The sequence below is a fragment of the Neomonachus schauinslandi genome, chromosome 2 (assembly GCF_002201575.2).
Source record: "Neomonachus schauinslandi chromosome 2, ASM220157v2, whole genome shotgun sequence".
Lineage (NCBI taxonomy): Eukaryota > Metazoa > Chordata > Mammalia > Carnivora > Phocidae > Neomonachus > Neomonachus schauinslandi.
In genome coordinates this window covers 7,244,124-7,316,212 of record NC_058404.1, presented here as the reverse complement: position 1 = coordinate 7,316,212, position 72,089 = coordinate 7,244,124, and the positions used below count along the sequence as shown (strand labels likewise).

Below are 72,089 nucleotides of genomic sequence, written 5' to 3'. Positions count from 1 at the left end.
CTAGTGGATCTGACTGGCCAAAGATGTTCTCGTTGTAAATGTGCCCAACGTCTCAGGAGGGCAGAGGGTGCCTTTCCAGGGGTGCCCTGGTTCCCTCAGGTCAGGGCCTGCCATCGCAGGGGACATGGAGTCTTTCAGGAGGTCCTCCTGTGAAAGGGCACTAGTCGGTACAGCTGGATCCTGGGGGCAGCTGGGCGTTTGTGTGTCTGCTGGGGACCCTCGTAGTCATCTCTGGTAACCGGAAACCCTTCATGAGTAGAAAAACTATATTCACTGCTGTGGGATAGAACCACAGTTATAATCGGTAATAACAGTGGTCGTAATTCGAACCGATGAAGATCAACAATAATGATGCTCATCGTCATGATACGAACACTAATAACCATTGACAATATTAACAATAATACTCAACCGACGGACTTAGGACACAGAGAACAGATTTCCCTTAGTGAATAATAGGTACGGATATTGGGCCTCATGGGGTAGTTTTGAGTCCCAGAAGGCAAAGACGAACAGCCAGAAAGAGAAGAAAATCAGCTCGGAGGTAGGCATGTGCAAACACGCAGACTCCTGGGTGAACCTTGGGTTACTAGGCCTACGGGGGACTTCTAACGTACCCCTCGTCCTGGGCCTCCATGCCAGCCAGCGCCCGGCAGCTTTCAGGAGATGAGACAGCTGGCTGATGAGGCAGGGCTCCCTCCCGAGAAGGCAGGGCTCCAGACCCACGCATGGCGCCCAGAAGCACAGACAAACAGTAAGCCCCCAGCATTTTGTCATCGCAAACCTTCTGGTGCCCTTCTGCTGTCTGCTCTTCCATGGCCCTTCGTGACTGATACGTCTGGGTACTCGTATCTCCTCCAAGGGCTGCTGGAGGGAGTTACCCTTCACTCTTCCCTACCTGAGGGAGTGAAACAGCCAAAACCCGCGTCCCCGGGTTTTCTAGAAACTTCTGTGTTTGCTCCAATGGGCCAGTCACCCTTTCAGTGCCTTTGCATATTGCTCCAGTCTTTCCTGGACACCCGAGGAGACTTAGAAAATTTCCCAAAGCTTGGGAATTCTGGGAGACTCTCTGTGTGCATCTTTTGCTGTGGGCTCCTAAACAGACCGAGGAGATTCTGCAGAGGCTCTGGTGAGCAGGTAGGCCCCTTCCTACCATTCCGGGTACAAAGCAGTGACTCCTGGGCCCTGAGCTGACTTATTAAGAAACCTGAAAACTCAGTTGGGTAACAGAAGCCATTCATGACCCTTTCCAGCCCACGGGAGGGGTTTGTGGACCTGAGTTAGTACTTAAAAAATCTTTAGGTGGCCCAGTTGGTGCCAGGAAGCCTTCCCTGGGGGCTGCAGGTGTGCATATAGAGTTGCTGGCATGTGGAGGACGTGCCTAATATTTTCCAGAGCCTTAGACAAGACCAGAGTGTCCTTTCCAAGTCTCCCTGGCTGGTGTGAGCAGGTCCTTGCATTAAGAGGGAACCTGAAATATTTCAGGGGGCCCATCCTTCGAACTAGCATCAGGCAGTGCATTGGGAGCCTGGAGGTCCTGGTTTATGTATGTCTTCGGGTTCCCTTTATATCATCTTCAGTAGACTGACAACCTTCACGAACTGAGAAATTGTATACCACACTGTATAACAACAATCACACAAAAGATCCATGACAAGAACTGTAATAATAAATGGTGAATCACAACAGTAACAGTCACAATGATGATCATGATGATACAAATGTTAATCAGTTTAAAGAAGATAATATTAAAGTAAAGAGTTGGAGATTGAGAATGGATTTCTTTGAGTAAATGACAATGTACTGATATAGGGCCTCATGGTATAGTTTGGAGACAGAGTCCTAGGACTGCACCATGAAATGCTGTCTGTGATGGCAAAGAAGGGCGGTCACAGGGAAAAGGAAACAAGCCACATGAGGCCATGGGTGAAAGTGGGGCCCCTTGCACCAGCACCGGGACACATCACTACCAAGCGCCGGCCAGGGACCCTGGTCCAGGTCCTGCCAACCACAGGCCACTCAGAAGCTTTCTGTGGTTCTGCCACATGGATGGCTGGGCAGGGTTCCCAACCAGGAAGGAGTGACCAGACCCACACTGCCCCCTCCAGGTTTCAGAAGCCCCGCCTACATGGGGCATTGAGCCCCCAGCTCTACATCAGATCTCACCTCCTGTCTCTCCGTCTGCCATCTAGTTTTCCCGGGCCCCATTATGTTAGAAGTATCTCCATACCATGATTGGAGGGCATCATCCTCGGTACTTCCCCACTAGCAGGGGGCAAAACAGGCTGGCACCTGTGGTTCTGGAGCTTCCAGAGAGGACTTAGATGATTCTGAGTTTGCTCAGACTGGCAGATAGCCCTCTACAGGACTTGTAGTCAAGCTCCAGGCTTGCACACCTGAGGTGCTTAGAAAATTTCCAGAGGTTCATGCAGTCCTACTGGTTCCTAGAGCTCAAAAGTGAACTTAGAAAAATCTGTGGAGTCTCTGGAAGAGGGTGAAGAACTCTGCTGCCAGTCCAGAGAGAAAGGAGCAGTTCCATTGCCTGAAAGGGACTCCTACATCAAAGTTCTTGTGTTGGAGGAGAACATTGAAAAAACAGAAACCAAACCAATATGCCTTAAACCAGTGGAAATTTCTCTAGGACAATACTGGCCAAAGCCTGAATCCAACCTCAGGAAGACAGAATTCCCTATGCCTTCCAAGGCTGTCATGATTCACGAGTCAAAATACAGAACGGGAAAGCCACCTGCTCAACCATTCAGCCCAGGGACATCCCTGCTCAGGTGGCAACGCACATTGGCAAAGTCCCATATGTGGGAGAGGGCCAGGGGTAACAAAAGGAATAACAAGAAGGGTAAGAGGTCTCTTGATGTATCCCAGTCAACAAATGTTGACGCACAAGCATGCACACACGCACACACAGAGTCACTCGTGGATGAAGAAATGAGGGCAGAAGGTTTGTCTTCGTGTATACCAGTGCTGGTAGGGAGTGGAGAGAACGTTCCAGGGTGAATTCATATGTAGGAAGTATTTTCTGACATGGAGTAGTCTAGGCATGTGGAGGGACTGTCTTTATGTCTTTCTGCATGTGTTCATGGGACATTAAACTCAGTGTGCATCTGTGTATCCTGGGCTTTGGAGTGTAGGTCTCCACTGCAAGATTTCGGGAGAGGACTGGGTCTATTGCTGGGTCTGAGGACATGCCAGTTGTGGTGTTTGGAAAGTCAGCTGATGCTGGGCATGGGATGTTTCCATTTGTGCAATACGGGACCCATGTTCAGTGACTTAGAAGAACTGAATGTGGAAGTGTTTGTGTGATACGGGGGGTAGGGGGTTTTGTTTTCATGCTTCCTACTGGTATTGAGTGTTGTCAATGTAAGTTCAATCTTTGGCAGGTTGTCAAAGTAAGTTCAATGGTGTGTTCTTAAGGGGCAATGGGGCTGGGCCATCTACATAGCTTTTGGCATGTTTATTATACATTTTGTGGTTCACCTGGGGGTTATAGGGATAAGTATGTGCATCCGGGAATGCAGGTGTGTGTGCATATTGCCTGGCCTTGGTCAGATTTGGGATTTTGTATTTGGACACGAGTTTGTTTTATATGCATTCAGAAATGAGAGGAGTATGTATTTGTGTTCTATATGAAGACGGTATTTGAATTCATAGACTTTTGTGGTTAGAAAGACTGCAGGTAAGTGGTGTATTCGAAAATTAGGAGCAAAAGACCCTCTGCTTTAATAATGGAGGTTTTTAGGGAGATGTAAATGAGTCAGGAATAATTTTTTCTGATGTTCTAAGCTACATAGTATTAATTATCTTATAAAGTTGTCCCAATTGCCACTAACAAAAAAGTTACCTGCCACCTTTCCATTAAATGAATAGCAAAGATGATTACTGAGGGCTCCCCTCTGACATACACACCCGCCATCTCTGCCAGCACTCGTGCTGTTGGGGGCATCCCAAGGGACCAGGAACACATTGTGCTTGCTGTGATGACCCAGGGAGGGCATCGTTGGCCCTCCAGGACCAGTAAACTTTTCCAAATATATTCATGGACATAGAAACTGCTCTTGTCCTCCTGAAAAGGCTGGAGAGGGTGAACTTGCAGCCAGGAGCTTCCTCAGAATTATCTGCATCAGCTTAGAGCCCAGCACCCCTCAGAACACTGTAAGACATAAGGACTCTGACCAGGAGGGGCTGGCTCCTCAGGAGGCTGGAATGAGGGAGCTGTCATGAACCTGGAGCTCCATTGTTAACTGTCCGATCTCAGGAAGGCCATTTGGAGGGACTGGCCTGGAACATGGCTGGAGAGTGGATTTTCATCACAGACTCATTGTTTGTGTTCTTCATCTCCCACTTTTCTACCTCCGGGTTGTTGTGCTTTCTTCACTTTCAACATGGCATGATTAGAGTATTAATATACACACCCACATGTGAACGTATTTTCATTATGAAAAAAAATGAGACAAATGGTGTCTGAGCATTCCAAAGATCTCAGCAGAATCTCAGGACAAAAGGCAAACAAATGTCTCAACACCGGGGGACACCATATTCACAAACTTCATACTTTATGCCCTCTCATGTGGTCAAGTCCCCAGGTAGGGGAATCAGAATCTCCAAGCTCAAGCTCCTTCATTCCACCCTCCTAAACCCAATAGAGAAACCGCTTCTTTCCACAACAGCTCCCTAGTTTGACTCACAGCACAACTCTGCTCTCAGCTGGAGGCTCCCTCAGATGTCAGGATATTCAGGGCACTTGACGGTGTGCAGGGCAGGGACGTCTGCAGCTCCATCTGTTAAATGTGTGTTTCTTTTTCGGTGGGACGAGTGTGAACGCCGAACTCACCTGTGCAAAACAGCTCACATCATATCCCAGGAATGATGTGAACACAGGTTCTCTTACACACATGCATTCCACCTACTCATCAGGCCATCAGAGTGACCCTCTTCAAAGTGCCATCCTCCAGTCATTATGATTATGTAGGGCTGTGTCAGTTCCTCAAAAGGGGACTCATTCTTTAGTGAAGGCATTTTTCTTTTTTTCCTTTTTTTATTACTTTCTCATGATTTTTTAAAATTCTATTTTTTGTTATGTTAGTCACCACACAATACATCATTAGTTTTTGATGTAGTGATCCATGATTAATTGTTTTCATATAACACCCAGTGCTCCATGCAGAACATGCCCTCCTTAATAACCATCACTGGGCTAACCCATCCCCCCACTCCCCTCCCCTCTAAAACCTTCAGTTTGTTTCTCAGAGTCCATAGTCTCTCATGGTTCGTCTCTCCCTCCGATTTCCCCCCCCCTTCATTTTTCCCTTCCTTCTCCTAATGTCCTCCGTGCTCTTCCTTATGTTCCACAAATAAGTGAAACCACATGATAATTAACTTTCTCTGCTTGACTTATTTCACTTAGCATAATCTCCTCCAGTCCCAACCATGTTGATGTAAAAGTTGGGTGTTCATCCTTTCTGATGGCTGAATAATATTCCATTGTATATATGGACCACATTTTCTTTATCCATTCATCTGTTGAAGGGCATCTTGGCTCTTTCCACGGTTTGGCTATTGTGGACATTGCTGCTATGAACATTGCGGTGCATATGGCTCTTCTTTTCACTACATCTGTGTCTTCGGGGTAAATACCCAGTAGTGCAATTCCTGGGTCATAGGGTAGCTCTATTTTTAATTTTTTGAGGCACCTCCACACTGTTTTCCAAAGTGGCTGTACCAACTTGCATTCCCAACAACAGTGTAAGAGAGTTCCCCTTTCTCCACAACCTATCCAACATTTGTGGTTTCTTGCCTTGTTAGTGAAGGCATTTTTCTAAGGAATGCCTGGAAAATATTTCTTCACTTTATTACTACTATAACAAAAACATATAAGTAATTATACTTCAATGCACTCTTTCTTTTCACTCCTCAGCTTTCATGGGACCTAATTCTCAGCCAGGGAAATAGAGATTCAGAGATGTGGGCAGACCTTAGTCTACCAAGTCACCATCTTATAAGCTTGGCTTTCATAGGGAACTTCCAAACAATGTTCATCCTACGTGCACCCACGTATCACTTCGGTCAACTTCCAGCCTCCTGAAGCATTCTATGTGTAAACCAGAACACAGAAGATTTGATGGAGAAGGTGGGTTGGAGGCTGGATGGTTTACACTGGCAGAACTATATCACTTGACTTCTATGTAGAGAGAGGGGAATGAAGACTGAATGGGGGAGAGGTTCAGGTAGCTGGATTCCTTGGCCCCAAATCATATACAGCCCTCCTTAGTCTGTGTCCAGTTCCCCACAGATCTGAGATGAGTCAGGTGAGCTCAGGTGAAGTGATCTCCGCCCTGGAGGCACTGTGGGCAGGGCTCCCCCGACTCCCTCCATAGGATCCCCAGTGTTTACTGTTCCCCTGCCTAAGAGAACATTATCCTTCCAGAACTTAAATCTATGAGTCCAGATATTTAATATTTTAAAAAAATGTAAAAGTTGGAGAAATTTGTGTAGGTTTTGGGAAAACCGTAAGAGTTCTTCTTCGGGAATCATCTTTGAGAAATTTCTGCAGCATGAGTAGTTGGGATTTAGTTTTGCCAAATTCCCTCTAGTATGAACTTCAGAATTTATGAAGGAGATAGGAAAGATTTTCACTTACATATTTCACAATTAATATTTATTAAGGGTATAAATGAGGCAACTGAAATCTGAGAATCCAGTTTTACTGTGTTTACTGTTCTTGTCAGCGAACAGACATTTCAATCAGGTGTATATAGAAATAATGAAAAACTAATATTGTCCACACTTGACACAAAACATTTAGAGATAGAAAAAACGCAGATTAAAACATCTGACTTTTCAAAATTTAAAATGTTCTTTCGGGTAACTCCGGAGTAAAGATAAATAAAAATGTGAAATGTAGTAACTCAGGCAATTTGCTGATGTCATGCACATTTGGCTCAAAGGTATCTGAATTTATACATCTTCTCCAGATGTGCGCAATCACACCAAGGCCTCGGCCGTCCATCCTCAACTGCCAATGCTGGGCCCGCGAAGTCCTTCCGCCGCCCCGCGAGCAGGGAAGACAAACGAAAGCTACCGTCTGCGGTTTCGCACAGGTGAGTTCGGCGTTCACACTCGTCCCACCGAAAAAGAAACACACATTTAACAGGTGGAGCTGAAGACGTCCCTGCCCCGCACACCGCCTGCATCTCCGCACAGAGGTCCCCGCACCCGGGCCGCCCCTCCGAGCCCGCGGACCCACAGGCACGCACAAAGGGTTTTTTATTTAAGCCGTTCTCAAACTGTTGAGAAGGAAACAGCTCCGCACTCCATATTGCTGGCGCCAACGCTAAGCTGTTACCTTAGAGTACCTGAATCATTAACTTGAAGCCGAGTAGGGCAGCTCGGCCCCACAGAACACCCTACACTTTCACCAGGACGCAAAAGCGCCGACCCAAGCTCTGTGGGCGGAAGTACGCGCAGACCGGAAACGTCCTGGAGCTGGGGCGGAGGCACGCGCCCGCCTCGCACAAACCCTTCCCTCCAGGCCCCGCCCCACCCGCGCTCGCCGTTTCCGGCCCACCCGGAAGCAGATTTCCCGGATGGAAGGGCGTCTGCGCTGGCGTGAGTTTCAGCAGTTCCAGTTGTACCTCGCACGTCGCTGCCCCCGGTGTTGCGTCCTTCACACCCGGAGTGCGGGGCTTCGCGAACCTTACAGCCCCCACCTCCGCCAGCCTCGCCCGCGGGGAGCCCCGCCCGGTCGCAAGACGCTGTGCTGCTGGTCTGGATCCGCGTCTGTTTCCGGTAGGCTGGCTCCCAAGCCGTCTCCGCCCCAACTCTTCTGCTTCTGTTCTTTCCACCGTCTCGACCCCTCCGCACCCGGCGCGTGTCAAGTCCCCGCTCGCGAGGTGCGTTCTCGCCCTTCGCGGCACCGGGAGGGCGGCACCAGGACGCTTCGCCCTCTTGACGTCGAATCCTGTAGACCCAGTCCTGAATTCTCCTCCACGCGTCGTTCGGGGTCGGCCCGGCTGCTCCTCGGGCCCTTCCACAGTCACCTCCTCAGGGAGGCCTCGTGCTGGGGCGCTCACCCGCCCCATCCTCTGACACCCCTTGTTCTGTCCCGTCTCTTCCCACTGGCTGTGCCACCAGAAAGTGTGCTTTCCCTGGGCAGGGAATGTTCATTCTCTTCTTGTGAATGTGGAGTTGGGGCAGGGGGATAAGGGGAAAGAGAGAGAGACAAGGGGAGAACCAGGGAAACAGCCAAGGAGAGGGACGAGAAAAAGCGGGGGTAAAATTGAGGATAGGGAAGTGGGTCCGATGGGCTTAACTTTTTATATTAACAGCCAAAATTTAGTTTAACCAGTTAGTCTAATATTGCACATCTTTCTCCCCTTAGGTGACCTTTTACCGTAGTGGGCTGTGAACTATTTCCCAGTTAAGTATGTTTATGTTCTCTTTGCCATGTCTCTGGAAATGATCAAGGATATGCTGGACTGTTGTGGAACTTTGTTGAAAGAGCGCCCATCTGTTCATAATTGAATAAATTACTCAGCTGTTTCCGTTGCTGACCTTCTTTCGTGTTTTCCAGTGCTACTAATTAGGTCTTCTTAATTTCATATTTTTTGATAGTTTAATAGGATGTTCTGGAAAAGAAGAATTAAATATTGTGAATAAAGATTGTGAGTAAAACCATGACAGAGAAGCGGCTCTTGCTCAGGAATTGAGATATATGATCTGAAGTTTCTGGGGTAGGGGTGTGAAGGGCAAAACCTGCCACACTGTCCCATCCAGGCCATGTCGTTCCTGTGAGGACAGTGCTGTTCCTCAGGGGGTCGCAAGATAGCTTGAAAAAAGTCCAGACTTTTTTAAACCAAGCACAGAACAGAAGTATCTCTCCAAGGAGGAGGGAGGCAGAAGCGCGTTGACTGTGTGAAGGGAGTCTGGAGAGGGAATAAGAGTGGTGTTTGGGGCTTAGGGACCCAGGAATGGGAGAGACAGAGAAGCTCAGGAGCAGGAGAAATGGAAGTGTCTGCTCTGACCCTGTGCTCAGCAGCTACTAGCAGAGACTATGGGGTCTGTATTTTCAAGGGAACATAGGTCCAGTGCATATACTCACTGCTGCCACACAGTGTGTGGGCTTCACTAGGATAGGAGTGTGTTCTGAAGAAGCAGGCAGAAAAATCCATCTGTTGATCTTCATAAAGGAGTTTAATGCTCCTGAATTCACCAATGTTTCAGCGAACAGCAGAGGACTGTCTTTGCCACATAGCGAATTCCTTCTTGTTTGTGGCTGCCGTACAGCAAAGTGTTCTGTTGACTGGAAGCCCTAAAAGTCATCTCCACACTCAGGAGTGACTCTCAAGATTGATCTTGCCTGAGAAAGCAGCTTTTCATGTGTCCTTTTTAATTTAGTGTTTCCTTGTTTCATTCTTTAATCTTTTATTTAATCTTTCTTTTAACTTTTACTAATTATCTTCTTTGTAAAACTTGAAATGTCAGTTAAACTCTTGCTTCCTTTTACTTTCTTAGTTTGTAAAGTTGAACAATTGGTTCATTCATTTTCAAAACTTCTTTAATAAGTATAAAATTAAAACATTTTTCTTCTTTTAAAAAAAGATTTATTTGAGAGAGCATGTGCCCACTCCAGTTGGGGGGGGGCAGCAGAGGGAGAGAGAGAATCTCAAGCAGACTTCACTCTGAGTGCAGAGCCTGATGTGGGGCTCAGTCTCATGACCCTGAGATCATGACCTGAGCCGAAATCAGGAGTCAGATGTTTAACTGACTGAGTTACCCCCACAGGTGCCTCTAAAGGTTACACATTTTTTTCAAGATAATAACTGTGGCCTTATCCCATGGTTTTGACATTTTTTCTGGAGGGCCAAACAGTTCTAGGACATCCTCACTGAGTCTCACCTATCAGTGTAGACCTGTCAGTACAGGACTTTCAACATTCAGGAGGCTCATCCATGAATTAATGTCAGCAAGAATAATGCCCATGAACTAATGGGGACCAAAAGAAAAAAAAACCAAAAAGACGAGTGGGATGAGATAGTGTGAGATGAAGAGAAATGCTGATGAATGGGCCCCACCTTTCCCTGGATTAAAGGAGACAAGAAGGCAACAGCCAGACATAACAGCAGCCCAGAAACACTTTCTTTTTAAATTCAAATTTCAGATTGGAAGATACCCTAATATTTAAGTGCTAAGAGGATCGATCAAATAGGGAGTAAAGTTATTAGTTTATAAGTAATAACATAAAATTCATGATATGGCAGGAAATAACAGGACCCAAACATAAAGTTAGAGATAAACAACCAAACTGAGATTAAAAGTAATTCCTCACCTGTTAACGGGAAGATGGCATAAACAGGAGATGCAAATGCAGGAATACTTCAGTGGCTGAAAGCATCTACCTCCAAAATTACCTACCTCATTTGTGAAATAAGTTACCAACTATCCGATGAATGAAAGAGGAAAGACAAGTCTATGGAAATTCATCTGTCATAGCAAAGGTTTGAAATAGCATTTATTTTTACATGGGAGTTGGAATTGACATGCAAGACCTAATAGGATTGCCAGGTTTTTTTGAGAAATGACCAAAATGACCTGAGATACAGTGGAATATTTATTGTGCTCCTTACTGGAATTATTGTGGGAGCTAGAAGATTTTTTTTTTTTAAGATTTTATTTATTTATTTGACAGAGAGATAGAGTCTAAGTAGGCAGAGAGGCAGGCAGAGAGGCAGGCAGAGGGAGAGGGAGAAGCAGGCTCTCCGCTGAGCAGGGAGCCGGATGCAGGGCTCGATCCCAGGACCCTGGGATCATGACCTGAGCTGAAGGCAGCCTTAACCAACTGAGCCACCCAGGCGCCCCGAAGATTTTTTTTTTTTTTTAAGCCAGAAGATTTTATCTCTGCAGCAGTAGAAATGCCACTCAAATGTATAATTCAGTTGTAAATGAGATACTGATGAAACTATTTACTACACTGTGTTGTGTGTTAACATTTTCTTTCCTGTTAGCCAAAATATAAAGTGTAAGGTTGGCTTCCCATTTTAATAAATTAGTAAATTCTTGGGGCGCCTGGGTGGCTCAGTCGTTAAGCGTCTGCCTTCGGCTCAGGTCATGATCCCAGGGTCCTGGGATCGAGCCCCGCATCGGGCTCCCTGCTCAGCTGGGAGTCTGCTTCTCCCTCTCCCCCTGCTTGTGTTCCCTCTTTCGCTGTGTCTCTCTCTCTCAAATAAATAAATAAAAATTAAAATAAATAAATAAATAATTAGTAAATTCTTTTCTAAATTTAACTTTTAGGTAGTTAACATTCTGTGCAATATTAGTTTCTGGAGTACAATTCAGTGATTCATCACTTACATACAACATCCAGTGCTCATCATAACAAGTGCCTTCCTTAATACCCATCACCCATTTAGCCCATCCCCCACCCACCTGACTCCATAAGCCCTCAGTTTGTTCTCTATTGTTGAGTCTCTTGGCTTGTTTCCTTCTGTCCTTTTTTTGCTTTCACCCTTCCCATATGTTCATCTCTTTTCGTTCTTAAATTCCACATATGAGTGAGATAATATAGTATTTGTCTTTCTCTGACTTATTTCATTTAGCATAATACACTCTACTTCCATCCACCTTGTTGCAAGTGGCAAGATTTCATTTTTTTGATGGCTGAGTAGTATTCCATTGCATATATACACACCACATCTTTATCCACCATTTGGGCTCTCTCCATAGTTTGGCTATTGTTGATAAACATCGGGGTGCATGTTCCCCTTTGAATCCGTACATTAGTATCCTTTGGGTAAATACCTAGTACTGCAATTGCTGGATGGTGGGGTAGTTCTATTTTTAACTTCTGGAGGAACCTCCATACTGTTCTCCAGAGTGGCTGTACCAGTTGGCATTCCCACCAACAGTGTTAAGAGGGTTCCCCTTTCGCCACATCCTTGCCAACACCTGTAGTTTCTTGTGTTGTTAATTTTAGCTATTCTGAACAGGTATGAGGTGGTATCTCATTGTGGTTTTGATTTGTATTTCCCTGGGGGATGACTGATGTTGAGCATCTTTTCATGTGTCTGTTGGCCATCTGGATGTCTTCTTTGGAAAAGGTGTCTATTCATGTCTTCTGCCCATTTCTTAACTTGGTTGTTTTTTCGGTGTTAAGTTTGATAAGGTCTTTGTAGATTTTGGTTACTAATCCTTTATTCAAGATGTTTTTTGCAAATATGTTCTCCCATTCATAGGCTGCCTTTTAGTTTTGTTGGTTGTTTCCTTCACTCTGCAGAAGCTTTTTATCTTGATGAAGTCCCAATAGTTCATTTTTGCTATTGTTTCCCTTGCCTTTGGAGATGTGTCTAGCAAGAAGTTGCTGTGGCCAAGGTTGAGGAGGTTTCTGCCTGTGTTCTTCTCTAGGATTTTGATGATGCCTGTCTCACCATTAAGTCTTTCATCCACTTTGAGTTTATGTTTGTGTATGGGGTAAGAAAATGGTCCAGTTTCATTCTTCTACATGTGGCTGTCCAATTTTCGCAACACCATTTCTTAAAGAGACTGTCTTTTTTCCATTGGATATTTTTTCCTGCTTTGTTGAAGATTAATTGACCATAGGGTTGAGGGTCCATCTCTGGGGTCTCTACTCTGTCCCATTGATCTCTGTGTCTGCTTTGTGCCAGTACCATGCTGTCTTGATGATTACAGCTTTATCATATAGCTTGAAGTCAGGCATTTTGATGTCATCAGCTTTGGTTTTCTTTTTCAACATTCCTCTGGCTATTCGGGGTCTTTTCTGGTTCCATACAAATTTTAGGATTGTTTGTTCCAGTTCTCTGAGAAATGTAGATGGTATTTTGATAGGGATTGTACTGAATGTGTAGATTGCTCTGGATAGCATAGATATTTTAACAATATTTATTCTTCCAATCCATGAGCCTGGAATGTTTTTCCATTTCTTTGTGTCTTCCTCAATTTCTTTCATAAGTGTTCTGTAGTTTCTAGAGTACAGATCCTTTACCTCTTTGGTTAAGTTTATTTCTAGTTATCTTATGGTTTTGATGCCATTGTAAATGGGATCGATTCTTAATTTTTGTTTCTTCTGTCTCATTGTTAGTGTATAGAAGTGCAACTGATTTCTGTGCATTAATTTTATATCCTGCCACATTGCTGAATTCCTGTATGAATTTTAGCATTTTTGGGGTGGAGTCTTTTTGGTTTTCCACATAAAGTGTCATGTAATCTGTGAAGAGAGAGTTTGACTTCTTCTTCGCCAATTTGAGTGCCTTTTATTTCTTTTTGTTGTCTGATTGCTAAGGCTAGGACTTCTAGTACTATGTTAAACAACAGTGAGGAGAGTAGTGTTCCTGACCTTAGGAGAAAAGCTCTCAGTTTTTCTGCATTGAGAATGATATTCACTGTGGGCTTTTCATATATGGCCTTTATGATATTGAGGTATGTTCCTTCTATCCCTACACTGTGGAAAGTTTTAATCAAGAAAGGATGCTGTACTTTGTCAGATGCTTTTTCTGCATCTATTGAGAGGATCATATGGTTCTTGTCCTTTCTTTTATGAATATACTATATCACATTGATTTGCGGATGTTGAACCACCCTTGCAGCCTGGGAATAAATCCCACTTGGTCGTGGTGAATAATCCTTTTAATGTACTGTTGGATCCTACTGGTTAATATCTTGATGAGAATTTTGGCATCCATGTTCATCAGAGATACTGGTCTGTAATTCTCCTTTGGGGTGGGGTCTTTGGTTTTGGGTTCAAGGTAATACTGGCCTTATAGAACGAGTTTTGAAGTTTTCCTTCCATTTCTATTTGTTGAAACAGCTTCAGAAGACTAGGTATTAGTTCTTCTTAAATGTTTTGGTAGAATTCCCCTGGGAAGACATCTGGCCCTGGACTCTCTCTGGATTTTTTTTTTTTTAATTAACATATAATGTATTATTTGTTTCAGTGATACAGATCTGTGATTCATCAGTCTTACACAATTTACAGTGCTCACCATAGTACATATCCTCCCCAGTGTCCATCACCCAGCTACCCCATCCCTCCCACCCTCCTCCCCTCCAGCAACCCTCCAATTGTTTCCTGAGATTAAGAGTCTCTTATGGTTTGTCTCCCTCTCTGGTTTCGTCTTGGTTCATTTTTCCCTACCTTCACCTATGATCCTCTGTCTTGTTTCTCAAATCCTCATATCAGTGAGATCATATGATAATTGTCTTTCTCTGATTGACTTATTTCGCTCAGCATAATACCCTCTAGTTCCATCCACATCACTGCAAATGGCAAGATTTCATTTTTTTTGATCACTGAGTAATATTCCGTTGTATATATATACCATATCTTCTTTATCCATTCATCTGTCGATGGACATCTAGGCTCTTTCCATAGTTTGGCTATTGTGGACATTGCTGCTATAAACATCGGGGTGCATGTGCCCCTTTAGATCACTACATTTGTATCTTTGGAGTAAATACCCAGTAGTGCAATTGCTGGGTCGTAGGGTACCTCTGTTTTCAACTTTTTGAGGAAATTCCATACTGTTTTCCAGAGGGCTGCACCAGCTTGCTTCCCACCAACAGTGTAGGAGGGTTCCCCTTTCTCCGCATCCTCACCAACATCTCTCATTTCCTGACTTAATTTTAGCCATTCTGACTGGTGTGAGGTGGTATCTCATTGAGGTTTTGATTTGGATTTCCCTGATGCTGAGGGTTTTGAGCACTTTTTCATGTGTCTGTTGGCCATCTAGATGTCTTTTTTGCAGAAATGTCTGTTCATGTCTTCTGCCCATTTCTTGATTAGATTAGTTGTTTAGGTGTTGAGTTTGGTAAGTTCTTTATAGATTTTGGATACTAGCCCTTTATCTGATATGTCATTTGCAAATATCTTCTCCCATTCTGTCAGTTGTCTTTTGGTTTTGTTGACTGTTTCCTTTGCTTTGCAAAAGCTTTTTATCTTGATGATGTCCCAATGGTTCATTTTTGCCCTTGCTTCCTTGCCTTTGGTGATGTGTCTAGGAAGAAGTTGCTGTGGCTGAGGTCGAAGAGGTTGCTGCCTGTGTTCTCCTCAAGGAGTTTGATAGATTCCTGTCTCACATTGAGGTCTTTCATCCATTTTGAGTCTATTTTTGTGTGTGCTCTAAGGAAATGGTCCAGTTTCATTCTTCTGCATGTGGCTGTCCAATTTTCCCAACACCATTGGTTGAAGAGACTGTCTTTGTTCCATTGGACATTCTTCCCTGCTTTGTCGAAGATTAGTTGACCATAGAGTTGAGGGTCCATTTCTGGGCTCTCTATTCTGTTCCACTGATCTATGTGTCTGTTTTTGTGCCAGTACCATACTGTCTTGATGATGACAGCTTTGTAATAGAGCTTGAAGTCCGGAATTGTGATGCCAACAGCTTTGCTTTTCTTTTTCAACATTCCTCTATTTGGGGTCTCTTCTGGTTCCATACAAATTTTAGGATTATTTGTTCCATTTCTTAAAAGAAGTTGATGATATTTTGATAAGGATTGCATTAAATGTGTAGATTGCTCTAGGTAGCATAGACATTTTCACAGTATTTGTTCTCCCAACCCATGAACATGAAGCGTTTTCCCATTTCTTTGTGTCTCCCTCCGTTTCTTTCATGAGTATTCTATAGTTTTTTGGGTAGAGTTTCTTTGCCTCTTTGGTTAGATTTATTCCTAGGTATCTTATCATTTTGGGTGCAGTTGTAAATGGGATCAACTCCTTAATTGCTCTTTCTTCTGTCTTGTTGGTATATAGAAATGCAACTGATTTCTGTACATTGATTTTATATCCTGCCACTTTACTGAATTCCTGTATGAGTTCTAGCAGTTGTGGGGTGGAGTCTTTTGGGTTTTCCACATAAAAGTATCATATCAGCTGCAAAGATTGAGAGTTTGACTTCTTTGCTGATTTGGATGCCTTTTATTTCTTTTTGTTGTCTGATTGCTGTGGCTAGGACTTCTAGTACTATGTTGAATAGCAGTGGTGATAGTGGATATCCCTGCCGTGTTCCTGACCTTAGGGGAAAAGCTCTCAGTTTTTCCCCATTGAGTAGGATATTTGTGGTGGGTTTTTCATAGATGGCTTTTATGATATTGAAGTATGTGCCCTCTGTCCCTACACTGTGAAGAGTTTTAATCAAGAAAGGATGCTGTACTTTGTCAAATGCTTTTTCTGCATCGACTGAGAGGATCATATGGTTCTTGTTCTTTCTTTTATTAATGTATTGTATCACATTGATTCATTTGCAGATGTTGAGCCAACCTTGCAGCCCAGGAATAAATCCCACTTGGTCATGGTGAATAATTCTTTTAATGTACTGTTGGAACTTATTGGCTAGTATTTTGGTGACAATTTTTGCATCCATGTTCATCAGGGATATTGGTCTGCAATTCTCCTTTTTGATGGGGTTTTGGCTAGTTTTGGGATCAAGGTAATGCTGGCCTCATAAAATGAGTTTGGAAGTTTTCCTTCCATTTCTATTTTTTGGAACAGTTTCAGAAGAATAGGTATTAATTCTTCTTGAAATGTTTGGTAGAATTCCCCTGGGAAGCCATCTGGCCCTGGGCTCTTGTTTCTTGGGAGATTTTTGATGACTACTTCAATTTCCTTAATGGTATGGGTGTGTTCAGGTTTTCTATTTCTTCCTGGTTCAGTTTTTGGTAGTTTATATTTCTCTAGGAATGCATCCATTTCTTCCAGATTATCTAATTTGCTGACATATAGTTGCTCGTAATATGTTCTTAGAATTGTTTGTATTTCTTTGCTGTTGGTTGTGATCTCTCCTCTTTCATTAATGATTTTATTTAGGTCCTTTATCTTTTCTTTTTGTTAAGTCTGGCCAGGTTTCAAAGAACCAGCTCCTAGTTTTGTTGATCTGTTCTACTGTTCTTTTGATTTCTGTTTCATTGATTTCTGCTCTCATCTTTATTATGTCTCTTCTGCTGGGCTTAGGCTTTATTTGCTGTTCTTTCTCCAGATCCTTTAGGTGTAGGGTTAGGTTGTGTATTTGAGACCTTCCTTGTTTCTTGAGAAAGGCTTGTATTGCTATATACTTTCTTAAGACTGCCTTTGCTGTATCCCATAGATTTTGAACAGTTGTGTTTTCATTTTCATTGGTTTCCATGAATTTTTTAAAATTTTTCTTTAATTTCCTGGTTGACCCATTCATTCTTTAGTAGGATGCTTTTTAGCCTCCATATATTTGCGTTCTTTCCAACTTTCCTCTTATGATTGAGTTCTAGTTTCAAACCACTGTGGTCTGAAAATAGGCAGGGAATGACCCCAATCTTTTGGTACCCGTTGAAACCTGATTTGTGACCTAGGATGTGATCTATTCTGGTGCATGTTCCACGTATACTAGAGAAGAATGTGTATTCTGCTGCTTTGGGATGGAATGTTCTGAATATATCTGTGAAGTCCATCTGGTCCAATGTGTCATTTAAAGTCTTTATTTCCTTGTTGATCTTTTGCTTACATGATCTGTCCCTTTGAGTGAGGGGGGTATTAAAATCCCCTGCTATTTTATATTGTTGTTGATGTGCTTCTTTGATTTTATTAATTGGCTTATATAAGTGGCTGCTCCCATGTTAGGGGCATAGATATTTACATGATTGTTAGATCTTGTTGGATAGACCCTTTAAGTAGGATATAGTGTCTTTCCTCATCTCTTACTGTAGTCTTTGGTTTAAAATCTAATTTGTCTGTTATGAGGATTGCCACCCCCGCTTTCTTTTGATGTCCATTAGCATGGTAAATGGTTTTCCACCCCCTCACTTTCAATCTGGAGGTGTCTTTGCATCTAAAATGAGTCTCTTGCAGACAGCATATCGATGGGTCTTGTTTTTTTTATCCAATCTGATAGCCTGTGTCTTTTGATTGGGGCATTTAGCCCATTTACATTCAGGGTAACTATTGAAAGATATGAATTTAGTGCCATTGTATTGCCTGTAAGGTGACGGTTACTGTATACTGTTTCTGTTCCTTTCTGGTCTATGTTACTTGTAGGCTCTTTATTTGCTTAGAGGACCCTTTTCAATAGTTCCTGTAGGGCTGGTTTTGCGTTTGCAAATTCTCTTAGTTTTTGTTTGTCCTGGAAGGTTTTTATCTCTCCTATTTTCACTGACAGCCTATCTGGATATAGTATTCTTGGCTGCATATTTTTCTCATTTAGTGCCCTGAATATATCATGCCAGTCCTTTCTGGCCTGCCAGCTCTCTGTGGATAGGTCTGCTGCCAAGCTAATGTTCCTACCGTTGTAGGTTACAGACCTCTTGTCCCGAGCTGCTTTCAGGATTTTCTCTTTGTCTCTGAAACTTGTGAGTTTTACTCTTAGATTTTGGGGTGTTGACCTATTTTTATTGATTTTGAGAGGGGTTCTCTGTGCCCAGGACCTGGATTTTGATGCCTGTTTCCTTCTCCAAATTAGGGAAGTTCTCTGCTATAATTTGCTCCAATATACTTTCTGCCCCTCTCTTTCTTCTTCTTCTGGGATCCCAATTATTCTAATGTTGTTTCACTTTATGGTATCACTTATCTCTCGAATTCTCCCCTCGCGATCCAGTAGTTTATCTTTTTCTCAGCTTCTTTATTTTCCATCATTTGGTCTTCTATATCACTAATTCTCTCTTCTGTCTCATTTATCCTGTCAGTTAGAGCCTCCATTTTTTAATTGCACCTAACAATAGCCTTTTTGATTATGACTTGGTTAGATTTTAGTTCTTTTATTTCTCCAGAAAAGGATTCTTTAGTATCTTCTATGCTTTTTTCAAGCCCAGCTAGTATCTTTATAATCGTCATTCTGAACTCTAGTTCCGACATCTTACTAATGTCTGTATTGATTAGGTCCCTGGCATTTGGTACTGCTTCTTGTTCTTTTTTTGAGGTCGTTTTTTCCATCTTACCATTTTGTCCAGAGGAGGACAGATGAATGAGAGAACAAAATGCTAACAGGGTAACAACGTCCCCAGAAAAATACAGACTAAACAAATCAGAAGAGATCTGAAACCAGGGGGAAAAGAAAGGGAAAGAAAAAAAAAAAAGGAATATGATCAGGCTGTTGAATAGAACAGAGCCACACACTACGTTTTGGGTGTATTTTGGTCTGTTAGAGGAAATTGCCTCCCAAAATTTTAAAGAATGAAAAACTTATATGTATATACAAAAATAAGGGTAAATACAATGAAGGGATGAAATATGAATGTAAAGATGAAAATTAAAGATTTTTCAAAAGGAATTGATAAGAAGTTGGTTGAAAAAAGAATGAAAACAAAAGAGAATGTGATCAGGCAGGAAACTAGGACATCATACACTAGATTTAGGGTATATTTTGGTTTGTTAGAAGAAACTGTATCCCAAAATTTTAAAGAAAGAAAAACTTATATACAAAAAATTTTACATAAGGGATAAAATATGACTAAAAATGAGAATTGAAAAAGATTTTTAAAAAGGAATTGATAAGATGTTTGAAAAAGGGAAGAAGAAAAATGAAAAAAAATAAGGAAAATTAAAAAAAATTTACTTTGAAAGACTGAAGAATCATGGGAAAAAAGCTGTGAATTCTATGTGCTGTATTCCCCTAGCGCTGGAGTTCTGCTCTTCTCATTGATCGGTAAACCTGGTCTTGGCTGGATGTTCTTGCTGATCTTCTGGGGAGGGGCCTGTTGCAGAGATTCTCAAATGTCTGCCCGAGACGGAATTGCACTGCCCTTGCCAGGGGCCAGGCTAAGTAATCTGCTTGGGTTTGCTCCCAGTAGCTTTTGTTCCTTGCAAGCTTTCCGTACAGCTTTGGAGGACAAGAGTGAAAATGGCGGCCTCCCAATCTCTGGTCCCAGAGGAGCCGAGAACTTGGGGCCCCAGTCCTCAGTGAGCCCTTAGAGAAAAGCAGTCAATCACTCCTGTCTCCCTGATCTTCAGCCGCACTCCGTGCTCACCTGGCTCGTGACCTAGCATTTCTGTCTCTGGCACATGACCCCGTTTGGAGTCTCCAGACCCAGCAGATTCCTGCAGTGGGCTCCTGAGCCGCTGCTCCGGGGGAAGAAGGGGAGTCTCCCCGATTCTGCCACTTGTTGGGTCCCTGCTCAAAGTGCAGTGGCCCAGCTGTGCAGCGGATCACAGTTTATGGCAACCCTGAGCTGAGAGCCCACTCCTCGGCTCTGTCTTTGCTTCCGGCTTCCCCGCTCCGATACCTGGGAGCTCTGCCGCATTCAGGAACCCCTGGTCTTTCTGTGAACCCAAGGGTCCTGAGACCACACTGTCTCAGCGAGTGTTCCACCACCACCACCTCCGCCCCTGCCCCCTCAACACACCCATTGGAGCAATGTCCCTCAGTGGAGCAGACTTCTAAAAGTTTAAATTTTGTGCTCCGTTGCTGTATCACTTGCCGGTAGCAGCTGATGGAGGCCCCCTCCCCCTGTGGTCTGTCTTCCCGTATGTCACCTCAGATTCACTTCTCCACACGTCCTACCTTCCAGAAAGTGGTCGCTCTTCTGTTCATAGAATTGCTATTCTTTTCTTTGATCTCCTGTTGAGTTTGTAGGTGTTCTGAATGGTTTGATCCCTATCCAGCTGAATTCCTGGGACCAGATGAAATTTAGGTCTCGTACTCCTCCCCCATCTTGCTCCTCCCCCCGGGAGATTTTTGATTACTGCTTCAATTTCCTTGCTGGTTATGGGTCTGTTCAGGTTTTCTGTTTCTCCCTGTTTCACTTTTTGGTAGTTTTTATGTTTCTAGGAATGCATCCATTTCTTCCAGATTGCCTAATTTGTTGGCATATAGTTGCTCATAATATGTCCTTATAATTGTTTATATTTCATTGGTGTTTCTTGTGACCTCTCCTCTTTCACTCATGATTTTATTAATTTGAGTCCTTTCTCTTTTTGATAAGTCTGGCTACAGGTTTGTTGATCTTATTAATTCCTTCTGAGAACCAGCTCCTAGTTCCGTTGATCTGTTCTACTGTTCTTTTGGTTTCTGTTTCATTGATTTCTGTTCTGTTTATTAATTCTCATCTCCAGTTTGGTTTAGGCTTTATTTGCTGTTCTTTCTCTAGCTCCTTTAGGTGTAAGGTTAGCTTGTGTATCTTGAGACTTTTCTTCTTTCTTGTGAAAGGTTTGTATTGCTGTGTACCTTCCCTCCTTGCTGCATCCCAAAGGTTTTGAACAGTTGTGTTTTCATTGTTTCCATGAAATTTTAATTCTTCTTTAATTTCCTGGTTGACCCATTCATTCTTTAGTAGGATGTTATTTAACCTCCAAGTATTTGACTTCCTTCCAAATTTCCTCTTGTGATTGAGTTCAACTTTCAAAGCATTGTAGTCTGAAAATTCGCAGGGAATAATCCCAGTCTTTTGGTACTGGTTGATACCTGATTTGTGACCCAGTATGTGATCTATTCTGGAGAATGTTCCATGTGCACTCGAGAAGAATGTGTATTATGTTGCTTTAGCGTGGAATGCTCTATATCTGTGAAGTCCATCTGGTCCAGTGTGTCATTCAAAGCCCTCGTTTCCTTGTTTCCTTGATCTTTTGCTTAGATGATCTGTCCATTGCTGTGAGTGGGCTGTTAAAGTCCCCTACGATTAACATGTTATTACTAATGTGTTTTTTTAATTTTATTATTAATTAGTTTATATAATTGGCTGCTCTCAAGTTAGAAGCATATGTATTTATAATTGTTAGGTCTTCTTGTTGGATAGACCCTTTAAGTATGATATAGTGTCCCTCTTCATCCCTTCCTACAGTCTTTGGTTTAAAATCTAATTTGTCTGATACAAGGATTGCTATTCCAGCTTTCTTTTGATGGCCAGTAGCATGAGAAATGGTTCTCCACCCCCTCACCTTCAATCTGCAGGTGTCATTGGGTCTAAAATGAGTCTTTCGTAGGCAGCATATAGATGAGTCTTTTTTTTTTTTTAATCCATTCTGATACCCTATGTCTTTTTTTTTTTTAAGATTTTATTTATTTATTTGAGACAGAATGAGAGAGAGAGAGAGAGCACATGAGAGGGGGGAGGGTCAGAGGGAGAAGCGGGGCTCGATCCAGGGACTCCAGGATCATGACCTGAGCTGAAGGCAGTCGCTCAACCAACTGAGCCACCCAGGCGCCCAACCCTGTGTCTTTTGATTAATGCATTTAGTCCATTTACATTCAGAGTGATTATTGTGAGATATGAATTTAGAGCCATTGTGTGACCTCTAGAGTTGGTGTTTCTGTTGATGTTCTTTGGTCCTTTCTAGTCTTTGTTGCTTTCAGTCTTTTTGTCTCCAGAGAGTCCCCCTTAAAATTTCTTGCAGAGCTGGGTTACTGGTCACGGACTCCTTTAGTTTTTGTCTGTCTGGAAAACTCTTTATCACTCCTTCTATTCTGAATGACGGCCTTGCTGAATAAGGAATTCTTGCATGAATATTTTTCCCATTCAGCATATTGAATATATCCTTCCACTCCATTCTGGCCTGCCAATTCTCTGGAGAGATCTGCTGTGAACTTGATCTGTCTTCCCTTTTAGGCTAAGGACCTATTTTCTCTTGCTGATCTCAGGATTCTTTTATTGTCTGCATATTTTGTGAATTTAACTATGATAGGCTTTGGTGATGGACGGGTTTTGAATTTAATGGGAGTTCTCTCTGCTTCTTGGATTTTGATGTCTGTGTTCTTCCCCAGATTAGGGAAGTTTTCAGCTATAGTTTGTTCAGATAAGCCTTCTGCCCCTTTATCTCTCTCTTCATCTTCCAGGACTACTATGATACAAATGTTATTAACGTCTTAATAGGTCACTGAGTTCCCTAAGTCTGCCTTCAGGGTCCATTACCTTTCTTTCCCTCTTCTTTTCAGCTTCATTATTTTCCATAATTATATCTTCTATATCACTCATTGCTCCTCTGGTTTATCCATCCTCATTTTTATGGCCTGCAATTTGTGTTTGCAACTTGGTTATAGCATTTTTAATTTTGGGCTGACTAGATTTTAGATCTTTTGTCTCTGCAGTAAGGGATTCTCTGTTGTCTTCTATGCTTTCTTCAAGCCCAGCTAGTATCCTTATAATCATTGTCTTAAATTCTAGTTCAGACATCTTACTTATATCTATATTGATTAAATCCCTGGCTGTGAGTTCTACCTTGTGTTCTTCCTTTTGGGGTCATTGTCATTTTATCCAGAAAAAAAAATGAAGAAAGAGAAAAAAAGAAAAAAAAAACACAAAGCAAAAAACAAAGAAAAAGAAAAAATAGGAAAACAAAAACAAAAAGCAAGGAAAAAAAACTAGATCCTGGGTGTGTTTTGTTCTTCTTGTTAAAAGAATCTAGAACCCAAAATAAAAAAAAGAAATGAAAGTATGCAAAAAAATTATATATATTTAAAATATATAAATATATAAATAAGAATAATAAATAAAAGAACTTGGAAAATATAAGAAAATGAAAAAATAAAAAAGAATGTAGAAAGGAAGCTCGATTCTATTTCCCTTAGAGTTGAAGCTTTGCAGCACTCTATGTAATCAATAAACTTGGTGGGACTTAGTTGTCTGTGCCATCTTCTTGGAGAGGGGGGGCCTGCTGCACTGATTCTCAGGCTGTCTTCTTTCAGTGGAAATGCCTCTCCAGGATGCAGTGTGGGCAGGGCTGGTGTACCAGCCTCCAGACTCCATTTTCTGTCCCTCCTTTGCTCCCTGAAGGCTTTCAGCACTGATGGGACAGATGAAGATGGCTGCTTCCTACTCTCTAGCCTGGGAGCTAAAAGTTCAGCCTCCCAGCTCTTCAGTGAACCCTCCCAGAAGAGAAATCAATTGGCCTATTTGTGACCCTGGTTTCCGTCTGATCCCTGCGTTCACACTGCCCATTGCCGAGCCTTTTTATCTCAGGCATGTGACCGAGTTTCAAGAAGTCCAAATTTCAGGGACTCCCATGCCATGGACCCACATTGTTCCCCGGGGGGGGGGGGGGGTTAAAAATTATGAAAGGTTGGATTTGAAAGGTTTTTCTATTATAGTATTAATTTGAAAGATACATTTCCTTTGGTTTTACACTTTCTTCACATTTAATTGCCTTTGCTTTCCAATTTGTGTGTTGCTAGAAGGTAAGAGGCAAGAAAGCAAGACGATTTTGGTTATGTTAACTTGTAAACTTTTATCTCCTTAGTACCTGGAATAGCCTGGCCCATAACTGGTGTTGGGATTCAAGGCAGCTCACTTAATAATATCATTTTTCCAGATTGCAGTTCTGAAAGGGAAGGAAAGACAGGTGAATGGATATAGATATCAGTCATTTTTATTGGCAAATTTGTTGGAGAACATCGTTTTGGTATGGAGAAAACAAATGTTGCACCCCAGAACTAAGCAGCTGTGTCCAAGTAGCCTGGAAAGGGTTGGGAAATCTTAATGGTTAGCAATGCTCTAAAAATATTAAGGTGATACTGAGGATGAGGAAGGGCTTCTTCCTAGTGAGTCTTTAAGGGATTTGGAGGGAGGGGCTAAGCTGTGTAATCACCCATCCTGAAATCACTGAAGTCCCCGTCCTAAAGTCACTATTCCTGCGTGGGTGGGAAGTTGTTCAATACAGTGTTGTGTGAATAAATAACTTGGAACCATTAGTTCTAAAGTTTGCTTGTATGGCTATGTTATTAAATATACATTTAATTTCTCCTTCATGAGACCGTTTCTATTGACAGAGCCCATTTTGAAATGTTTGCTTTGACTGCTTTCTCATAGTGAGTCCTTTTTTGTCCTTGGCACAGTCTCTGTGCCACTAGTTAAATTATTGCTGATTCATCTGTGTGTTACGCTTAACACAAATCTTCTCTAAGTCCATCTCTTGTGAGTTGAGGAAGAGTTCACTTGGTTCTAAGATTACCGGTCACAGTTGGTTCCCCTGAAGATTTTGTAGGCATTCTTCATGATCACATTTTGTTCACCGAATATCATCTCATATCTCACTTGAGCTTTTATTAATGATCCTCAGATCATTCATATTTGAATTACAGCCTCTTTGGGGGCACTCTTATTTTGTACTTTATATACGTTTATCCAAACTGTGTTTCCACAAACTCACAAATTCATTTTTGCACGTTTTAATACTTCTTTATTGAATTCATGAAATTATTTTTTGTCATATCATGTCCTTTATAATCTTTAGCAGTAAGATGCATTTTATAGGTTGTGGGCTTGTCTTTCACAGCTTTCAATGGTTTTTACTTAATCCTTTTCTCTTTTGCTCATTTTAAGCTTGTCAGCAACATTAATGAGTGACTTTTCAGCAGTGTCTCTTTTCCTTTCTTGTACCTCCCAATGTGGTCTCTTTTAAATGGTTTTTATTTTTGGAAGTTTTGGAGCTTTGCCAAGTCAAATTTCCTTCTTTGTAATCTTTCATCCTTATAATTCTGCTTTGAAGTCCTATTTTTAAGGTTTTTAATGATTTGTTGTTTATCCCTTACTAAAATTATTGGATGATTTTTAAAGATTTTATTTTTTATTCATTTATTTGAGAGAGAGAGAATGAGAGACAGCACGAGAGGGAAGAGGGCAGAGGGAGAAGCAGACCCCCTGCTCAGCAGGGAGCCCGATGCGGGACTTGATCCAGGGACTCCAGGATCATGACCTGAGCCGAAGGCAGTCGCTTAACCAACTGAGCCACCCAGGTGCCCATAAAATTATTGGATGATTTTTAAATGCTTTGCTCCAAGGCAAAGGATTCTTTGAATATTAATATTCAGTTACTTTTGCACTCCTACCTCTTTTTAATAGTTAGTGTGTTGGTTATTTTTTTTTTTCCATGCCATTTTCATTGAGTTGAATTCACCTTAAACCCCATGAATTCATGATTGTAGTTTGCAGAGAAATACATATCAGGGTCTTGCCATAGCAGCACCTCTTCCTGGCTCAGAATGATGACTGTTTAACACCGGACATTGGTAAAGTTTGTGGGACCTAGGTGGCATTTTCCATAATCTAAGAAATATCAGCTACTGAGAAGCTGCTTTTTATTTACGGTTTTGATCCACTCATGACCTTCTTTGATGCCTACCACTTGGAAACATGGACAAAACACAGTGATACCTAGGTCAAGTCTCCCTTAACTCATAGGACTTTCCTGTTTCATATGTGTAGGGATTCCCTGGATATCCCTATATTTCCTTTGAAGAAAAATTCTAAAGGTAAAACATAACTTTACATTTCAATCTATATTTGCCTCGAAGGCAAAACCTAACATTAATATCCCATGGCCAATGTGATATTAGTTTCCCTAGATTTTCCTTCTCCTTGGAATCTCCTTGGATTCTCCCATATGTTCTGGATAACTCAGTTGGTAAACCATATTTACAGAATATCTTTTGGGCATTGTTAAGTGTCCTGGATATTGGCTGCTTTTCCCCAGTTATCAGATTTTTGTATTAATATATGGTTTCTCTTTCAGATCTGAATCAAAGCTCTATCCTCTCCACTGAAAGACTCATAGGAAAATAAGAGGATACAGTGCCCAGAATCCAGCTGTCACCTCTCCAGACATTTAAACAACTCTCTAGTTCCTGAGACCCCTCAGCTCACCCAAGAAGGCAAAAGATTTGATTTCTTCATCACAGTACATGTATACAGTGGGCAGAGAGCAAAGCTTGGTAATCACCTTGGGATTGCCTGGCTCTGTGATGCTGAAGACATTCTCATTTCTGTGCATTACAGAAGAGATTCAGATTTCCAGGTATGAACCAATGTCCAGGGGAGGGGTGTTTTCACTGTTCTGAAGGGCAAGTACCTCAAAGCTCAGGGAAGAGGCAGGTGTCAGAGGGGTATAGAGCCATATGGCCCAGTCCAAGTGCCCTAAAAGGAAAAATACTGGAGTAAGGGCTGAGGGCACAGTTGGAGCAGGTATCCACCCACTTTCTGGCCTTGTAGCCATGGAGGAGGACAGCAAGGGGCCAGAGGTAAAACTGTGGGCTCTCATCAGCTTTGGAGATGAATGTCAGTTTTCTTCCTCTGCAGAGTTTGTAAGCTTTGGAAGATGCTAGTTGAGCATTCTGCACTATGGAGACATGTACCTGACACCTTACAGGGTATGTATGTATGGACTCTATTTGGGAAAGTGCTTGAGGGTATCTGCTTTATATGGATGGCAGTTCTTACACAGAACCCATCCTGGCCTCCTCAAAGGGTATATATATGGGGGCTCAGTGGAGCTTTGACATTGTTCAGGAGCCCTGAACATTAATCATTCCACTCTCTGATTCAAGTTGAAGGCAGCTGATTTTAGTCCTTTGATCATCAGAATGTTTGGCTGTTGCAGGTAAGGCTTCTCTTCTGGCCATACATGGGATTAGGGTTCCTGTCATTGAGTGTGGGATGCTACTCAGCTGAGGCATAAATGGTTCTGAAATCATCCCAGCTTTAATTAAGGAAGTTGGGAAGAAGTGTCTCCATCTGACTAAACTGGAGTTGCATGTTACATACTTGAGGAAACTCCCAGTCACCAAAACTCCCCCAATTCCTGACAAATCTGGAACTACACAACTCTAAAATTTCAAAGTCCTGGATCTTTGAGGAAAGTGACTACTCTTCACTACTCTTACAATAGAACCTTGGCTTGGACTGTTCCTGCCTTCGGTGACAGGTGGTGACCTTGTCCAGCTGAAAGCTCTGCATTTCCTGGAAATGGTAAACATTTCCTTAAGTGTCAGATAAGGGGCTCATGATGGCCCTCTCTGAAGTTGATGGATTCCAGAACCTAGAACTGGTGAACTCCTTCTCAGATGAATTCCTACAGGCAGTAGTAGTGCAGCATCTTCAGAAGCTTTAGAAACTCAGAACGAGAGTGAATGGTCTCACAAACCAAGTATAGTCTCAACTAGAAAGGATGGATTCACTGCAGCCATTGGAGCCAAACACTCCTCCCACAGCTGAAGACTTCTCCTCTACCCCTCCCATCTTCTTTGTGTGCCTAAAATGCCCAGACCCCAAACCCTCAAGTTCCTAGAAGTCCATACCCCATGTCAGGAGAGAGGATACCAAGGCTCTTCTGCAGAAAGTTCTGCTCCACTCTCTGGTTCCCTTCAGTCCCAGCCCAAACTCATCCATTGAAGGGTGGAAGTGAAGACACAAAATGACTCAGTTCCACTTCTCACCACCCTTACTTACACACCCTGTATCCTTTTTATCCTTTCTCTTCCTGCCCAGTGGTTATCCCTCTGGGCTTCCTATTTTTCAGAGGCATTTGAAACCATGAGAAGGCAACTCATCATAAACTGTGGTCAGGGAACAGGCTTTTGAGCCAGATAAATATGAGCCAGTAGTTCAACCAATTGCTCTCTGGGTTTTGTCAGGTCACGTGAATCCTATCCAAGTTGGTTTCCTAAAAGGAAAAGTGAAGATGATAATGGCAAACTTGTAGGGTCTTCTGAATAAATGGCAAGACTGTAAGTGAATACCTGTCACCCAGTATGTCATCAGTGTTGATGAGGTGTTTGGGCAGATAGCTTCTTAGCCCATCTATGAGTTATCCGTAGACTTTGTACAGAGCAGGGCTGGAAGATGTAACTGAATTCAAGAGAATCCGTAGACTTACAGTCTCGGAATGGACACCTCTGCTGGATTGGGAGTTCTGGGTTAGGGAGGAAATTGCTAATGGAGGCAGGAAACCACATTCTGTGGTCCTGTTGGAAAGGGAAACCTACAGGGTAGTGGCCTCTGGCACTTGTGCAGTAGGTAACTGACTCTCTGAAACAAAGTCTTGATTTATATCAATTGCTGATTTCCTTGTATACTGTGGCAAAATTCAAGCTAACAGGGGCTTACCATCCAGTTTACAAAACTCCTGAATATTGTATAAGCAACTCTTGGGAGCCAGTACATGCCAAGTCAAACATAACTACCAGAGGCATTGAAGGACTGTATTTAAAAAATTAGTAACTCTCCTTTGTTGCCCCAGGGTAGGAGTACAGTGGTGGAACTGAGGAAGAACAATCTCACTGGGATACTCCAGCTTACCTTTTAAGGAAGCCAATTAGGGTAGCTCCTCCTACCTCTGACTCAGTGACCTCTTGAGTGGACCCAGCTTTTTATAGTTGAGAGATCAACCCACTCCCTTATGAAACCAGCCCCGTCACAGCGGTTCCATTTGCTTGAGAAGGGATGAACTGCAAAGCTCTTGTGTGCTGCTCAAGACCTCGGTGATGGTGAATGAAGTTCCATGATTCTACACAATCAGGACCCAAGGGAAAACCCTGGTTGTGAATGACTTTCTTGCTGTGGTATTAGCATCATTCCTCTTTAGAGTTAGGTGGATCCAGCATTGATTCAGTCTTGACGGAGTTCTGGGATACTACCAAGGCAGAAGCCCCAAGGCAGATATCCACAGTTGAAGTGGTCCAGCCTCTTCAACCCTTACACGTTTCTGTAAGAAGATATTTTATCGCTCAGTCGCTAGGTGTGGAGGAGATAGGCTTCTTTGGCCATATTCTATGTTCCACAGCTTGATGACTGGAAATTTCCCTAATACATAATGAAAGTGCTTGGGGAGGGGGGGGCGCCTGGGTGGCTCAGATGGTTAAGCATCTGCCTTCGGCTCAGGTCATGATCCCAGGGTCCTGGGATCGAGTCCCGCATCAGGCTCCCTGCTAGGCGTGGAGCCTGCTTCTCCCTCTGCCTCTCTCTCTCTGACTCTCATGAATTAAAAAACAAAAAAACAAACAAACAAAAAAAAAGAAAGTGCTTGGGGACGGGTGGATGGTAGTCCAAATCAGACTTCTATTGTAAGTGTAAGTGAACGCTGTGGTCAGTTTAAATTCAGAAAAGAGAGGTTACTGGATGGCTGGTCTAAGGAAGAATGAGCCAACTATTTCTGTCCTTAATTACAAGTTATTTCTCTCAACAACAGGAGGAAAATATCCTAAACCCAGACAGTGCCATTACCTAATCTCAAACAAAGAAAAGATGGGCTCCAGTCCCATGCCAGAACAGAAAGGAAATTTTTATACACTCTAAACTCCAGGACCTTTGAAAAGGAGGAACTGTCAGAGGGAAATGTAATACAAGCCCCAAATATGAAAAGAGCTTACTTGGACACTTGACCACCTCAAAGCCTTTCCAGTGCCAGCTTGGAAGCAGTTGCCTGGAAGTGAGGAGTTGAACGGACAGTTGACACTTCTTGGATAGTTGGCTTCTCTTTGCCTCCATTTACTGCATCTATGAAGTAACAATAATACGAGGACCTCACTCTCATTTAAGTTCAAAGCTGCTGATTCTGTGGGACTTCCCAAGGATGACATTCAGCGCCATTTTTTACCGTCACGTGTCTGACCCATGCTCTATGGCACCTGTGACACTGTTCCCTCATAATATCATGAGTCATAACATGGTAGTTATTTTGAGGCTGATTCAGAACATTTAAATTTCACAGAATTTTGCCTGGTGTCCATTAAAGCTCCAGTTAAGATTTATTTATTGATAAGCTTCCCAAGGCATCATATAAAGGTCAGTTGCCTCAGAAATTTTATTAAGTAAAGTGTATATAGGTTGATGAGAAATATAATAAATAATTGATCTAGTAAGCCAACAGACTGTTCCACGTGACTTGAATTATCTGGAATATGAGGGTAGTTGCTCTTGACGTTAATACAGTAGATCTTTTTGAACTCTTAAGGTATTACTGTAGCAGTAATATTGCCGCAGAGACTTTTACTTATTGAAAATAAGATAACAGCAAGAACAAAATTCACATCTACCTGATCTAACCAAGGAAATTTGCTTTTCATAGAAATAACAGCTACAAAAGAACAGTATAATATATCGATTTGTGTTTTTAAAACAATTTTACTAAAACCAGATTTAAAAGTTACAGTTTTATTGAGCTCTCTAGAAATGTTCAAGCATTTGTATTTACTTGTCTATAGAAAATGCTTTCTGGATGAAAAGTCATCACTGTGTAATAATAAATCCTTACTTAAATATTTCTGAATCTAAAAACAAAGCCCATGAATTTCCATGGTAAAACATTCAGGAGAATTTGCTCAGGTTTATCCAGCCTTCCCTCTACAGCTATCCCAGGTAGAACTGCGCCATCATACGTACAAGGCAGCTGGCAGAGAGGGCAGCAGCCTGGCAGCAGCTCTAGGACAGCTCTGTAGATCCCAGGAAGACCTCTGACCTTAAGTCCATTCAGGTATTTCCTATAGAGGTTGATACTTAAATCAGTTTGCAAACCAAACCCAATTCCACTGAATTGGAGGAAGGGACAAAAAAAACCTCACAAATTCTCAAAAGAGGGCCTATCACCAGCTCAGAGGCAGGCTAGTCCACTAGGAGGCAAGACCCCTGGATCCTGAGCCTGCACTCTAGAGGCCTTCATTGTTAAACTGCTGGGGTTGTAGCACAGAAAGTAGTTCCATCCCTTTGTGTTTCAGTTAGAAGGGGAAAGTGTTGCTTCTGGTAGAAGGGTGAGCGAGAACAGTGCCACCAGAGCACTAAGGTCTGGCCCTGCACTGATCTATCTAAAACAGAGGGCTTTGTTAGATGGTAAATTACTGCTTTTTTACATTCACTGAATCTCTCCGTCTCCCCACACAACGTAAGGGGACTCGAGTACAGTGATGAGCCAAGACAGGTGTTACCCTTGCTCCCCTAAGTTCACACAGCCCAGAGGAGCAGACCGTCAGGCTAGCGGTTGCAGGGAGGTGTCCTAAGTGCCCTCCTGGGAAAATGGGGAGGTTTGGCACCCACATTAGACTAAATGTTCAGGGAAGGTGATCATATCCTTCAAAGGGGATATGATATGTAAACAGATTCTTAAAGAGTAAGCCAGTTCAAGAATGGCAAGTTGGGGATGAGAGGGAGGTTCTAGTAAAAGGGCTAAAGCCAGCTGGCATGTGGCCCATGAACGAGGCAGACATAAGGCATACGATGATTTCAGTGCAACCAGGGATGAGTGAGTGAGTATGAGGTGGTGGATCTGGCCATGTCTGATGGGAACCTGAGCCCATATTAAGAATTTGTCTTTAGCTTATAAGCCACTCTATCACATTTTTCAGGGTTCCACTCAGCATCACAGTCCCTGGTGTGCTTGTCAAAAATGCAGACTCCTGGTGTCCATCCCAGACTGAAAGGAAGGACTGCTAGGTCATCTTTCTCATTTCCACGTTCTCCAGGGGATTCTCAGCCTATGAGGATTGTGATTGGTGTGAGTCAGGGCTCCATAAGTTTGGTGCTGATGTTAGGCTATTGTCAAGTCTTCCTCACTACTGCACTGTGGCTGTTTTATGTTTTTAATTGTGCCCAAGATTGTATCATGGAATTATCAGCACTTTTAGTATAGAATATAAGGTAACTTTCGTTTTTTTGTGTGTGTTTTTGTTATTTATTAATTTTTAAAGATTTTTTATTTATTTTTCAACAGAGAGAGAGACAACGAGAGAGGGAACACAAGCACGGGAAGTGGGAGGGGGAGAAGCAGGCTTCCCGCTGAGCAGGGAGCCCGACGTGGGGCTCGATCCCAGGACCCTGGGATCATGACCTGAGCTGAAGGCAGACGCTTAACGGCTGAGCCACCTAGGTGCCCTCTTTCTGTTTTTTATACTGCTTCCTCTGTGTTAACAGTTCACTGTTATTTACTGGATTATATTTCTATGGGAGATCCATCCATCCAAAAGACTATGAAAGAAAGACACACATGTTAAGACAACAGATGTAAAAACATGGGCTCAGGTGGCTGTGGAGAGCGGTTCACAGATATATCCCAAATCCTCTGAGCCCTTGTACTTCTGCCTACTTAGCTGCAAGTTTGCCTTTATTGGCTCAGATGTAAGTAATTACAGCAGTGACTCAAGTGTGAAAAGGACACTCATTAACACATTTTTGCCTCTCAACAGTCCTAGGAAGGAGTCAGGGCCATCAATCAGTTTGTACATCACCCAGCATAGAGGGGAGCCTGGCTGGGGCCCCAGCAGGCTGAGACCAGAGCCTTGGCCTTGACCTCTGAACCATATGGCCTCAGGAGCACCTGGTTCAACATTCTTTTGGCCTTAGTGCACAGCATTTGATGATGGTGACGGTGGCAGTGATAATGATAACAAGGATGCCACTGACAATTTTTTCTAAATCAAATGCTTGTATTTAAAATGTAGACTGAATGACTTCTCGTCAAAAATAATTTGTTCCTTTATATCTCTAGATCTCAGTGTACCTTAAGATATGTCCTAATTCTTTGAAACTTTTCAAAAACAAAGCACATCCTGTTTATAGGAAAACCAGTAATGAAGCTACATAATTTATTCTAGGAAGCCCTAATATTTTGAAGCTTGTAGAGTTTTGCAGTCCTTAGGCATCAATCATCTAAATCTGATGAAGAGACCTGAATTGTTTTTCTATTTCTTGGGAGTAAATGTACACACTCTAGATACCTGAGTATATATTTTAAGCATAAATGTTTCTATTTATTTGGAGTCACCATGATGCTCAGAGTCTGAGAGTTGTCAGATTACAAATCCTCTTAAAAATAAAGAGCAGGAGGGGTGCCTGATGGCTCAGTTAAGCAACTGACTCCTGGTTTCAACTCAGGTCATGAGATCAAGCCATGCCTCGGGCTCTGTGCTTAGCTTGGGGTCCACTTGGGACTCACTCTCCCTCTGCCCCTCCCCCCCTGCTCGCTCTCTCTGTCTCTCTCAAACAAATAAATAAAATCTAAATAAAGAGCAGGACAGAGCTCTTGCTTTAGCTTTTCTCCAGTGTTTCCCATAACAACCAAAGTCCACCAAATGGTGAGGCCTCTGGGAAAAAGAGATGAAGGTTGCTTTTGAGACCTTTAGAAGGATGAAGAATTAAAGGATATAATCTATTGGTGAAACAGACAACTAGATCAATGAAACACAATAGGGAGCACAAAAGAACAAACACACAAATACAGTCAATTGATACTTGACCAAGGGGCAAAAATAATACAATAAAAGTATTTTCAACAATGAGAGGGCAGGTAACAACTGGAAATCCATATATAAAACAAAACTGAATCTAGACACAGACGTTATACTCCTAAAAAACTAACTCAAAGCACATAACAGATCTAAACTATCAAACTCCTAGAAGAAAACACAGGAAAAAAAATCTAGGTGACCTTGAGTTTGACAATGACTTTATAATATCAAAGGTAAGATCCATGAAAGAAGTAACTGATAAGTGAACTGGATTAAAATTAAAAATTTCTGCTTTGTGAAAAACACTGTCAAGAAAATGAGAAGACAAGCCACAAGCTGGGAGAAAATATTTGCAAAACACACATCTTATAAAGGACTTACTTACAATATATAAAATATTTTAAAAATCAACAATAAGAAAATGACCAACTCCATTAAAAAATGGGCAAAAGATCTGAACAGCCACCTTACCAAAGAAGATACAGATAGAAAACAAGCATATGAAAATATGCTCAACATCATATGTCATCAGGAAAATGCACGATAAAAAAAAAAAAATGAGATACGCTATGTGCCATTAGATTGGGGAAAATCCAAAATACTGAGACCGCCAAATGCTGTTACGGATATAGAGCACCAGGAACTCTAATTCATTGCTGGCAGGAATGCAAACTGGTGCAGCCACTTGGGAAGATAGTTGGGAAGTTTTTTACAAAATTAAACCTACTCTTACCATGTGATCCAGCAGACATGCTTCTTGCTATTTATCCAAATGAGCTGGAATATGTCCACACAAAAACCTGCACGTGAATATAGCAACTTTATTCATAACTGCCAAAACTTGGAACCAACCAAAATGTCCTTCCAGGGGTGATGAATAAATAAACCATGGTATATCCAAACACTAGAATATTATTCAGTGGTAAAAAGAAATGAGCTCTCAAGCCTGTGAAAACACATGGAGGTGCCTTAAATGCCTGATACTAAGTAAAAGAAGCCAATCTGAAAAGTACATACTGTGTGATCCCAACTATACGACATTCTGGAAAAGGTTAAACTATGAAGACAGTAAAACAGTCAGTGGTGGGCAGGGATGAATAGGCAGAGCACAGCGGATTTTCAGAGCAGTGAAAATACTCTGGTGATGCTGTAACGGTGGATACCGGTCATTATACATTTCTGAAAACCAACAGAAGGTATAGCACCAAGAGTGAACGGTAATGTAAACTAAGGCTTAGGGTGATAATGATGTATCAGTGTAGGTTCATCAGTTGTAACAAATGTACCACTCTGGTGTGGGATACTGATAGTGGGGGAGGCCGTTCTTTTGTGGGGACAGGAGGTATATAGGAACTGTATTTTCTGCTCAGTTTGTGATGAACCTAAAACAACTCTAAAAAGTATCATTAGAGAAAAAGAAAGGGCATCATGTGTTTTCCTTAATTGTATCTATATGATTTACCTAATTAGAAAAGATTCTGTTAGAAAGTCCTGCCTCAGTTAGGTTTATATTGACTGGCATCCAGATAGACCAGGGTGTGTCTTTTGATTTATGTCACTGATGAGGTTATCAACCTGCCTAAGATAAATCACCTTCAAAAGGGTGATTTATCTAGAGTGAGAAAGAAACTCTGAGGTCCTTTGTGTGGTGGTTGCATCCTCAAAGAGTTGGCTTCATTAGCTTTTCCATCTATTTGGGTTTGGGTAAGTACTGGATAGAATTTTTACCAGGAAAGAAGACTCCCTATATTTCAGGGAGGAAGTTATAATCAGAAAGTGATGGTTTATCTGACTGCAGGCACTTGGGGGCAGGTTTCCTTACCATGGACATAGAATTTTTCTCTATTATCACTCGGATGTAATAGTCACAGGGAAACTTGCCTAACTCCACCATATATAGGTAGATTTTTCTGATTTAGAACTTTGAGAGGACAGCATAACTAAATAACTAACTAACTAACAAACAAATTCCATGAGTGACATGAAAGAATAGTGGTTCTATTTAAAAATGTCAAGGCAGAGGGCAAGGGAAACATTTTGGTTGTAGTTTAATGAAAGTATCTCTGTGTAACGGAGATTTATTTTTTTTTTTTTTTTTTTTTTTTTTTTTATTTATTTATTTGACAGAGAAAGACACAGCGAGAGAGGGAACACAAGCGGGGAGTGGGAGAGGGAGAAGCAGACTCCCTGCCGAGCAGGGAGCCCGATGCGGGACTCGATCCCGGGACTCCAGGATCATGACCTGAGCCGAAGGCAGTCGCTTAACCAACTGAGCCACCCAGGCGCCCCGTGTAACGGAGATTTAAACTGAAACTGGAGTAGAAGGAGTATGGGATGGGAAGTTTGTGGATGGGGGTGGAAATGAAGAATTATAATAGTGCCCAGGTTAGAAATAATAGCGGTGTGTTTGTTTGGTAAAGGCATTTAAAATGTCAATACCCGGGGCGCCTGGGTGGCTCAGTTGTTAAGCATCTGCCTTCAACTCGGGTCATGGTGCCAGGGTCCTGGGATCGAGTTCCGCGTCGGGCTCCCTGCTTCTCCCTCTGCCCCTGCTTGTGTTCCCGCTCTTGCTGTCTCTCTCTCTCTCTCTCGTCAAATAAATAAAATCTTTAAAATAAATAAATGTCAATACTCAGATGTAGCCAGCCATTAACTAAGATTCAGACAAAGGAGTAATTTCTGTATTTGGAGGGATGGAGTTATTGTCTCAAGAAGTACTTCATTTTAGGTGTAAGTTTGCAAGCAGAGATGATCACTCAGAAATGGGAATCCAGAAAAGAAATTGGTCACTTTCAATTTTAGAGACAGCAATAGAAAAAATTGGGAACAACTGAAGAAATGCATGAGCCTGCCAGGACATGGTATAAAAGGAGAACAGGCTCTCACATTAAGTCTTGAGACATTCCAAGAGGATTGAGGAATTCTTTACAGAGGACATGGGAGAAGGACTGATTATAGAGGGGAAGAAGCTCTGAAAAGGAGGTCAAGGTTTAACTCCTCTTTGTTTCCATGTAAGAATTTATTTATGGAGAGACAATCAGTGATGTTAACAATATATGGTGGTGGCCTTTTTAAGTCAAAGGGAGAGGAGGATGTGAGCGAAGGACAACTGCATTTCCAGTTTGATTTTGAAGGGAGGTTAGAAGGGCAGGAACTGGAGAGAAAATAGGTTCAGAGGAAATTTTTGCTTCAAGTTACAAGAGAGATAATGAACTTAAATGATGGGGGATTGATTGTAGAGAGATGGACAGGTTTTTGGGAAAGGAGATTTAATTTACAAACAATAATATAGTTCTCAACAAAAAGGAGAGAAAGGAATTCCGTTGGAGACTTTGGACTTAGAGGTAGCACGACTTCTATTTGATGGGAGGAAAGGAATAGCCAATGTATATGAATGTAGGAATGTTTGTAGAGATTATGATGAGAAACTGAGTTAGTGTGTCACCTTATGTAATTCATCTCTGTTATAGACTGAATTTTGTGTTCCCAAAAGTCAAATGTTGAAGTCCCAACCCTCAGAGTGTATTTGGAGATTGGGCCTTAAAACTGGCAATTAAGGTAAGATGAGGGCATTAGGGTGGGCCCTAATCCCGTGTGAGTGGTGTCTTTGCGAGAAGAGGGAATTAGGGCACAGACATGTGGGATGGCCCAGGGATGGCCATGTGGAGACAGGGAGAATGGCAGTCTACGAGCTAAGTGGGGGAGGCCTTAGAAGAAACCAACCATGGCGATATCTTTCATATCCAGCGGCCAGAATTGTGAGAAAATACATTTCTGTTGTTTAAGCCCCTCAGTGAGTGGTATTCTGTTACAGCAACCTTGGCAAACTAACACAGTATGTATAGTAGGGAATAATCTTACCTCTTAAAAGGTGAGAATGTGTAGCATCAAAAGGCATGGGGGTAAGATCTGAAATATTTATGGGAACATGGAAAAATGATTTAGAGTTGCCAGACACATTCGAAAACCCCTAGGAGTAGTAGTTCTGTTTTTAGACCAGGATCAACTTACTAGCCACGTGTGTCACATGCAGTCACAGGAAAGGCGGGTACGTGGAGTCACCTGCTGTTGAGGTCTTGATGGGGAAATGTGGTTAATTAATAGTGCAGGGAACATAGAAAGTGCTGGTCCTGATAAGTACCTGTTAAAATGAGTCAGTGTGGATTAAAGTGGGTAGGAAAAATGAAAAGGGAGAAAGCCTGATGTTTGAGAAGTGGTCAGTACACGGAGGTTCCCGTGTACAGAGAACTGAGTATGGGGTGTAATTTCTGTGAATAAGTAAGGAGAAGAAATTGTAATAATGGTAGGACTTCTGATTAGGTCAGAAATGATGTGATATTCCAGGTAAAACCTAGGTGTGGTGGGTAATCCTTAAGGAATTTGAGCATAGGAGAGAGGGAGAGCAAAATTAAAATACACATAGGTTATTTCCTACCTGTGTAACTTTGTTACATTATTGAAGTTTTTTGAACCTCTTCTGTTCATTTGTTAAACTGGTAAATAAAATCACCAGGTTTATTGTGAGGATTAAATAAACGAATACATGTAAATATCAACGTAGAGTCACATTTGATACAAATTTCTTTTTTTTTCCTTTTTCTGGACCTCAGGTACAAATGGGTGAGTTAATCTTACTCGTTTATGACACATTATCATCATTTTCCCATGAAATACATTTAACTGTTGGTATTTTAAGGGAGAATTTACAGTTTATACATGCTTTCTCACTGTGTGTGTGTCTCACACACATTTGTGTGTATGTATGTAAATGTGCGTATACATATACATACGTGTGTCATAATGAAATGCAGGCATAGTGCAGCTAATGAAGATTAACATAGAACAGGATTTCAAGGACTTCAGTTACCACTTTACTGAAATAATCAGGTAGAGCAACTAGATTTCCTCCCGAACCGCAGCCATTCTGTATTATCTGGACGTCCTTGGAAGAGAGGATTGGGACAGTAAATGACAGGAACATTATGACCCATATATTCCTCCTTTCTGATGCAGGGGATTTTTAAGGACCAGACTTGAAGAATGAGTGCCACTGATCCCTCCAAATGGAATAAGTCCTTGAATTGATGAACCCTATCATAAAACAGATTTGGCAATCCAAATCCATGGGCAAGGGAGAGTAGGAAGAGAGTGTGGCTCCAGAAGGCTACCGTGGATGCTGGGGAACCACTGCTTGGGTATGAGAATAATGAAATCTGAGCAATTCCAGTGTTTACCTACAGATGGAAACAAAAATCGATGTGAGGCATGAATCTGGGATCTCTAGGCTTTGGAATCAGGGAGGGAATTAAATAACTCTGGATGCTGTGGGCTAATTAACCTATACAACTCAATACTTTCAATGTTCTTATTCATAAAATCTCTATGTTTTTTATTAGTAACTGTAGTGTCCTAGTCTTCTTTTGACCATGGGAGAGGAAGCGAGTCCTCTGATTTTCTTGTGGACTGCACTGCATGTTTGTTGGTTAGGCTGGGGGTCACACCCAGGTAAGGTTTGGGGCTTCGTGACAGGTGAGACTGGAAATTGTGCACAGGACGGGAGTCTCATGGCTTCTTTCTCCATCCTCAGCTTTGCCCGCTTAGTGCTTGGACTGTCTGCGAGTGAAAACCCAGAGAAAGGCACCTGGCAACTGAGTTATTGACAATGCAGCCACTGGTGAGTAGGGAAGCCTCTTTCTGCTGAAATAACACCCTCGTGCCATCAGATGGGCGAGTTTTTCCTTTTGGCCTGAATGTTCAAGTGCAGTCAGGAAGTCCTCAGGGATCTGAGCTCCCGTGAGATTTCCCCAGAACTCTGGGATGGTTATGATGAGTCAGAAACTCGCAATAACTAGTAACCTTCCTAATATCACACTAGTTTATCCCAGCCTTCATTAAGCTTGTGTATTTACAGAAAAGAAGAAAGAAGTTTGCTTTCTCTAACTCAGTCCGTATCCTCATTGGGAAATAATTCACCCATTAATCATGGTGTTGGCTCTAATGATCCTTTCATGAAGGGTTGTGGTGAAGAGATGAGTAAGGAAGAGAATACTGTGGTCTGACAGAGAGGCCTTCCCAGGAGTCCAGTGCTTCAGGTGCCGGGTGAGGGCTGTGGAGTGTTGAAGGGGGAGTATAAGAGAAGTTGAGGCCACAAAAGGCATGAGGGATCACTCATTATTTTCCCAGTTTTAAAATTTTGAGAGGATATATTTGCACTTTTAGAAACTTATCATTCTTGCCCCCAGTCACATATTTTACCTTTTTGTAATTAGTGTATAGGGAGTATTAAGTCCATAATTGTGGCTATATATTCAGGAGAAGGGTATACAGTAGAGTAAAATTTAAGATCCTGCAGAAACTTTTTAAGAACTACATAAAGCAAAACGAGTCAAGAGGCTTCTCTTCTCCTTTAGTAGAGGGACAAGACAGGTGATAACTGGTGTCTAAGGCTCAGAGAAAATGAGGAGTCCTCGTAACACGGGAGCAGTCAGGCTAGGACCCTTCAGTACAGCTGTCTCAGAGGTTCCAGGCTCGTACGGCTGAGCCTTCTCTTCGGACCTCACACCTTATTATGAACACCTGAGCCTGCAGAGTTGACAAGACTACACTGTGTATACTGAGTTCTGTATGAAACGTGTTCCTTTCTGAAGAATGTTAGAGGCGGTTTCAAGGTTCTTGAATATTTTAATGAGTAATAGACGAATGGCTTGTATTTAATACATGTTTACTTAGGAAGAACTTCATGCATTAGTTCATTGGGTCTTTCAATCTCCTAATAGGTTATTAAAGGTTCATCTATGGGAAGAGTGTCATGGTTTAAAAGTGGCAAGTCATGGTTAGTGTTTGCCTTACAATGAGTCTGTAAAGTTACTTGAAGTTAATCAGAAAGTGAGGTGTAGTTAGGAATTTTCAAGCGCCAATTTTATAATTCTATGTCGGAAATTATAATTACCAGTTTTTGTTTTAGACTTTATTTTATGTATTTATTTTTGTAAATAGGCTCCACACCCAACATGGGGCCTGAACTGATGACCCAGAGATCAAGAGTTGCAAACTTTACTGACTGATCCAGCCAGGCGCCCCCATAATTATCAGTTGTTTAAGAAAAAAAAAAACAAAACCCAGGTTATATCACACTTCATGTGATATTCCCTTATAATAAAGTTTTATTAATTCAGACTGTATTTCTGTAATGTATCTGAAAGGCAGATGCCAGTTCAGCACCGAGAATGAACTGACAGGAACCCCAGACTCAGTTTGATCTTTCTGTACACCCAGCTCCTCCACCCTCTTCCTCAGTGCTGTCATCTCAACTCCCACTCTGGACGTCGGTAGGGAATGCTCTGTCTAAAACAGAATATCCGTGATGTTTTAGGAATCAGTGACATTTGAAGATGTAGTTGTAGACTTCACCAAGGAAGAGTGGGCCCTGCTGGACATATCCCAGCGAAAGCTGTTCAGGGATGTCATGCTGGAAAATATACGTCATCTGGTCTCCCTGGGTGAGTCTGCCAACGCATATACGTACATAGATGGGTGGGTAGGAAGTTAGTCAACAAGTATCTGGAATAGCTTCTGCATACCTGCATACCCACTCCTCTCTCTACCCTGAATCTTTCATAGACCTTACTTGAAAGAAAGTTGTTTCTTTATATTTTACTACATCTAGTTTGTCACCCCACTAAAATATAATTTTGACCACCATTTAATGTCCTTATTGCTACTCAGTCTCTAACACCCAGAGCAGAACTGGGAAGTCAATATTTCTGAATGCATAAACAAGCTGATTAAACATTTTCTAAATAGTTATTCTGCTGTAGTCACTATGTCAAGGGTTGAAGCTAGACTGGTGACAAAAATAGAACTATTTTTGATTATTCTTGCTGAGTTTATTTGGTGTCTTTTGAAAGTAATATTCAGTCCACTGTGGAGACATTTAACTTCTCCATTTCTGAAAAGACTGAGGATTCTGCATTCTGTCTTGGAATTTGGGCATGGATCAGCATCCAGAGGTCTTCACTATTTTGGACACACATTTGGATTTCAGTGTTTTTTCCATTCAAGTTGTTGTTGCTTGGACTGGACTTCAGTGTTCTCCTTATTCTTCCTCAGTAGCCTGTCCTGGACTTGATGATGATAATTAGCTTTTGGGAAGGAGAGGATTTTTATTAGTGCAGAATTCAAAACCCATGTACCTTTTTTCAATGAACAGGATATCAGCATTGCAAATCAGATGTGATTTTCCCGTTGGAGCAAGGAGAAGAGCTGTGGAGAGAAGGAACTGGATTTCTCCAAGGCCAGAGTTCAGGTGAGCAGCAGGAACCTGTGCTTCAGTATTAGGAGGTGCCTACTCAGTAGTATGTTCTTGTAAATACCAACTGAAGATTTTGTCAAGTGAGTGATATTTTCTAAAATGTAGAGGAAGGACATTGAAGCAAAATTCTTCAGATGTTGTCATTATTCCTTGCATGTGTCGAACACAATTTATGTTTCCTCTTGCCAGTGTCTTTTTTTGGCTTTAAGGGAAGCATATTCATGTACTTAATGAAGTTAAACTTTCACGCAGTAACTCCTGGCCTAATATTGCCCTTTGAAGGTTTCCCTTCTCTTTCCCTATTACCTTCATTATAATTTTTTCATAATTCAGTCCTGAAAATCTTTGTGAATTAGTATTCCTAGAGTATTCCTTCATTTGACATATTTGCCCCATCAAAGTGCCAATTTTTGAAACATACTCACATGGGCCTTGGTGCTTTTCAACATTTTCATTCCCCTGCTGCCATTCTAAATATTTGTTTTGTTTTCAATTATTTTAGGCAGGGAAAGTGCCCTTAAAGAACAAGAATTGATAGCCACACAACATATCAGCAGGAAGGACACATCTACAATCATGCCAGTGGTAAGTTTCATGGGTTAGTAACCCTGGTCATCCAAATGAAAGACCTAGAAATAGGGTGTTAGTAATTGAGCACAATAGCTTAATTCATATTAAGTTGGGATTAAGCTTTTTTTGAGCATAAAGTTTTGGATAGTTTGAGTTTAGTGAAGAAATTAATCTCAGCCCCAAAACCATAACCTGAGATCTTAAAAAAAAAAAAAAAGACAACTGCATAAACATTGATTGTATGCCTAGTCTTTGAAACATATTGAAGTGTTCTAAATTAATCTATAATCTATAAGCTCTGTAGTTGGGATGCTACAAAAGAGAAAATCTTTATGCAGGGGAGTAACAAACGCATCATGTGTATGCAAGTAATACTAGCAAGACTTTAAGTGGAGACTATCACTGAATGATTAGTTTAGGATTCCTATGTAGAGAAATGAATGTATGGATATGTAGGCCAAGCTTTAACAACCTTTCGTCTCTTTCCCAAAAGCAGAAATCTCATACTCCAGAGGATCCCTTTGAATATAATGCTTTGGAAGAAGATTTCACTCATACCTTCATGTTGACTCAGCATTTGTTAACTCACACAGAAAAGACACCTTATATCAGTAAACAGTGTCCAAAATCCCTTAGTGACCAGTCGTACCTTAATCAACATAAGCAAATTCACACCAGAGGTAAATCATGTGAGTGTCATCTGTGTGGAAAAGCCTTTAGTAATTGCTCGAGCCTTAGGAGACATGAGATGACTCACACTGGAGAGAAACCATATGAATGCCATATCTGTGGGAATGCCTTTATTCAAAGCTCTGACCTTAGAAAACACAATCTAACTCACACTGGAGAGAAACCATATGAATGTCATCTATGTGGGAAAGCCTTCAGTCAGTCCTCCAACCTCAGACAGCACGAGAGAACGCACACTGGAGAGCAGCCATATGAATGTCATCTATGTGGGAAAGCCTTCAGTAAATGCTCTGCCCTTCGACGACATGAGAGAACTCACACTGGAGAAAAACCATACGAATGTCATCTTTGTGGGAAATCCTTCAGTCAGTGTTCTGCTCTTAGACGACACGAGGGAACCCACAATGGAGAGAAAATTATGAACATCTTCAGTAAATATTCTGACCTTAGATAACATGATATTAAAAATGTAACGGATGTGGGCGAGACTTCAACCACAGCTTTTAACATTTAAACACACCAGAGGACTTGAACATTGAAGAAACTCTAATCAGTGTAGAAGATCCTTTAGTCATTCTTACTCATTTGACGTCCACAAACTTACATGGAAGAAGTCCCTATATGTGACATCTACGCAGCAAACCCACAGCAGACATGAGAGAACTCACTCTGTGAACATAAGGAATGGAGAGGCTTCAGCAACGGTTCTCAACTTTAAACACATTATCGGGCCTGCACAGGGGAAAGCCCCTAGGTCTGTAATCACTGTGAACAGTATGCAGCCAGGCACTAGGCATGGTGCGCACAAGAAAACTCAGTGAAGTCTGAATAAACACTAACACAAGATGTAAGAGGATGAATGCTCTTGAGGAATAACAATTCGTATATGTAGTGAAAAATCATGAGAAACCCTTTGTTCATAGAGAAGCATTTAGGGCACATGTGAGGATTCAGACCGTACACATCACTCAGTGTCGGTGATCACGTATTTCTCAGCCAACGTTAAAGTTCTTACATGAGATGGCAGTCGTAAAATCACAGTGGAGAGAACTTCACACAGATTTTGTATCAGGAAACTAAGTCTAGGGAAAAACCTCTAAAATTAGAGCCTTTAACACAGTGTAGCCAATAATTCAGGATTTTGAGAAAAATAACTACTCATGGGGAAAATGTGGCATATAAATGCAAAAAAGTGATCCATGCATATTGAATACAGTTTTGTAAGAGATACTTTTTCAATACGTTATTTCCTGTAAATATTTAAACAATAAAGCCTATTGCTGAAAAATCTCATGTTGTTGAGGTTCTAGTTTTCTCTATGCAGTTGTAAACACATGGGTTTGAGCCTGCACTCCTTGGTATGTGGGTTAGAGACTCAACAAAACTCTGAGTCTCCCCTTTCTCCAACAGCTACTTCCACACAGATCAGCTCCACTCGTTCCAACTTGGCCACCATCAGCTGGTGGCATAACAGGGACCTTCACCCCAGTTGATAGGTTACTCATTGTGCTATTAGCCTGGCCTAGTAGGACCATGAGCGCAGTATCCCAGATACTAGTGTAAACCATGAGGTTGTCTCTAGCCCTTCTGTGCCCCTGGGAAACTTAGTCTTTCCAGACCAAGAACATTCCTTGGAGTTTTTCCATGAAGCTTCTGTGGGGCAGGAGCTCATACGATGACCACATCTTACATCTTACTCAAGTGAGTCCTGAATTATGTGCCTTCCTGTTCCCCAGAGCCACTGCTATGCACCCCCACAGCAGTCCTGCAAAGAAAACTCTAAAACAATAAAATCCCCTAACCTATCAGACAGCACATAAGCCCTTAAAATTAATGTATTCTCCAAACAAAATGAAAGTTCTCACAAAGGCAGTCTCCCTGGCTTTGGTCCCAGGGCTTGGAAATGGACTGCCCTTCAACAAACCCCAATACTGGACCCAAACCTCAAGGGGAGATGTTTTCTAGAGACAACCGAGCTGATTTGTTCTCTTTCCAAGCTGACACAATCCCAGAATCTTAACTGAGACCAATTAAATGATCACATCTCTGGGTGGAACTGATATATCATTTTTTAAAAATATCCACAAGTGATTCTACCGTGTAGCCAGGGTGAGTCAAGTCACATGTGAGGACAATGAGCAATCAATATCCAGTATCTTGGCACCCTGGCTGGAGAGGCAGGGTGTGTGATCAGGCGGGGACACAGGGAGGTGTGACCAAGGGTTGAAGGGAGCAAATGAGTGATTAGAAGTTCAGACCCTTGGGACAAAACATGGGTTCTAATTTCCACTGTTACAGCCAATGAGATTTCGTTACTGAACCTTTCTGTGACTCATTTTCCTCAGTTCTAAAGTGGAAGTATGCTTACTGCCTTCATCTTAAGAGTTGCTGTGAAGACTTAAAAAAAAAAAAAAAAGTGTTGTGAAGACTGAAGACTAATGAGTTGGTACTGCACACACCCCAAGTTATTACACATAATAGGTACTTGGTGTTGGCAAATAATATTTTACAAATTAATTTGAAATGTGAATATACCACTCTGCCTTATTTTTATATTGAAATATTTCATCATTCTTAAAAATATAATCAGGATGTATTATTATATTTGATCTGCTTACAACAATATGTAATTTACCTCCATGCTATAGTTGGTTTTAGGTGTAATTCCAGGCCTCAACTAAATTTGAGACCTATCTGGTGGCTCAGCCAGGAATCACACATCCTCTGCCCCAGTGTGTCTCCAGGAAGGGAGGGGCTAGTCCTGGAGCCTGCTGGGGGTGGGGCCTGTGCTAGTTTTGGGACCCCTAAGATTGATGCACACACCCCCTTCTCAGAGGAGGCCATGTCCCAGTGGGCTTTATCTCCGCTGACCTAGGGCTGTAAGTGCATTGGGCAGCTGTACTGAGATCAAGGGACTTCGTGGCAGATAAAGGAAAATTACAGAACTACAAGGTGACAGAACCGCACAACTAGCTTTGTTTGGGTGACACACTGACAACTTGCTGTAAAGGGAAGTCCCACACAAGTCGACTCCTTCCAGAGGCAACAGTGTGGGGCCACCATCCAGAAGGGGAGGATGGAAAGGGAGCTCCTGGGGGAGAGGGGTCTTCACGGTCCAGATGGAAGTGTCAGTCACAGATGCGGAGTCTCTGGGTCAGAACTACAGGGGGAGGGGGGACTGGCTAGCAGCAGCTTAGAGACTTGCACGGTCCATAGTTTACCTTTATGGCTAGCGAACAGTGGGTACAGTGTCACCGTATGCATGACACACAGGCTCTGAATGGTTAAAAATCTGCTAATTCCAGCCGTTCATAACAATTCAGTGTAAAAATGTGAATTTGGCACTGGTGAGTTTTTAAGTTCATGGGCCTGGCCTGCTGCAAAGAAGTAAAAATACGGGGACCATCTTTGGCTCATTTATAAACTACTTGATAATTTCAATAGATTTTTCTTCATATTCACTGGTTATTTCTTTTGCCTGCTCAAATCCAATGCTGCAACCTTTTATTTTTCATTTCAGCTGTACTTTTCAGCTCCAGAATTTCTATTTGATTCCATTTTAAAATTTCTTTCTCTTTACTGAAACTCTCCATTTGGTGAAACAATTGTTTCCTTCAGTTCTTTGAGCATCACTGAACTGTTGGTTTTAAAGCCTCTGTCTAGTAAGTCCAAGGTCGGTGCTTCCTCAGAGACTGTCTGTTCAATTTTCTTTTCCCGAGAGTGGGGTGTACATTCTTGTTTCTTTATATGGCTCAATTTTTTGTTGAGTACTGGATATTTTAAATATTACAACGTGTCTCTGGAAATCAGATTCTCCTGCCTTCCCTGTGTTTGTTGTTGCTACGTTATGAGGGTTGTATTTGTTTAATGATTTTTCTCAACTGTTTGTAATAGCTCTTTGTTGCGTGTGGCCCTGAAGTCTGCTCTGTTAGCCTGGTGGGCTCCTTGTGATTTGAGAGAAAGCTCCTGCAATGCCTGGAGCAAGACCACGACGAGGTGCTCTGCCAGTCACTGCAGACCGCCCGCCCCCATGCTGGTGCTGTGCTCCAGAGCTTACGCAGGGAGTTAACTCCGTCATCCCTTCACTTGCCCTTGCGCCAGTGCTGAAGGCCAACTCACATGGTGCTTCTCAGGCGTTAGCCGTGGGCATCAGCATGGCCTTTAGACTGCCCAGCGCACAGGAGATTTTCAGTGCCCTTCGTCCCTCAATTATGTCCCAGCATCTTCCTTCCCAGGCTTTTCGGTCTGCCTCCCTCTGGCCCCTCTGGCTGATCCCTTCCCAGACAGGTCTGCTGGTATATTTCATTGAAATGCTCTTGACAGTGCCACCCAGGAGCTCCTTAAAGTTCTGAGGCAGCCAAAACAAAAGAAAGGCCCTGAGTCTGCCCCTCGTGGAGCCCCCAAAGAGGTCAGAACACACGACCACGATTCTCTGAGAACAATCAGTCTTGCTGGCACGAGCACACTGTCCCAGGAATGTGGACCCCTGTCCTCATGGTGGCCACAGAGCTGGGGAGTGTGGCATGGGAGGTGTGCAAGCCAAAACACCACCAGCCTGTTTACCGAAGTTAAGTAGTTTTTCTTCATTAAGCCTTTGCCCAATTATCTAAACTACCAAGAGCTCATTCTCCAACTTTTGCAATTTTTGTTTTCCTAGTTCAGTTCTGCTTTTCCTGTCATTTCAAGATTTTGACTTACTTCTACTCTCTAAAAAAAATCTTACTAAAAATAGGTAAATATGTTGTTGTACCCAAATTCTGAACCATTTTTCCTCAAAGATTCATTTTCATTTTATTTTACTACCTGAAGCACCCAACTAACTGCCTTGTATTTAGAGACAATACCCATTATCATGTGTAACGTATTTAAATACCCCACCTTTATTTTCTAGACAAACTACAATATAAAAAGTATTAGCATGCATTTCTCTGGGATAAGTTTTAATCTATGACCTGTAAGAATTATGGGAAATATTCTGCTGCTGGGGTTTTGGGTTTGTGTTTTGTTTTACCAGGACAAAAATTTAGTATAACCCTACATCTAGTCTATATTTTAATTACCTTCACTTCTAAAACTAGAATACAAACTCCCAAAGGAACCTTCCAGTTTTCTCCTCTCCGTCATATTTTACTAACACCCAGCAACAGAACTCAATTCAAGACTTGGAGCTTTGGCAAAGCTGTTTTCCAGACCACAAATACTCTTGTGGTTAATCCGTTTCAAACACTGCTCGCATGTCACTCCTTCATAAAACCTGTCTTAATTCTATCAGCCCAAGGTCCTGTACCCTGAGACCTTTCACAATACTTCGTTTTCATGTCTCTATTATAGGTTTTATTTCACCACATCACTTCTCTAGAGAATTCTGGTCGAGGTTTTATTCAACAAAAACTCTGTACATGAAATGTACCAGGCATTGGTCTGAGAGCTCAGGATGCAGTGATGAACACAACAGAATTACCCCTGACCTCAGAGTCTGGTGGGTGTTGTATCCAGATCTTGTCTTGGGAAGCAGCAGTGCGAGGCATTGGTTCCAGAAGCACACTCTGGAACTACATGCTGCACGGTCTGAAGACCATCTCTACCACTTAGGAGCTGTGTGACTTTAAGCAACTCATTCTCACCATTTATTAGTTGTGGATAATATTTCATAGGTTTTTTTGTGAGAATGAGTTAAATCATGTAACACATTTACAAACATGGATGGTATATAAGAATTCAATTAATATTTGATATTTTAAAAAACCACGATGTTTCCTTGGAAAGCTTTATTAAATATTTCTACATTGTTCAAAATATCATAGTACAGTGATTAGTTGCATAGACATTTATAATCATCATGTGTTGCTTTATTATATATATAACTTATATGTGTTTTATATGTGTATTAAAACATATGCATTTGATAAATGCCACTAATTTGATTGATGTCATTAATTCATGTAGGAAGTGCTGTGACTACATTTGAATTGATGCCCAATGGGTAGTCTTACGTGTTTATAAGTAGTCTTTAGAAAAGACATGAGATTATCCATCTGCTCACTGATTTGACACACAAGAAATGTGTACCTATCATCTGTACAATATTTGAGGACTATCCAACTTAAATGGAATAGAAAAGTTTTACACACAAATTATGACTTAAGCAGAGATCTCCCATAATCATGGGGGCAGCATCTGATATCTCTTACAAAATAGTCTGCCATTTTTATGGCTTTATGAAAAGCCATCAGATCTTCATGGTGCTAAATTCTGTTTACATTCTTACAAACAGGCAATTTTCTATTAGTTTGATATATTTGTGCTAAAGCCGTGTATGGAAACAAGTAAGAACAAAGGTTCTTTGGAGTAAGGAAGCCAGTTATAGTGATTCAACTGACCATTATAGATGCTACAAAACCAGTCTCTGAAAATGTTGAGCCAAGATGTGACAGAGAAGTTTAAAGTCTGAATACTGCCCCTCCCCAGAAAAGCTATTTTTAGAGGGTGGACATATAAACTTCACCATACCAGAACTAAATGTATATATCATATGTAATACACATTATGTATCAGTCTGTATTATTTACTCATCTGTGTCAAAATGCTTCCAAATTAAAAAAAAAGAGACTATGACTAGTACACACTGTCAATTATGAGTAATTAATAGCAGGAATAATCAAACATATATGTTTAGAAAATTATAATGGTGTTTATAATAAACTTTTAATTTTGGAACAGATTTTACTCAGATTAAATTTAAAAGAAAATTTGGGAAAATATACAATATTTCCCATACATCTGAGACCCAGTTTCCCCTCTTATCACCTTGCACCACTATGCCATACTTGACACAATTTATGAACACGTCATTAACTAATTCCAAACTTTATTCGGATTTCCATGGGTTTATCTTCACTGTTCAGACTCCCATCCAGTATACCACATCACATTTACTCATCATGTCTCCTTAGGCTCCTCTTGCCTATGACCTTTTCTCAGACTTTTCTTGTTTTTGATGATCATGACATTCTTCAGAATGCCATAAAGGTTTATCTGCTTTTTTCCCATGATTAGAATGACTGTGGTCTTTTGGTTTTGAGAAGAAGATAACAGAGATAAATGGCCATTTTCATGACTTTTTATCAAGGCTACATGCTCTCAAGATGACTTAGTAGTGTTTGTCACATTTCTCCACTGACTTTACTTGTTTCCCCCTCTCTGTATTGCTCATCCTCTTTGAAAGATTCTCACTGTGTACAGCCCACATTTAAGGAGTGCAAAGTTATGTTCCACCTCCTTGAGGATGGGTATCTAAATCAATTATTTGGGGTGTCTTCTGTATGAGTAGTATTTATTCTTTTCCATTCATGCATTCATATTAATATCAATTCATATGTTTATTTTATACTTTGAATTAGAATTCACTTCTACTTTATTTTGTCATCCAAAGTGTTCCAACTGCGGCATTAGGAGATCTTTTATTTGGCTTGTGTTTTCCTTTGGCTTAATCCCAACTTTATGTTTTGTTTTGTTTTGTAACTTCCTTTTTGGAAACTCAAGATTCTCCAGGGTTGTCAAATATTTCCTGCCCAGTTCTAGTATCAGCCATTTCTCCAAGGAGCCCTGGTTCATCTTATTGGAGAATAGTACTAAAAATCCAGGTTCTAGAACTACGTGTGCTCTTGCTACCAGGGTGTCATTGCTTCTTGACCATCAGCTGACGGTGCAAGGAAGTGTGTGTGTGTGTGTGTGTGTATGCCAACCTATGCATATACACCTAACAATAAACACTGCTTATGAAAACATCTGTATCTATACTAAGCTAAACCCTAGTTCATAGTGATGTATCCAACATGGATTATTCTAACCTTCTTTCCTTGCTTATCTCTAATATCCCACTCTAACAGTGAGATACGGGGCTCCTGCTATCTGCCATCCCTACAAAGGGGAATTAATTGTTCAATTCCAGTTCACATGTATACTGGTTTCAGAATTGCTAACCAGTACCTCCCTGGGGAAGAACCTTATCAAATAGAATACACTGTTTATGTAACAATTCCTTTTGGTTTTGGTCTTATAGATTCCAGTTATTCCAAGTTACTTAGGTCAGCCCCTTCTTTCTTCCACCTATAGTTTTTTCATACTTTTTCATGAAATTATTCTATAACATTATTTCATCTTGGGATTCATCTACCTCCCAAGTGATTATTTTCAAATTTAATTAAGATTTACTATTTTTGCTGTAAAACTGTATGGCATTTGACAAATGCATAGTGGCTGGTACCCACCATTAAGGTATCATACAGAATGTTCCACTTATTCAATGTCCTCCTTTCACAGACCCCTGGTAACTACTGATTTATTTAGCATTTCTATAGTTTTGCATCTTCTAGAGCATACATAAAGAGATAATACATTATGTATCATTTTCAGACTGGCTTCTTCTACTTAGAAATATGCATGTACATTCATCCATGTCTTCATGTGGCTTCATGGTTCAGTGCTTTCCATTGCTGGATAGTATTCCATTTCATGGTTATAAATTCTGGTTTTGGTTATATATTCACCTACTGAAGAACATCTTGGTTCCTTCCAGTTTGGGGCCTTCATGATAAAGCTTCTGTAGATATTTGCGTGCTGCTTTTGGTGTGGGAGTAAGTTTTTGGTCCAGATGGGTAAACATCTAGAAGTACAATGATTACGGGCAAAATCAGACTGTTTGCATTGTAAGAAACTGCCAGACTGTCTTCTAAAGTGTCTGTGCCATATTCATTCCCATTAGAGGTGCTTGTAGTTCTCCATGCCAATTGCAAAATATTTTGTCAGTTTTTCTAAATGTTAGCCCCATCCTAATGTGCAGTAGTAAGTGGTATCTCATTTAATGTGCTTTTCCCTAATAGCAAGTAATGCTGAGGATCTTTCTGTATGTTAATCGGCTCTCTATCTTCTGTGTCTCTCTTCAGATCTCTACTCATTTTTACATTTTTTAAAACTTTTTTCTTGTTAGGTTTTATGAGTCCTTACCATATTTTCCACACAAATCCTTTTTTCTGATATCTCTTCTGCAAAGATTCCTGTCTGCTCTAGAAGTCTTTTTATTCTCTTAGCAGATCTTCCGCAGAGTCACACTTTGTGATGGAATTCACTGTAACAATTTTTCTCTTTCATGGATCATGCTCTTCTTGGTGGTGTATACAAAACTTACCTCTACACCCAAATTCAAGAAGAGATTTTCTTACTTTTTTTTTTTTTCTAGAATTTTTTAAGTTTTGCATTTTACTTTTAAGTTTATGGAAGTAAGTTTTGGTGTGTGGTGAAATGTGTGTGTGTTCATTTTTCCACACAGTCAAACAGTCACTGAGCTTCTCACTGAACACCCGATCCTCCACCACACTGCCTTTGCTCAGGTGGCAAAGTTCAGCTGACTATTTGAATGGGTCTATTTTTCAGGCCCTTAATTCTGCTCCATTTATCGCTGTGTCTATTCTATTGCCAATGTCCTGCTCTAATCATGATATAGCTTTAGGTGAATTTCTGGAATTAGGAAGGGGGTGGGGGATCTTCAACCTGTTCTTCCTAATTTTGTAGGTCATTCTAACTTTAGAAACAGTTTTAAAAATCTACAAAATACCTTGCTGGGATTTTGATTCCGATGGCATTGAATTTACTGGTAAATTTGGGAAGACGTGTCATCTTAACAATAGTATAATATACTGAACGACACTTGCCTATCATGAACGAGGAATAACTCTCCAATTAGTAAGATTCTCTTTGATAACCTTCCACAATGTTTCAGTTTTCTGCATGCAAATTTGTACCTATTTTGTTATATTTAACATCTAAGGTTTTCACCTTTTTGCCTGTAGTCAGAATAAATAATTATCAGCAGATTTAAAATTACTTGGCAAAATAAAAGAAGTTGCATCCGCCTGAAGAAAATTTTCTCCACTATTCACAAGATCCCAAAGAGACTGCAAAACAACTGTGAAACTTCATCATTACCGAGTATGCTGTCACCACACTCATGAACTCAGTTCATTCTGTCTCTCCAAATGGCAGCAGACTTGTTTACAGACCCCCTTTTCACGAAGCTGAGAGCCTCCTGTACTTTAGAATCCAAAGACAGACCTTGTTTAACGTAGATGCCAATCAAGATAAATCTCAGCAAGCCGTTTCCCTCTAATTAAGCAAATCATTTACAGTCTTTCTCTCCAGTGGATTTAAGATACCAACATTCGCTCAGATTATTTACACTTAAAGTAATTTTCTGAGTCTTAAGGCACCTACTGTGCAACTTCTCAGGATGTTTCCCCTCCGCTTTCACATGGGAGGACACACGAGCGGTTAAGACGTTCAGAAACACGCGCGCACCTGGCACCGTCTCCCTCGCACCCGCCCCCCGCCTTTGCCCACCGTGCCTGTGTCCCTCCCTCTGCCCGTATCAGTGTTCCCCCCCCCCAAAAAAATCCCGAAGCCACAGAAATGACCACAGCACGCTACGATTTCGCCCCCGAAGCCCCTCAATGAAGGGGCACTCCTGTAAAGTCAGTCCTGGTGAAACACTACACGGGAAGGAGTAAGGCACGCGGGGCAGGGCGGAAAACGAGTTTCTTTCCCACTATTTACGAAAAACACCCCGTAGTAGCTGGGGAAGTCCCCTCCCAGCAGGCCGGGCCGCCCAGGGGTGTCACTCACCGCACACGCCGGCCCTCGTCGTCCGCAGCGGCACCTCCCGGGTCTGTCCGGAGAGAACGAGGCTCGAGCTCTCGTGGAGACGTGGCGTCGAGGGCAACGGGCGCGACGCGCATGCGTTGCACGCGGGCCCGCGCGGCGCGACGGAGCATGCGTTGCACGCGGGCCCGCGCGGCGCGACGGAGCAGCCCGCGCGCCCCCTGCCGGCCGGTAGGGTGCAGCGCAGGAAGCTTTGTGCTCCTCTAATGGGCAGCGGCACCCCTCCTCTAAGTCCTCCTGAATCACAGAAATTCAGTATCCAGGTTAATCAGTGCCACAATTTTGGAAATTCTAGGGGTAGGGCTTACTTAAAAAGTTTTTTTTTGGAAATTCTAACTGAAATAGAGCCGACTCTTCCATATATTGATGCAAAAGCATGGCGATTATATGAAGCTAAGTATATGGTAACTAGACAAAATCAACTGTTTATATATATAAAAGCAGTGAATGATTGGAATTTAAAATCTTAAAAATTTCATTTACAATAGCATCAAAGAAGTGGAATCCTTAGATATTCAATCTAACAAAACATGTAAAAATCTGCATGCAGAAAAATATGAAACCCTGGAAAGATATCAAAGAGAATCTTAATAAATGTAGAGACAGTCCATGTTCATAATAGGCAAATTCAAGTTGTTCATATTGATATGTGCATGGATGTTGGGGTGGAAATGAACGATGATTTACATGTTCCGTGTAGAGATAAAAACAATGCTTGGTTGGGTTTGTGTGGTTCTGAGAGATTGTGTCCAATACTACTCCCTGGGTATCTAGTGGAGCCATAATCTAAGATTGGAGACTAGAGGAAAAGGAAATTTTATTCGAGGGAGAAGTCAATGGCTTCAGTATGGGATATATTTCATTTTAGGTTCCTGTACCACATGCAAGTAGAAATTATACCTCACAAAGGAAATCTTGAGCTTTTGGACATTGCTATCATAGAGGTAACAATAGATGAAATCAAAGAAATGCATGAGATTGCTAAAATAGTGTATAGTGAAAAGGGAGAACAAAGGCTAGTCTTGGGAAGCACCTCCTCGATTATTCGAGGAGGACCTAGTGAAAGACACTGAGAAGGAGTAACCGTGGTAGTATGAGTACAGTCAGGAGCCTGAGGTGTCAGAGAAGCCTAGGAAAATGAACTAATCCATGAAGAGGTCATGCGCCAATTTTCTTTGACGCCAAGTAAGACGAGACCTAGAAATGATAGGTTTAATTATGGGTAACCGTGATCTTATTAAGATTTATTAATAGGGAGATCATCATTAATACAGAGAACTCTCTTATTAAGGAGAAAACCATTGGTGATCCTAATTAGGATGAGGGTGATGTCAGGAAACTGTTCTTTCAATTTTGTTATGAAGGCAAAGAAGGAGATGAGGCTGGAAGAGCAGAAAAGATGGGTGGAAGTGATTGCCTTTCAAGGTGAAAGATCCTTAATGCATTTAAATGAGAAGATGATGGAGCAGTGTCAGGGAAATTAATAATGGAGATTTAATTTATTATCAGCAACATAAAGCCTGGGAGAGTTAAAGAGGAAAGTCCCGGACTGCGTCAGATGGAGCCATGGGGTAGGCATTAGAGGCTCGGGGATGTGGGAATCCATCGGTGAAAGGTCAGAGGCACACGATCACACCAGTTTTGGTAATATAGGTCAAATGAGTAACTGTGGGGGCGCCTGGGTGGCTCAGTCGGTTGAGCATCTGCCTTCAGCTCAGGTCATGATCTCAGCGTCCTGGGATCAAACCCCGAGTTGCGCTCCTTGCTCAGCTGGGAGTCTGCTTCTCCCTCTCCCTCTGCCCCTCGTCCCTGCTTGTGTTCTCTCTTTCTCTCTTAAATAAATAAAATCTTTTTAAAAAATGAGTAACTGTGGATTAAACTGGGCAATGAACGTGAGTAGAGGTAGGGGCTGATAGCTAGCAGGCGGAGTCCATGCACTGGGAGTTCCCCCCTGGAGGTAAGAGAGAGGGGACATGTGGAGGACCTGTGTTGAATGAGGCCGCAGGCCTGCACCGCTAGGGCGCCTCTGCCCTCGCCTCTACCTGGAAGGCACCTGAGCCACCTGGGGAACACCTGGTCAGCCCTGCCCCGCTCCACGTCGCTGGGAGCCCAGATGTGCCCAGGAACAAACAATCTCTGGATCCTCTTTGATGACGGTTAATCCTAGTTCGTAATAATGATGATGTAGCTCATGACATTCAAAATTAACTCTTGGCAAACATTTAGTTTCATATGTAGTTTTTTTTTTTAAGATTTTATTTATTTGACGGAGAGAGAGAGCACAAGCAAGCGGAGGGACAGAGAGAGAGGGAGAAGCAGACTCCCCGCTGAGCAGGGAACCCGAAGACCCAGCACCCTGGGACCATGACCTGAGCAGACGGCAGATGCTTAACGACTGAGCCACCCAGGCGCCCCAAGTTTCATACGTAGTTCATGTAAGGCATAATCAGTTAAGCTATTCAATGATGAATATTTAAATCAGTGAATACTTAAACTCATAACCATGAATTTAATTATAACAGCAATCCCTAAAGACCTCAAAATTTTTTCATTTTTCATATGTATTCTCTTGCAAGATATTTCCATGAAAAGGATAGCATTGAGAGTTTTCATATTATTATCTCTGAATTGGTTCATAAATAGTAACAACCACAGTAAAGCTAAATCCCCCCGTGAATTCATTGCTCACTGTCTTCATTTTCCAAGGAGACTTCTAAAGTATGAGGGGGTTGTTCCCGTGCCAAGATCCTCCAAGGGACTCAGCCACACACATTGGCACAACGACCCGACGGTCTTTAGAATTAAACACAACCTCTTAAAAGCCCTTTTATTCCTCACTAGGTGTTTGTTTATTTGTGGACATTTCTGTGACAAATACTGCCATTTACAAAGATATTTTTCTTCTAAACAAAAAAGTACTTTACAAAAATAACATGCCTAGGCCTTCTAAACTTGCATGGTGACTTCCTTCTGAGCAAAGACCTACATGTACCTCTCCAGACACTGTCTCTCTCCACCTCTGTACATCCTCCCGGAACTGATGAAGGCACAGGAGACACTGAGAGGCAATTAAATCTTAAAGAGTCCCACCGATAGAGCCAATACATGTATCTCTTGACTTCATATATTGACATTATATATTTATATATTATTTTAATATATACACTATATAAATACATGACACTTTTTTTCAATCTCTCTGCTTTGTCACTGACAATGCATTGGTGTAGGCTTTATCTTTGAGTCTCTGTAATTTATTATAAGTCCTTTCCCCACTCCTACTCCTCCTGGTGTACATTCCTATACCACTAGCCCAAGAGAGCACGGAAATGCCATTCCACTAGAAAGAATCATGCTCCTTCTCTGCCTGTCCTCACTCAACCTCGCCTCCCGGGAATGAGAAGCCTAGATCGCTGGGTCCCTGCAAGGGACAAGCACCACCCTTTTCCTCTGGGGGGTCCTCGTCCATCCCAGACACAGGTACCATGTCAAGGAGCAAGTCAGACGAGCTTTCATGACACAGACCACAGACCCTAAGCCTCGCCTTCTGTCCATGGGGGATGAATCAGGTGTGAATGCTTCAGTGTCCTCCTAATGAAGATGGTGGGGGTAAACTCCCTTAAAGAAAAACAAAAAAGACCAGAGTAAAAGACTCACCAAGAGGACAATACCACTAGAGTCAAAATTCCAAAGCGTACTTCAGCTAATATGGAAGGTGAGTATGACCTGGTACATTCGTTCTTGGGACTCAAGAAATCATAAGCCAAACATGAACTTTTCTCCCAGGTTGATAGGAGGAAGCCAGGGACCAATTTCCTAACATTTATAAATAAGCAGATATTATAAACAATCTCAGAGAGAAATGTGGTGCCTCCTTCACTGAGTCCCAGGGAGGGACCAGCGGCTCGCTTGGGCTCTGCGCGTCCTGGTTCCCCCCAGGACCCCAGGTTCTTTTTTTTTTTTTTTTTTTTTTAAGACAGCCAGAGAGGGAACACAAGCAGGGGGAGTGGGAGAGGGAGAAGCAGGCTTCCCGCCGAGCAGGGAGCCCGATGTGGGGCTCGATCCCAGGACCCTGGGATCAGGACCTGAGCCGAAGGCATACGCTTAACGACTGAGCCACCCAGGCGCCCCTGGAACCCCAGGTTCTAGCCTCTGACCGCACAGGTTCAGCTCCAGCAAGCGGCAAACCGCGGGTTTTGGCGCCGCCTGCTGGCCACGGGGTATGCAACCGGCAGGAACGCTTCGGAGTTCCTCATAAAGATAATAAGGGTGGTATTAGTAAAGCCTGTTAAAATCCACAGCAAATGGAGAACAGTGTTGAAAACCACGAGCAGACAAATCCACTTAGTCAAGAATGAATAACTTAATTTAGCTAACTTGATTGTTAACTTGATTGTGACACTTTTACATCTTGTTTCTCCCTACGGAATTCATAAGGAAAACAAACTTTTCTCCAAGTTGGCATATGGTAATGAGTAACCAGTTCCTATTATTTAGAAAAATGTAGTATTATACACTATCACTATGAATAATAAACAGCCAATGTCTTCCCACTATATACTATGCTTTATAGCAACATACCCCTGTACCACATCCTTTGTTTGATGGCGTGCTCTAGGTTCTCAAAGTAAATTTTTAGTTTGTGCGCAATAAGCTCTTACTCATTACTACTCAGTGATTCATTGGGTTTTGTTCTATTATTACTTCATTGTTCACATATTTATGTATTTTGTATATATTATTATATTAAATGCATATAACATAAAACATTTTTATTACTCTCTCCTTTGTCTCCTGTTAAGATGAATTGATATTGGCAATAATTTTTACAGAGTCTCTGTATTTTATTTATTAATTTATTTTATTATTTTTTTTAAAGATTATTTATTTATTTATTTATTTGAGAGAGAGAGAATGAGAGACAGAGAGCATGAGAGGGAGGAGGGTCAGAGGGAGAAGCAGACTCCCCGCTGAGCAGGGAGCCCGATGCGGGACTTGATCCCGGGACTCCAGGATCATGACCTGAGCCGAAGGCAGTCGCTTAACCAACTGAGCCACCCAGGCGCCCCCAGAGTCTCTGTATTTTAATCTAAGTCTGTTCCCCCTCTTGTCTCTGTGCTTATATTTATTCCTCTAACCATTAGCCCATGAGCTCATGAGATGTTATTTTACTCCAAAGCATGCTAATTCTGTCACTTTTTTCACTCAACTTCAGCCCCACTCTCTCCCCCAATGTGATGACTCCTTCAGTGAGTCCCTGGGAGGGCCCGGCATGTCCCCTATGCTCTGGAGAGTCCTGGTTCCTCCCAGACCCTCAGGATCCTGACTCTGATCAGCTCCCTGGAGCCAGAACCAAGGGGTCTTTCTGCCACCTGCTGGTCATGGGTGTGCATCAGGTGTAAATGCTTTTGTTTCTCCTAATAATAATAATCATGGTAGGAGTAAAGTCTGTTCAAGTCAAAAGCAAAGGAAGACCAGCGTTGAAAATTCCTGAACAATTCTTATTCAGTAAATAAGCAAATCTTATTTGCCATATTTTCTAATACCAACTGACTCTGGGTCATATCTTTTTCTACTTCTGAAAATCGTAAGCGTTTCTCAAGGTTCATTTAAGGGAACCAGTCACCAACCCCATTTCATTGAAGAAAGTTCTTATAACCAGTCACTGTGAAGAATAAACTGTCATTCTCCTCCCAATATATAAGCTCGTTTATAACAATATATACCCGATCTCATCCCATGTTTGGAGTACTTCAGGCTCAGAAAAATTTTCACGTGTGTACGGTAAATTTTTACTAATTCTTACTCTGATTCATTGACTGTACTTCTGTTATAGCTTAATTTTTCACATATATTTATTTTTACTGTGTACCCTATTAAAGCTACATAACATGGGTTCTTTTTATTACTCACTCCTTTGTTACCTGCTCAGCTGCACTGGTATGTGCCATTATTTTTATAATCTTTGCAATTTATGATCAATCCTTTCCCACGTCCTCCTTGTCCGGATTTTTAGTCCTTCACCACTAGTCTATGAGGCCATGGGAAATGCTTCGATTCCAAAGAATCATGCTTCTTGTGTGCCTTTTGTACTCAAACTCTACCCCTCCCCCCAGAATGTGGTGACCTCCTCAGTGAGTCCCTGGGAGGGGCCAGCAGCTCCCCTGTCCTCTGTGGAGTCATGGTTCCTCCCAGACCCCCAGGATCCTGACTCTCATCAGCCCCCTGGAGCCAAAATCCAAGGTTATTATCGCCACCTGGTGGCCATGGGCGATACATCATGTGTGAAAGCATTTGTGTTCCTCTTGAGAATGATAGTAGTATTAAAGTCTGTTAAAATCCAAAAGAAATGGAAGCCAGCTTTGAAACTTCTCTGAGAAGGAAAAAAACAATTTAGTGAAAGAAGCAAATCTTAATTTTTGTTATTTCTGAGACTCACTGGTCCTGTGCCATATTTTGTGTATATCTCTGTAAATCATAAGCAAAACTTGAACTGTTTCCCAAGGTTGACACCACGCAACCTGAAACCAATTCTTTATCATTAGAGAATTCTAACATTATTACCAATCACTGTGAAGAATAAACTGTCACTGCTTTCCCAATATATAAGCTGCTTTATAACAATACAGTCCTGAACCTCATCCCATATTTGACTTGAGTCTTCCGGGGCATGCACTGTTTTTAGAGGGTGCACAATAAAGTTTTACTGAGTACTATTCAGTTATTCATTGGCTTTACTTCTGTTATTGCTGAATTTTTTACATATTTACATATTATTTTACATGCTATTATATTAAAGGTACATAACATGATTTTTAAAAATTACTATCTCTCATTTGTCACCTGCTGTGATGCATTTTATAGGTTATTTTTATAGAATCTTTGCAATTTATGATAGATCCCCCCCTGCTGTCCTGATTTTTATTCTCCACAGCCCATAAGCCTACGCAAAATGCTCTTCCACTCCAAAGAATCCAGAGTGCCTTTCCTCACTCAATCTCCCCTCCTCAGAATGTGGTGACTCCTTCACTGAGTCTTTGTGAGGGGCCAGCAGCCCCTGTTAAATTGTGGGGTCCTGGTTCTTCCAGGACCCTCAGGTCCCAGTGTCTGACAGCGTTCTGATCGCTCCACTCCTTGGAGCCCAAACCACGGGGTTATAGCGCCACCTGCTGGCCACAGTGGGGGGCGCATCGGATGTGAATTCTGTGTTCACTTATTCAATTGTTCATTCTTTCGTTTATCAAATGATGGTAGTACCAAAGCCTATCAAAGTCTAAACAAATGAGACCAGCCTTAAAAATTCCCTGAGCAGATAAATACAGTTTAGTGAAATAAGCAAAACATCATTTAGCTTAGGTTGTAAGACAAATTCGAACTGAGTCATTTCTTTTTTTATGCCTCTGGAAATCAAAAACAAAATTAAAACTGTTTCCCAAAGTTGATATGAGGTGACCAGTAAGAAATTCCCTACCATTTAAGAAAATTCTAATAGTATAACCAATCACTGCGAAGAATAAGCAGTCACTGCCGTCCCACTATATAATCTGGTTTATAACAATATACTCCCAAACTTCAATCCCTATGTGGTTTCTGTGCTCCTGGGTCACAAAGTGTCTTTTTGGTGTGTGTACAATGAATTTTTTCTAATTACTACTTCGCTGATCTGTTGATTTTCCTTTTCCTTCTCATATTGCTGAACTTCTGATATAGTAATATTTTAATAGTATTATATTGAAGGTACATAATATGGCTTCTTATCACTATGCTTTGTCACCTGCTAAGAAGCATAGTTACAGGTTGTTCTTTTTTTTTTTTAAGATTTTGTTTATTTATTTGAGAGAGAAAGAGGGAGAGAGCAGAGAGCAGGAACTGGGGGAAGGGCAGAGGGAGAGGAAGAAGCAGATTCCCCGCTGCGCGTGGAGCCCAACATGGGGCTCGATCCTGGGACCCTGCGATCATGACCTGAGCGGAAGTGAGACACTCTGCCGACTGAGCCACACAGGCGCCCTTAGAGGCTGTTCTTTTTATACAATATTTACAATGATAAGTCCTTCCCCCACCTCCTAGTCCTGATTTGTATTCCCCCACCCACAGCCCACGGGCCCATCAGAAAAGCTGTTCTGCTGCAAAGAATCATGCTCCTTCTGTGCCTTTCCTACCTCAGTCTTCCCTCCCCAGAATGTGGTGATTCCTTCACTGCGTCCCTGGGAGGGGCCAGCAGCTCCCCTATCCTCTGTGGAGTCCTGGTTCCTCCCAGACCCTCAAGTACCAGTGTCCGACAGCCGCTCTGATCCCCAACGGGGAGCCCAAACCGCGGGGTCTTAGCGCCACCTGCTGGCCATAGGGACGCATCCGGTGTGAATGCCGCCGTATTCCTGTTCATCCTGACGATGGTAGCGGTAAAGCCAAACCCCTCCCAAGACTTTTAGTCTTGGAAGGTACTCTATTTGTGGGGTATCCCTCTTTTTTTAAAAAGGATTTATTTATTTATTTAACTGAGAGAGAGGGAGAGACAGAGAGAGTACAAGCTGGGGGAGCGGCAGAGGGGGAGGGAGAAGCAGGCTCCCCACTGAGCAGGGACCCTGAAATCATGACCTGAGCTGAAGGCAGACGCTTCACCGACTGGGCCACCCAGGTGCCCCTGAAATTTTATTTTAATAACCCCAGTCATATTTTTATTTAATAATAACAAAAATTAAATTTTTAAAAATTCCCTTCGTTTAGAGCATGATTCCTAGTCTGGTCATAGAAGGGAGGTAGAATAAAACTAAGAATCCTTTCCATGAAGTCTTCAATTGATTCGGATAGTTTTCATGTCATTTTTTCCCTCACCCATGACAGTTGAATATTCCACTATGATATTAGTGTCTGATCATATTATGAGCTTGGCATATACCGCAGCAGAGGTTTTATTTGGAAGGTTTCTGTGGAAGGAGGTGATCGATCGGTCTGGAGGATGAAGAGGTGAGGAGCCTCTTGGAATGCTCACAGTGCCGAAGTCCCCTGATGGAAAATAGCGTGGGGGTGGGGGTGGGGAGGGGAGGGACATTAAGAAGCCCTGTCCCAGCCACCAGGAGGAGGAAAATCGAGATCTGATCAGTCAGGATTGTGGGGAAATCCCTCGAGTCCCATCTCTGGGCTTCCACTGTCCCCTGGGCACTCACACCCACTCCCTCCCACAGCCCCTGCCTCGGGTTTGTGTAAACGACCCTGGCTAGGGTGCGGAGGGGGCAGTGAGGTTCCTGCTGAACATTCACACCCCCCAGACGTGGACCCGTAGGTTGGGGTGATGGGGTGAGAGCACCGACCACAGGTACTAGCACAGTGAGTGGCTGCAGGGCATTTGGGAAACTGCACCACTCGAGTGTCTGAGGATACATACAGTTCACCACAAAGATTCATCAAAAGCCCGTTAGGCTAAACTCAGTGGAGGTGCAGCTGAAGGCAGATGGTGCCCTGGCTGAGCAGAGAGGAGACTTGTGTACATCAGGATCAACTGAGGTCTTGTCTCAGGCTTCAATCCTCCTGGAGACAGGTGGGGTCAGGTCCCCAAATTTGAAACCAGGTGGGATCAGGGACTGCTGAGACCCATAGAAGAGGGAGAAAGACTCATGTGCTTGTTTTGGCCCCAGGACTTAAGACACTGGTGTCTTCCACTTCCTTCTCTTGAGACATTCTTTTTGGGATCCCTCGGCCACAATATAAGAAGTCTGAGCACTCTGAGACCAGCACCAGGGAGAAACTGTGTGCAGGAGTCACGAGAGTGGCAGGACCATTGAAGTCTAGTCTCTCAGTCATCCCTCCCAAGGCACCAAGGACAAATGAGTGATGGTATCCAGGACTCCTGAAACCAGCCCAGATGTCACCTGAGTACCAGTTCAGACCACATGGAGCATAGTCAGCCACGTGAAACTTTCTGTGCTTAGAAGTATTCTTGGGGGCGCCTGGGTGGCTCAGTTGTTAAGCATCTGCCTTCTGCTCAGGTCATGGTCCCAGGGTCCTGGGATTGAGCCCCATGTCATGCTCCCTGCTCCATGGGAAGTCTGCTTCTCCCTCTCCCACTCCCCCTGCTTGTGTTCCCTCTCTCGCTGTGTCTCTCTCTGTCAAATAAATAAAATCTTTAAAAAAAAGGTATTCTTGGTAAGATGGGTTACTGAACACAGCCAATGTTCATAAAACACAAACACAGAGACAGGTGTTCAGATTATATCTGATTATTTGTGTCAAATAAGCATTTGTTCCATTGAAACTTTAGTATTAAATATGTCATATTAAAAGATATGGAAGATGACCTAACACCAAGCTCCTAGAGAAATGAATATATATTCACATAGATAGACTTGTGTGTGTGTGTGTCTGTATATATAATCTAGTTAGGACATTTCCATAAATTGTCATGAGAACTGTTTGCCAATGATCATATCTTAGCAGTTGGAATGAGGGCAAGTGGCATGAGGAATTTTAATTTTGGCATTTTACACTCATTTCACTGTATGTTCCTGGTAAGAGAGCATCTTCGTCCTACTTACCACCCGAAAGCAGGAAATAGGAAAGATCCATAGAGGAAATGAGGCCCCTGTAGGTCCATCTTCCCTTGGAAGGTGGGCCCCTGACTGCCAACCATGCTCTATCAGAGAAGCAGACGGAACACCAAGGGCTCTTGCTTGAAGCAAGACCCCAGAACCCTCGGTCCCTTGGTAAAGTGGCTCCATTTCTGGCTTGACAGGCCCATCTCACATTAACCAAGGGACTAAATACATGACATAAGGTACAATTTGCACAAATATCTTTCCTACATTCTGTGACAAAACCTCAGGACTGGTACCCTTACCCATTATGTCTCTGTTTATATTGTTAACAGCCAGAAATCTGAGCCTCCATGGTCATTCATGGACGTGCAGACTCATCTCCACAAAGATACATGGCCCTAATCTGCCCCACCTTCCATCCCCCCTGCCACCCAGCCTTCCTCTGTGCCTTGTCTCCTCCTGTGAGCAATTACTGAGGGCTTCTGTGTCAGAGACGTGACAATTACTGTCATTTTCCTTTTAAGTACTAGCAGAACTATATAATCTCAAGGATTTCCGGTCCCTGTTGCAGTAGTCAACAAATTATAATCTATTTAATGGATCCATTAAATAAAATGAAACTGGCCAACTAAACTTTGGCTAGGAAAGTTTAGTTGGCCAAACTAACTAGAATTTAAATAAAAACTTGAAACATAAAATCACATCCAATTATAAATTGACTTCAAATTCATTTGCAATTGCCAGAAAGTATATATGTTTGGTAAGTCAGTGATCTTGATGGATGAATGTGGCAGTTTTCTATATTTGGGACATTGAATTGTGGCAAATTGATTGCGGTGAATTGTTTGTAGACAACGTATTGTGTTCCGTAGTTATGATGGAGGTGGCATTCTAGAGCCTGAGTGTAGATGCAACACACCGTCTGTAGAATCAAGATATTATGGGGAACTTCATTTATTCTTACTCCCAAATTCATAATGTGCAGAAACTAGAAGCAAATAATAAAAAGCTATCGGTGTATGTGATTTCACTGGCCTAAAGGACTCTTTTCCTAACACCTTTGGAAATCAAGGAAGCTTATTTTGGTTGCATTAAAATCTCCTTCAGCATCATTTAGTGATACTTTTTTTCTGGTACCAATTTTTTCCCAGAAAACTGGTTTCCACCATGTTAGTATATATTATCAGTACAGGAAGATGCAGCTCTGGGCTCTGTTTGCACTGTACTTAGTGCTTGGATCTGGGGATACAAACTGGACCTTTCTATGCTTTTGTTTCTTCACCTAAGAAGGAAGGAAAAGGATGAGATCATTGGCCTTAAACTTATTTTAAAAAGAGACTGCTCTTTAAAGAAGTGAATACCAATATTCAAAACTCACAAAGGCAGAGGCTCTGGGTTTGGAGGCGAGCCTATGACCTGAACTTGCAGCGACCACATCTACCTACCTCTGGTTGGCCACCCATTGGAAGATGTTCTCTTTCTGCAGCCATGTTTTGTCACTTTTGAAACTGTATCTTTTGGGATCCCTGGGTGGCTCAGTTGGTTAAGCGTCTGCCTTCGGCTTAGGTCATGATCCCAAGATCCTGGGATCGAGTCCCGCATCAGGCTCCCTGCTCGGCAGGAACCTGCTTCTCCTTCTGCCTCTGCCGCTCCCCCTGCTTTAGTTCTCCCTCTCTCTCTCAATCTGACAAATAAATAAATAAAATCTTTAAAAAAAACCTTTTTTTTTTTTTTAAGATTTATTTATTTTAGAGAGAGGAGGCAGGGGCAGGAGAGGGAGAGAGAATCTGGAGCAGGCTCCCTGCTGAGCGCAGAGCCTGTTGGAAGGCTTGATTTCAAGACCTTGAGATCATGACCTGAACCGAAACCAAGAGTCGAGCACTAAACCGACCGCACCACCCAGGCACCCCTAAACTGTATCTTTATGTACACACAGTGATTACATACATACAAAGTGAGTCACAGACATGTTTATCCATATGTTATCTAAAATCACCCTAAATTGATCAAATATGATAAGAAGACTGCTTGGCAAAGTTAGCAAAAAATCATCAATGCTTGTTTTTCAAAAATTCTATATATTTTTTCTAGTTGCCTTTCCTGATTCCAGTTTGCCATCAGTAATTGTTTAAATAACTGAGATACCTTCATGCTAAACTTAAATTTTTAGTTCTTGCCTCTGCGATAATGAAATAATAGGTAACATTTTCAAGGTGTAGAGTGACATGCGGTATCTCTAAAAGTCACACCTCACTAGAAGGTTATTTGCCATTAAAAATCCATTTTATTTTTTCATTTTATTATGTTATGTTAGTCACCATACATTGCATCATTAGTTTTTGATGTAGTGTTCCATGATTCATTGTTTTCGCATAACACCCAGTGCTCCATGCTAATACCCATCACTGGGCTAACCCATCCCCCCACTCCCCTCCCCTCTAAAACCCTGTTTGTTTCCCAGAGTCCATAGTCTCTCATGGTTTGTCTCCCTTTCTGATTTCCCTTCATTTTCCCCTTCTTTCTCGTAATGTCCTCCATGCTATTCCTTATGTTCCACAAATAAGTGAAACCATATAACTGACTTTCTCTGCTTGACTTCTTTCACTTAGCATAATCTCCTCCAGTTCTATCCATGTTGATGCAAATGGTGGGTATTCATCCTTTCTGATAGCTGAGTAACATTCCATTGTATATATGAACCACATCTTTATCCATTTGTCTGTGGAAGGGCATCTTGGCTCCTTCCACAGTTTGGCTATTGCGGACATGGCTGCCATGAACATACCCCCAAGACAAATGATCAAGTCAAAAAATGGGCAGAAGACATGAACAGACACTTCTCTGAAGAAGACATACAAATGGCTAACAGACACATGAAAAAATGTTCATCATCATTAGCCACCAAGGAAATTCAAATCAAAACCACACTGAGATACCACCTTACACCAGTTAGAATGGCAAAAATTGACAAGGCAAGAAAACTGTTGGAGAGGTTGTGGAGAAAGGGGAACCCTCTTACACTGTTGGTGGGAATGTAAGTTGCTGCAGCCACTTTGGAGAACAGTGTGGAGGTTCCTCAAAAAGTTAAAAATAGAGCTACCCTATGACCGAGCAATTGCATTACTGGGTATTTAACACAAAGATACAGATGTAGTGAAAAGAAGGGGCACATAAAAATCCATTTTAAACTACACTTTAAAAGATTCTCTTTTATTCAAATAGTAACAGAATGTCTTGAAGATTTGCATAACTTGGAGAACTGAAGAATGAATCTAAAGAGGGTTAAAAATTAGAAGAACAGAAATATTGGATTACAGATTTTTCTGTTTTCAATAATTTCCCATAGAATTTTTAAAATGTACTTTAAACATAAATGTAATAAAAATATTTGGTTATTCATAGGGATCTTGGGTTATCACTTATTAAAACCCAGGAGTATGCAAAGAAGTTAGTTTATAATTATCTTCACTTTTTCTTGATATTTATTTGGACTCCACCAATTACCACTTGCTTAATCAATGCACACAATCATTTGGTCTGAAAGTCCCCATGTTAGTAATGTGGACATTATGACGAATGCCTGAGTCCAGAAATGCCTACTCCAGTCTGTGCCATGCTACACTGGACTATAATTTAGTAGAGAAATTACTGAAAAAATTCAGAAGTTCCTTATTTCAGGAAGCCTAAACAAAACCAACAAAACAAAATATTAACATTTTAAACATCAAAACCATTTAGAAATTGCTAAAATAATTTGATAATAAATTTTCTAAAATCACTTAAAACTGCTGCTTACCAGGATGGACTTTTATTCAACATTTTATTTAACACAGCTCCCAAGTAGAAGGGGAGGCAGCCAGGGAAAGAGCTTGGCCCGCCTCTGGAAGCCCATGTAGGGGAGAAAAGTCACGGGTGAGTCTGCTTCAGAGCTTGGCTATTTGTTCACACACATGTGAATCTGGAGACACTGTGCCCTGGTCTGTGGGTCTTCCTGGTGCTCTGACAATTGTTAGCGTCATCACAGTGTGCACAGTGCGGCTAGATCTGGTTTATGTCCAGAGACTCTCTAGCCCTGTCTCCAACCCCATGCCACGACCAAATTCTGTAAAGCATTCTGAAAACTTGTTTCCACTTTTTGAAAAATTTTTATTGAAATTTAAACACTTTATGTATTTTTAATTTAATTTTTTATTATGTTAAATTAGCCAACATGTAATACATCATTAGTTTTTGATGTAGTGTTCAACGATTCATTAGTTGTGTATAACACCCAGTGCTCATCACATCATGTGCCTCCTTAATACTCATCACCCTGTTACCCCATCCCCTCCACCCCCCTCCCCTCTGCAACCCTCAGTTTGTTTCCTGGAGTCCAGAGTCTCTCCTGGTTTGTCTCCCTCTCTGATTTCTTCCCATTTAGTTTTCCCTCCCTTCCCCTGTGGTCCTCCAAGCTATTCCTTATGTTCCACATATGAGTGAGACCATATGATAATTGTCTTTCTCTGTTTGACTTATTTCACTTAGCATAATCCCCTCCAGTTCCATCCATGTGATATATTTTCACAACCTGAATCCACTGCAGCTGGAAACCAGATTAAGAAGCAGACATGACCAGCACCTGCCACTCAACCCCTGTGCACCCTGTCGGTCTGTATCACCCCAAAGCTAGCCCTTTCCACCACTTCTGACAGCATGGATTCATGTTGGTCTTTAAATTTGGAATTTACAGATTATGTGCCCTTTTGTGTCTGGCTTCACATTATGTCTGTTAAATTTGTTCTAATCACTGGTCGATTTGTAGATCATGAATTCACACTGCTGCTTAATAACTCCATTTGGTGACTATTCAACATTTGCATACCCATCTTTTGTTAACAGGCATGATGTAAATATTGTAGCGAGCATTCTTGCACGTCTTTTGGAGACCATATGGAAGAATTTTTGTTGGAACTGAACCAGGAATAGAGATGCTAAATCATAGGACACGCTTACATTGATCTTTAAACTTCCAAACCACTTGCCCACACTTGCCCACACTGTCCCACAGCATACACTCTGTCTCTGATGAGAGCTCCAACACTTACACCAAACACTGTGCTACCAAATTTAACTATGTTAATTTAACTATTTAACTATGTTACTGGAGTTAACAGGAGACACAGCACTTCCCAGTTGTGTGGAGACGGACATAAACCATGACTTCTTTGCTGGGCTGTGAGTCAGGCTGCTGTAGTGGAATCTCTGACCTTGACCGTGGGTGCCCCACCACTATGTCCTTCACAAATTATAGGCATCCTCCATCCGTTTGTCCTTCAGTTTGTAAATTAGTCTTTTCTCTTTTTTAAAAAAATAACTGTGGTAAAATATGTGTAACAGAACTTACCATTCTAATCATTTTTAAGTGTCTACTTCAGTGGCATTAACTACACTCACATTGTTGGGCAACCATCACCACTATCCAATGCCAGAACTTCTTCCTCATCCCAAACTCCCTGCTACCTTCCCCCAGCTTCTGGTAACCTCTGTTCTACTTTGTGTCTATGAATTTGACTACTACAGGTACCTCATGTAATCATACGGTATTTGTTCTTCTGTGGTTGGTTGATTTCCCTTAGTAAAATGTTTTCAAGGTTTACCCATGTTGTAACATATGTCAGAATTTCATTTCTTTTTAAGGCTGCATACTATTCCACTGCATGTATATACCACATTTTGCTTATCCATTCATGTGTTTGATGGACATTTGGATTGTTTCTACTTTTTGACTGCAAATAATGTTGCTATGAACATTGCTTTGTAAGTATCTGACTCCCTGCTTTCAATTATTTGGGGTATACGCTTGGGAATGGAATTGTTGGCTCATATGGTAATTCTACATTTAACCTGTCAAGGAACTGCCAAAGTGCTTTCCACTGGGCAAATTTTATACCATTTCCATCCCTGTGGTCAATGCACAAGGATTCTGGTTTCCCCGTATTCTCACCAACACTTACTATTTTTTTAAAATAAAAGCCATCCTAATGGCTGCCAAGTCATATCTCATGGTCGTTTTAATTTGCATGTCCCTCATGACTAGTGATGTGCATTTTTTCATGTTACTGGCTGTTTGTAGATCTTCTTTGGAGAAATGTTCGAGTCCTTTGCCCAATTTTTAATTGGGTCATTTGTTTCCATCTGTTACTTTTTAAATTTGAGAAATACACCACAGTGACTTTTATGCGGGGATTTAAAAAATATATCTCCAATGGTGTCCTTTCCCTGTGTCTGAACCTCACACTGCCTCTGGGGTGAAGTCCACGCTCTCCAAGCAGGGGCTTGGGGGGGGGGTTCCTTCTGCAGCCTCCTACCTGGCCACTTTGCCTCACATTCGATACTGCAGTCCCCCTCCTCACAGACACCATGCCTGTGTCCATGCTCCTTTTGCAGAGATCTCCTTCCCTTCTTCTCTTCCTTCTCCTTGCTCATCTTTAACTAAATTCTAATCATGCTTTAAGATTCCGCTCAGGACCATTTCTTCAAATCATCCTTTCAAACCCTTCAAGCCGAGCTCTGGTCATACTCCTGCCTTTACCACATGTGGTGGATGTCTCTGCCACCTACCTCCTAATGATAGTTACCTGTGTCTCCCGCACGGGGCATGCTCACTCACGGCGAGTAAGTGTGGGCCTTTGTCACCTGCATACAGCAATACCATGCACAGAAAAGGAGCTCAGCATTTGCCTAACAGAACTGAACTCTTGATTTACATGAACTGCTGTCAGAAAGGCTTTCTATTTTGTCTAGCAGTAATGCATGACAGTACCTGTTTCACTGTGCCCTCGCCTGCACTGGGAATGATAGTATTTGTGGCCAGGCCTGGGGGCGGGTGTCAGGGCAATGGCAGCAGGGCCAAGGGTGATGCTTGGTCAAAGTGTGACTTGGGAATCAGGGGTGGGGCACAGGGCAGAGGAAGATGCTTTGCTAACGGTGGGGCTCCGAACAGTGGCAGCTCCAGCACTCTACGTGGTGAGGTGTGTTGCGTCCCAGTCCTGGGGAATGGGGTGTAGCAGCAACTAGAGCCCCTGGGGGCAGGTCTCACTGCAGCTGGGGTCAGCTGTGATGAAGACTGTGGGAGAGCTCAGTAGCAAAGGAGACAAATGTCCCCAGTGCTAAGGCTTGTTCTCCTTCCCTTTTCCATGCGGGGTGGAACTCCTCTGGCAGACCCCTCCTGCTGCTGAGCTGGTCTGGACTGGGGAAAGGGGCTACACTGCTAGAACGCTTCCTGAACTCTTCACGTGGCCATCCTTGGGTTTTGAGCTCTGCAAGGCTTTTGCTGCTTCTTTGTCACAGTCCACAGCTTTCTCAGAGCTGTCTTTGCCAGTTTGTAGTTATTTGTGTTTT

General features: G+C 42.0%; 1 protein-coding gene across 4 annotated transcripts; it reads left to right on the top strand.

Moving 5' to 3' along the window:
* The first annotated feature begins 27,025 nt into the window (after window positions 1-27,025).
* Window positions 27,026-44,737, top strand: LOC110584091 (zinc finger protein 705A). Of its 4 annotated transcripts, XM_021694144.1 has the most exons (7): window positions 37,404-37,454; window positions 38,910-39,091; window positions 39,484-39,570; window positions 41,269-41,395; window positions 42,106-42,201; window positions 42,710-42,792; window positions 43,271-44,737. In XM_021694144.1, exons 3-7 carry the CDS (start codon window positions 39,559-39,561, stop codon window positions 43,919-43,921), a joined length of 969 nt encoding a protein of 322 aa, XP_021549819.1. In that variant the 5' UTR covers window positions 37,404-37,454; window positions 38,910-39,091; window positions 39,484-39,558; the 3' UTR covers window positions 43,922-44,737. The 4 variants fall into 4 exon arrangements, with proteins under 4 accessions (XP_021549818.1, XP_021549819.1, XP_021549822.1 ...); XM_021694143.2 differs by lacking the exons at window positions 37,404-37,454; window positions 38,910-39,091 and adding an exon at window positions 27,026-27,053; XM_021694147.1 differs by lacking the exon at window positions 38,910-39,091 and having other exon boundaries at window positions 37,408-37,454.
* Window positions 44,738-72,089: the final 27,352 nt, after the last annotated feature.

What these genes read in the sequence shown, in the direction of transcription:
- LOC110584091 (XM_021694143.2), top strand. An exon ending in TCTCCAAGGCCAGAGTTCAG is followed by an intron (nt 42,202 to 42,709) that starts GTGAGCAGCAGG and finishes CAATTATTTTAG; the next exon opens with GCAGGGAAAGTGCCCTTAAA. An exon ending in CATCTACAATCATGCCAGTG is followed by an intron (nt 42,793 to 43,270) that starts GTAAGTTTCATG and finishes CTTTCCCAAAAG; the next exon opens with CAGAAATCTCATACTCCAGA.